The sequence below is a fragment of the Asterias rubens genome, chromosome 20 (genome assembly GCF_902459465.1).
Source record: "Asterias rubens chromosome 20, eAstRub1.3, whole genome shotgun sequence".
In the NCBI taxonomy this organism is placed as follows: Eukaryota; Metazoa; Echinodermata; class Asteroidea; order Forcipulatida; family Asteriidae; genus Asterias; species Asterias rubens.
In genome coordinates, this window is record NC_047081.1 from 7,399,684 (window position 1) to 7,454,394 (window position 54,711).

Here is a 54,711-nt window from a genome sequence, read left to right on the forward strand (position 1 = left end):
TGTATAGGATACATTATGCAAATTCGTGTAAAAATGCCTCAAAACATTATAACACCGCATGATATAAAAACATACCAGCGATAAATAATCATAATTTTGATTTTACCCACAATAAATTAATAAATTTGTGTTAAAACAAAAATTATCACTATGTTTTCAAATAATAAATCAGCACGTCTTCAGTTTTGTTTTGTCCCCAAGTTAAAAAAATGTATAATGCAAAAACCTATGTATAGATAAACTCAAATCAAAGTAAAGAACAAATTGTCTTTGAAATTCGTATATATAAAATAAAATGCACTTCTTCTTCTTCTTCTTCTTCTATTTTCATTCATTTATTTATAACGGTCATTATGGAAGTTAACCACATTTTAATCCTCCCTGAAGTCAAATCATTCCCCAGTCGTTTCACACTCGGATTTCCCTGCTATTATATAGCCTTTAATGTCCTTCAACAGTTTGACTACATTCAACACTTCGTGAATACCCCCAGCGCACCGCTTGCATTGTGCATTGCTTTTTTTATAAGCACCATTATCTAATTCAATTGTGTCGTCACGAGCACGTGTCCATTCAATAGCGATTCATTCATAAAAATCTCTTCCGGACCTCCGGAAGCGCCTCACAAGAGCTACCGCCCGTTTTACCTTATATGGTATACACTCTCCAGCCGACCAATCAGCGCCGGTGGGAACTCCGCAACGGCTATGAATATGCAACGGATTAGGGTGAAGTTCACGTTACGTCGACCGATCTTATCAATGGGATTGTATTTATAGCACGGGGAACTCTATGATGGGCGGGCTTAGTTTCTGAAGTGGCTACAAAGCTGGGACGGGGATAGCCGTATAAAAGCGGGATTCCTTCTGTATACTCACTGTGTCTATGTGACTCATAGTGAGCGGTGGTGTTAGTGCTCCTGGCTCTCGGCTCATTTCCTTGGAACATTATCTACACTTACTTCTCTTTTCACCAACTTGAGGTAAGACTCGATGTTTCATTTTTTTTTTCATCATAAAATCGGTCAAACCGCAAAGATGTTTTATAATGTTGTGTTGACTTTAATAATGTTCATAGACTGAGACATTTAATTTTAGTGGAGACGTTTTTCATTTTGAAAATAAGATGTAAGGATATTTGTACCGGCCAGTTCCAAGACGTGATTTATAAATTTTCTTCAATATTGGAAATTAATTATCTTCTGTTTAGGTTATTAGCAAATGATGAGGAATTCACTGCCCAACCGCAATGTTTATTATGTATTATTTGTGTGCATACTCCTGTGTAAGGACACGTTACTTTGAGGTTTTGTCTACTTGTCAAAAAAACTAGTTCGGGTCTTTGGGGGTATTTAAGGACCCCCCTGCCCGTCACGTGCCAACGTTTGCGTGGGTGGTTTTGGTGTCATTATTGCGCAACCTGATTCGTATTTATTTTTTAAAGAGTTATGATCGGCTATTGGAAATAACTTACTGTAATCGGTTTGCCAATGTAAAACACTTAAAAGTATGTCTTCCCCTTTTCACCTGTTTTGCGCAACACGTGGAAACTTACATGTAGTAGAGGCCTAGGTCATCACTTTTCTTACACCGTTATTTGCACTGTCAATGATGCTGAAATTAAACAAAGTTGCATCAGATGTTTGGACAAAAAAACAAACAAGGAATAACTTCAAATCAATCTTAGCTTTATTTTGGAAACTCCTTTGCCCAAACAGTCATTCTTTGGTCTGACAAACCACAAACGTATACCTTGTCTTGAATTTGCTAATTATTAAGTTTATCTGTTACTTTAAGATTACTTCTGCGTTTTCAATACCTGTACTCGGGATAAGGCTAAGATTCGCACCATTGCACCAGGGTCTAGCAAACCAATCCTCGGAAAAACCCTCATATTATCTTCTGCGCACAAACCTATTTCCTGCCAGTTTAGATAGAATACCAGGAAAGCCCAGGCCTTGTGTTTCTCTGGACATCCTTTGTCTTAGATGAGTTTTTGTGTCGTCGTGGTTAAAAATAAATTTCGTCGAAAGCTTGAGGGTCGCAAGTTTGTCTCAGTGGTCTGGGAACAGTTCAAACCATGGCCAGATTATCCCAGTTTCTGTTTCTTGCTCTATGGTTTGAATAGCCAGTTAGGGTTCTTAGTCAAACTGATATCGTTTATGTGTATAGGCATACAGCGTTACCTAGTTGTTCAGTGAGTAATATGAATATGGTGTTACCCTTGCACCGATGGGTTGTAGCCGCTGGTTTTAGAAATGTACATATCTTTCAAGAGCAAGGATAACCAACATTAATATTCTTCATCCCCGCAGTAAGTTTAACATCTATTAGAGCACAGAGCAAGGACAGAGCGAGTAAACTGTAGTGTTTGACCAAAGAGTAAGATTTGACAGTGATATCATTCCGTTTGGGGAATAATCACTTAATACAACTGGCATTCTCATTTACTTAACTTTGAAGGTTGAAGGTCTAAATCGTTATTATCAGCTGTTCTGAGATCGACTTAAAAAAAAAAAAAACTAGGTAGAAAATTTTCTCTCTAAAACAAGACAAGCCAATATTGTCTAATAGTGTACTGGAATGATAGAATCACGTTGATAGAGTTACGTGTGAAAGTTGTTGGCTGTTAGCTGTTGTCACCAATCGTGTTTGACTGCAATGTACAACATTAATTTCTGATGTAAGACCCTGTAATATTTATGTGGGGGGGGGGGGGGGCTGGAGTCCGGTCGGAATAGAGAACAACAAGACATTGAACACATGGTGGTACGTCCACGTGTAGTAATTATAACTCACATGACTTGTGAATGTGCCATCAATAAAGGCAAGGTCATGTGAGTCACGTGACCCCTGTTGTCAGGCAGCACTGCAGTTGCTTCTGTGTGTGTGGGTGTACGTTTGACACATGGAGAGGGGACTGTATGACTTGACAGAAATATTAATCTCCAAGTGAGACTTGAATCAGTTCTTAATGGTCAATCCTTTTATGTTAAAATATGGATGGTCGAAAATCAGTGATTTGGAAAACAGCGCTGATTGTGATCGGTCTCCATTCATAAAGTTGAGGTACAGCCTACAAGTCATCCCATTGGCTGACGCGAAAGTGACGTTTCACTAATCACAATGCAGCTCCGAGCTACGTCACATGAAGTGGGAGGTTCCAAACGTTTAGGGTATTCACGTGTAGACTTGAAAGCGGTGCTCAATAGTTTCTTTCACTTCATCGGTTCATCCAAGTTTGAACCGGGGTGTTCTCTCTGCTTTTTTGGGAGGTTTCCAAGACAGGATTTCTCACCGTGTGGCGTCAACATACGCCAGCATTGTATGTATTTCTTTCTCTTTTGAAATATTGTATTTATATACAGTAAATATTTTTGTTGTGTTTTAATGGCCTTGAGTTTAGACTTGACTTTTGTGGTTTCGACTTTGCGGCCGTAAAGAAAAGACAGGTGCTCTTCAAATTAGAAAGAGGTAACTGGTAGAGTTGCTTGTCGTTATGAACACTTAAGCTGTGGTTCATATACCAGCTATACCTCCAAGTGTTCAATAGACTGGATGCTAGCAAATATTCTTTTATCGCACCGATGTGAACTAATAGTTCAGTGAAGTTTTGAACTTGAAGATGGTCCAGCTATTTTGGACGGTCACACCCAAGCCTTCTTAAATGGACGACTGTTGTTAACAACTGCCTTCCTCGATGTGGTATTCTCATCTCCCATCCCCGTTTTCAAACTGCCCGTTTGTATCTCTTGTCCAATACTGGTGTGTATATAGTTTTGAAACTTCAATCATTTTTCTGTATAGCCCGACTTTTACATTGCACCAGTAACGTGAATAACTGTGCCAAACTGTTTCGAGCAACGTGTTTGATGGTCGTATATACGCCTCCCGTAAAAGCAAAATGGCGGCGGATGACTCCACGGTTCTATATGTATATAGGTCGCCGAGGGTGCGGTGTCTATGAAAGATTTCGCAACTCAGCGACACACTAAGACAGCGAGAATTTGACATTGAATATGATATCTTCGCATGTATTAGGACCACTTTGTGACTAAGACAAGGGTGTATAATGGAAGTGCGGTGGAAAGTCAAAAGAAAACGCTTTACCTCACAATTTTGATGAAAAGTGATCACAAGTTGCCATTTACTCTCCGCTCTGACGTTTTAGGGGTGACTAATTATGAAGTTATGCACGGCAACAAAAGACATGGCAAAGAGCAATAATGTTACCCCAAAATGTGTACAGCTGTTCTCAAAAGCAAACTGTTTAGTGGTATAAATGTTTTGGCTTTTAAAATGTTAAATTTTGTGACATTTTGAGCGGTCTTAATTTGTTTTAAACAGCAAATTCAATGTCTGATCTATCACCAGAACTCCGAGGAGACATAACCAAAGCATGCCGGCACTGATGTCCACTCCACCGCCCAGTTTCACCATTTACCCCACCAGCACCAGCGGTGGGACGAGGGTCCTGAACCCGTCCATCTCGTCGGTTCGCCCGGTCGAAAGGATGCGTCTGCGACCATGGCTCATCCGTAACATCGTTGAGAAAACCATACCCGGCTTGGAGTGGTTGGATGAAAAGGAACAGTTGGTTAAGATACCCTGGAAACATGCCGCAAGACACGGCTGGACTTGTGACAAAGATGCATCGCTATTTCGTGCTTGGGCCATCCATACAAGTAAGTCATCTCTTCAAAAGGTTTTTGATTTTCAATTCGAATGAATATTTTTCTCTTAAACCACTGTTTACTTATGTCCTAACAAATCATGTATCGCCTGTGATCTATCTCCACTAGAACGTTGTGTTTTCAGCTCTCGCATCAACTACAAATTAGAAGAATTATTAGAAGAATGTGACAAGCTTTTCAACCATACTGAGATTACTTTCTTCATACCTGAAAACACTGTGTTTTCTTATGTTGTGTTATGGTATTAATTAAATCGTTTAAGAACATAAATAAAACTAATTTCATACTAACCCAAAGAGTTTGTGTGGTGGTGGATCGGCCACTCTTTTTATAGTCATCTCTCGAGGCTTGAACTACAACGTGCTTTTTTTCCTTCAATAAATCATCAATTATTTCAGCTACAGACTCTCCTGTTTTCCTGTTTTAAATCTCTTTGATTTTTAGAAACTTATCACATAAAAAAAAATACAGTACTTCTTTCCTCGCGTCCATGAATCACTCTCATCAGAAAGGGAGTAGATTAGGACCAATCCACAAAATGAATTGATTGATTTATTAAGTGTTTTTAAAATGCATATGAATTAATTTGAAATGTAATCCGTTCAAACATGGAAAAACACTGGCGTTGTGCAGCTCAATATTTGTCGATTCGAAAAGAAAAGTTTTCTCATATAAATTGTTGCGTGAAATGGCGAAATATTTCCTTTGCGATTTTGGGTGCGTGAGAAGCTAAACCACCACCGTTTGAATTGGTCACATATTTAAAACAGTGAATATTGTCATAAAAACAGCCTGTTCAGCATTAAATAAAAAGGCAAATAAACAAATTGTTCCCTAAATATGCATTGAATATCAATCGATTTCTAAACACTGGATTGTGAAGTGGGCGCTTTTTGATGAGCGAAACAAATTATACAAACTCTATGCAATGAGAAAACAAACTGTGGAAATCGATATGTCACTTTATCATTGAAGCTTGATGGGAAAATCAATAAGTAAATAGAACTGATCAAGTTAGCATAAGGCTTCTTGTTTTCACACATCTCTAAAATAAAATCATGTTTATTTGGGGTGGGTAGTTAAAACATAATATGAAGACAGATTAGGTGTGAGTTAGGGCATGATGTGGAGAGAAAATCAATAATGTAGTCACTGTTGTAAAGGCCTTTAAAAAACTCAGTCGCTTTATCATAAATTCTCTAATTTTAAGTCACAAAACGGACTTGTGCATTTATTTAAAAAAAATGTTTTTTGAGTAAGACGTATTGATCCTTTTCGAATGGTTGGGCCATGATATGAATAAATGATCAATAAGAAAGCGACTGTGGGATGAATAAACCCGCTTTAACCCATCATTCCCAATTGTTTTTATTTTAACTTTTAAATATTAGAAATAACACTTGTCGATCCTCTCAAAATGTTGTGAGCCAGGGCAAGATATTACGAGATGATCAATAATAAAGGTATAGTCACTGTGTGGAAAAAAAAAATAAAACAAATAAATAAATAAATAAACAAAATTTCAAGTCTAAATTCTGATGTTTGCAATTCTTCTTTATCATTAATTAAAAAATAAATAAAGTCTTTCCGATCCTCTTAGACAATTTTCTATATCCATCGGTGCAGGACACACCTGATCAGGTTTTGTAAAACAGCTTCCAATGTGAACTCACATAATTTAAACAGTACTTATTTTGGGATGAAGGGGAAGTTTCCCACACAAAATGATTTGTTTTTAAGGGCAGAGTGATAACGGTAACTTAAAGTGGGAGTGTTTTCGCTCAAGGAAAGAACCATGCGTCGAAACAAGGAACAGACTTTCATCAAAACGAGGAAACTTAGAGCAATATTACACAATTGTTTTGGTTTAAGAAACAGAGCAGGGTGTTGAAACATTTCCTTCCAAACTCCCACGTCATAAAAACACTGACGATCACCTTCTATTTTCATTCCTCCAAAAACTGGTAAAATAATTTTGTTTTTGGAAGCAATTGTACAGGAGTAAATATTCATTAAAATTTATAACATGATCCGAATTGACTGTTTGAAGAGGGGAAATGCTTTTACATTTTATGATGATTGACTTACAATGCGATTATACTTTTATACTTTTTAGTCTCACTTCCGCAATATAAGAAAATAAAAACTGGAATCTCTTCCAAACACATGGTTAAATAACTGTTATCTTTGCAAAAGGTCTGTCACTGACAAGTTGTCACTTACAGAGATCGAAAACATGCTCCACAATAATGAAAAATACATCTTCATGTCACTTTTTGATGGAAATCAATTTTGATTTTCAGTCTGCCGTTGTTAAAGTTATCTTGAGAAAAACTGTCATTCATGTAAACGTTTTGCAATCTAAGATCTTAGTGAATATTCTGTCGCTTGATAAGATGCCACTCTTTGGATGGTCTATACATCATTCTTCACTAAACGCAGAATACATCTGTTGAGAAGTTCAACAACAATAAGGCGAAGGTAATTAAGCTCACAACCATGGAATAGCACCAGTGTCGCAAACAACATTACTTTCAAGAGTATACCAAACAACTTGCACAATATTTGGCGCGAGGATCCCATAAAAGCAAATTGTGGACTTCATGGGGGTCCCCAATCTGATTTGAAGGTCTATTTAAGATGTCACTTTGATCCATATTATCAATACCCGAGACAGTAATTAGGGGGGGGGGGGGCCTTATCCCGGTTGTAATTATTGGTCAAGACCTATCCAGGATATCAAAGACCTATCTACCAGATATGCCTATACAATTATTCAATTCAAAAACCATTCGTAAGAATATACTACGGAAAAAATGAATCATGAACGAAATTAAGGCACTTCGGTACCGTAGAGTAAAAAAACTCAAACCCAAGGGACAATAAGAATTCAAACTCCACGACAATACTCCGTGCTGCAGCGAGGTTGACACCCTCTGGTGTGGGTGGGTGGGGTGATACCACCCCCCCCTCCTACCATCCCCCCACCAGTACTTGGTAAAGACTGTCACGGCCAGTAATCTAATTAGTTCAGATGGATGTTCAAATACTTAGAGCGTAAAGTGATTTGTTCCCACCAGTGGTTAATGTTACAGAGTTGTTCGAGGATACATCGAGTGGGCGTAATATATAACAGCAGGATCACTTTACAAGTTGATTCTTAATTCTTTATTGGTTATTGAGCCTGAGGTTCAGAAATGGAATATTGTCAGAAGCATTGCTTGAATTCTTGACTAATTGTGTATAATTACTTCCGGGGAAAGCGATTTCTGGTTTATTTTTCCTTGGAGGTTCTCCTCTACGGTTTTTGATACTGAAATAAAAGGGTTACATTTGTTTTAGTTGGGAAATAATTTGAACATAATTATCAACCCCCCCCCTTCCACCCCCACTTCTAAAGTGGCCGGGGGGGGGGGTACGTGGCAATACGTAGCATAATTCACATGAATGTTATTTCAGAACAAAATAAGTACGATCGCGGCGCTTCACTTGCATTACCAACGCCATGTTTAACTGGCACCCAATAACAAAACGTACATTCGATATGTACCTACAGGCGAACCAGTGAAACACTCAACACTATTCATTCCCAAAACTGCATTATTCATAGACTAGCAACGGTCGACCCTCAACACCGCAATGGGCCCAGGTTTTGGTGCGTGGGCGTTGTACTTGCGATAGATCACGGCCCGCGACTAGTGGCAAGTTTTATGACCTACGAAGCTGCTCAAACAAGCTGAGTCAATGTCACAAGACCAGCCTGAAGCGAACAAACAACTTTGTTTGTGACTTTGGTAAAGGAGTCCGGGCCTTTACCCAAATTCCCCCGGTTGTCATTGCAAAAAAGGTAGGGCCTGCTCACAGGAGTTGTTTTTCCGTAACATGTTCAAGTTTGTGGATTTATTTGTTATCTTTCAAACGTGGGACGAGGAATACTTGAACTTGTTTTTTCTTGTCACGGGGAGAAGAGGATGATCTCATCATGTTTTGGAGTAAAAGGAGTCAGTATTGCGAAATGTTGGTAATTGCAAGGAAAGCTGGAACACTGAGGTAAAACACTGACCTTCAGGTATAGATTTTGGGAGGTTCGTCTCTCGTCAAAGTGAATGTCATAACATGTAACGTATAGAATGCGTTTAATTATTAAGTAGACTTTCACTGGCTCAAATAAAACATACAGAGATGTACAATAAAACACTATAGGCCTATTTGAAGATCAAACAAAAAAAGACTGACACAAGTCTGACTTAAGTTAATTATGCGCTGCACTTGCACTGCACCATCGACACATTGCTTGAACTTAAAACACGATTATTGTTTTTCACCGAAGAAAAAAAAAAAAACGATCATATTTGCCAAAAGCTGAAGGGACGCACTCGATTCGCAGGAATCTTTTTTTTTTCTAAACAACATTACTAATGAAATAAAAAAGAGGTACTTTGTGAATCACACGGCCGAAAAGAAACCGACAAGAAACTCCACGGTCATTAAATTCAGTTTGAAAAAAAGAAAGAAAAAATGAACGGGGTTTCCCTCGGTTTAAACAAAGCATGAGTCTGCCATAAAATATGCTTTGTACTTTCCCAGGGACTAATTGTGCGTGGGTGGACATTCTGTAACACCAGAAGTGATTTGCTCGAATGCATTGCATGGGATTCCCTCTTCTACACCCACGCTTTTGTAAACTATAATACGAGGTAAATTTAAAAACCCTGAAATGAAAACGGAATGTTAATTTGCGTCGAATTTGATTTCGTTTTGGGTCGAAATATGCCATTTTAATACTTTGAAGGAAAAGGAAAGTAAAAGAGAAACATTTCTGCGTCCCAGAGACAGCTGAATAAATAGTTCCCAGTCGTGGAAATATTTATTTCCACACTCGAGTTCCTTTGTTAAATCATTTCTGAGTTCTTTTTTATTTTGTTTGATTATTTTCAGTTCAGAGGTTTATACATTTTCGTGATTACGTTCGAACTAATGACAGATAATATGAAATCAATATTTCAATCGTGGAGCGTTAAAGGCTCTGGACACGTTGTTGGTAATTCATTATTGTCAAAGACCAGTTGGTGTCCCAATATGCATAAAATAACAAATATTTTGTGAACATTTTAACTTAATTGGTCATCGAAATTGCAAGAAAATAATGAACGGAAAAACACCCTTATTGCACAAAATGTGTGTGCTTTTATACACCCAAATAAAAGGCTTCAGGACTGAAGTGTTTTAAAAGTGAGAAATTAACTAGTTCTACAAATCTACGTTACTTCAGAGGGAGCCGTTTCCACACAAAATCAATAGCTCTCCGTTGCTCGTTACCAAGTAAGTTGTGTATGCTAATAAATATTATGAGTATTTACCATTCTAGTGTCCATTGCTTCTAAGTTCACTCCAAATAGTACGGGCCTACACAGTAACTCATAACATACACAACATCAAATGACACTGGAGTAAACGGCAACCGTTCGTGTTTGGCAGAGAAGTACACGCACGTGCGACGGTTTACTTTTGAAAAACTGTTTCTCTACAGCTGCCGTCAGATAGCAGAATTGCTATGTACGGTTGCCCTAGTTTGGCCGAGAGGTTAGCAAGTTGTCATGGATGTTAAAATTCCCACGTGGTGTTCTAATCCATGTCTTTCTTTAACACTTTAATTGATTATCAATTTTTCTTGATTGAATGTTGATGAACTGTCAGTGTAACTTTAACCATGGGTGTGTTCTCTCAGACTCTCAACGAGTCTATGCCCCGGCAATGTCAGACAATGTCTGATCCATTGTGCAAAATGATACCACTTTTGTTTTTTACCAGGACAGACTCCCAATTTCCCACATGTTCTAAAAAAATTTTTTTTAAAAAGACGAGTAGGCTGGCTCTGAAAATGTCATTAACGACTCTTGCCAATCAAAGCAAGATGAACTATAACTGAAAGAAAACTTTAACAATGTGTAGATCATCGTGTCGACGTTGTATAACTCATTATTAGTGATAATTATTTTCTTTAATTTTCGATCAACATTAACTTGAATTTGAGAAATTAGAAACACGAAGTTGAAATTGGATTACATTAAAAATGTGTATAAAGCGTTCTATGATTTATGAATCTTTTTTGCTGACAGCTTCACTATTGTAAACACTTTACTGGGTTTTAGCTAAACCGCAATTTATATTTTCAGGTTTACTTTCCACACCATTAGGCAATACTTAATAACAGAAAACTGCTTCCATGTTCCCATGTTCCCATGTTCCCATGTTCCCATTCTCCAGGCAGCATATTCAACCACTCTATTGCATAATCGGAACGGCATCCCCAAAATATTTGAAGGTCGTCATATTCTTTCAAACAAGTACACAAACTTGAATGCCGTTTATTGTCAAACAACACATCACAGTGGTGGTACAGAACACGGAACAGAAAGCCCCTCCACAGCGAAGTGAAGACTAAAGAATGCGTGGGTGGAGCGGTGTCGATTTACGGCGCGCGCCGCTGATTCTGTAAAGGCCCAGTCAAATTACGTGAACAACTCGTGACTCTCTCTCGGGTCGCAGGGGGTCATTCAAAAAGGGAGAGAAAAAAAGGCTCAGAAAATATGATGGAGAATCCGTCAGTTCTTTTGGGATGTTTTATTTTTAGGGTCTGTATTGCGTCACATTAAAACCTGGCAACAATAGAACAACAAGAGTACCTTTTAAGTTAGCCATGGGGATGAAAAAAACAGCATCAGATTCAGCGGTTGAGAAGAGAGTTCAACAAACTTTACGATTTTAGAGTACTAATGTTTCGTACTTTTGCAATTTACATTTGGCAGCGCTGACTTAGGGCCTAACGGTTGCCCATATTTTTGTAAATTCAAACCAAATCATTTCAGTCGTTTTTGTTGTGTATGTGGTCATTCACAGTTTCAACATGATACAATTTGTGAACACTTTTAAGTCCTTTTGTAAATAAGTTAAAATGAAAATTATATGAACCATAACACAACAGTATATCTTCAGAACTCGCACATATATATAATTAACCAAACTTTCAGAGCCAGTGAACAATGAAGATTAAATCAACTTAAACTAAAGTTTGATTTCAAATTCTTCCCACTGGAAGTTTGTTTTGTCCATACCTTTATTAAATCATCCCCACCATTATACCAGCGCCTTGGAACTGAAAGGAAAAGCAAAATATGTCAAACTAAAACTCTAATTAATCAAACTTTCTCTCAAAATTTCGTTTTACTTTCCTTCCTCCATGGTTAAAGCACATCCAATTTGACATATCTCTGAACAGAATAAAGTTAACCACTGAGAAGAAGCCTAATACAAAATACTTAACACAAATGTCATGCTTGATCCACGCACGCGATCTCTTCAGAATTATACACCCGTACACCCCGTTGTTGCGTATGAAAGCACAGAGCCATTGGGGCATTACAGTGGTGTTGCTTGACTGTTCATACAATATTGCGCAATCACACACGTGCACATACCAAACCGATTGACAGTACCATCTCAAGGTCGGAATATACCCTCTGTAGAAAAAAAGAATACCCCGGACTTTAAGCCATTGAGTGGGAAACAAAGTTTCAATAAACTAAAGTTCTATAGGCTCTCGCTGTCTTCCTTTCTTTTCTTTTTGCTTTGCTGTCGTCATCGTTAAAATATTCTTACTAATTCTTTTTAAGATTCAGTTGATTGATTTGTGTTGTGATTGCTTTCCCGCTATTGAGTCAGTGTAGATTATTTTGTTTGGAATACACACTCTGGAAAAGTTCCACATGTCTCTAGGCATCCAATAAAGTGTATTGACTTTGTACGATTGCCAACCGCCCCTCCTCCAAATACACACTTCCAAAGGTTGCTGCATCATTCATCCTTATACTTGTCCACACTCACTTCAGGTTCATTGTCAAGGACGGACTTCCCATACATACAGTATTAACTACGAACCTAATCCCTAATCCTGCTGGCCCTGCCCCCAGCTGTGAAATCGCTCCACCACCATCAAACAAATCCCTGAATATCAATTTTTCATGTATTAATCATCAAGTTCCCATACGGCAAACGATGTGATCGCTTCAACTTTCAAGTTAAAAAAGTGCGGTAACTCTTTCAGCTGAGGCAAAAACCACAACTATGCTATAGCCCCTTGGAAATGTGGTTAGGGTCAGCAAAGTATGATAAGATTGCATGTAGTGTTCTACTGTCGCTTGATATGAATACACATTTTATGAGTGTTAAATTTGATTGAAGAAAGTAGGTCAATGGTAGTGTTTAAACTCAAGCGTTCTAAAAAGGATTCCGAGAAGGAGGTGTTAGACTTGCCTCTTAGTCGTCTGTGATGGGAAAAGTACGCAAAGTTCGAATCCCGCCCGAGTAGTATGTCTGTGATTTTTTTTTATGAAACTCGAGAAAGTGCCGAGTATACAGTGCTAACACACATCGGTGTAAGGGGAAAACCAAATGAATATGTTTGCATTTTTTTGCTATTACAGAAAAATACGACCCGGTATCCAATTGCCCGAAGGCGAATCCCAAGATCTGGAAAGCGAACTTCCGGTGTGCAATCAATTCACTTCCGGACATTCTTGAGGTCAAGGATCAGGGGAAGAGTAAAGGGAACGATGCTTACAAGATTTACAAGTTGATTCCGAAGAAGGCGAGAAAAAGCAAACCTGGTGAGCTGAATTAATTTTTTTTTTCTTCTTTTTTTTTCCATTTTTTTTTTGCAACCACAGGATAATACAAAGTATGGTACGATTATAAAAATACCACAATCTAGAAAATATTAAGGCGCTTACTAAACATGAATGCATGTTTGTCTTGACTTGCTACACATATAAATATTAATGTTTCTTGGAATGACTTTTGGTTAAAGCAATTGTATATCTTGATTTGGCAGTGGGTGATGGCAGTACGATACACAAGAAGACCAGTAGGACTATCAGAAGATCGCCAAAGACCAGTTTATTCAAAGTGCAATCAAGAATTCTCCAGGTGAGTGTCAAACTTCGTTTTGCTTGCACTTCCTCAGAATCGGCTTTACTTTTGTGCGTTTGGTTGTTTAAAACACATCCCTTGACACGGTAATTGGTTCGAATCATACTCGGATCCCCCCCCCCTCCCGCTGGCCAAATGACAACAAGTTAAAAGGACAGGCGACCAGTCAAACTTCACTCAAATGAGGTCTGGTTGGCGTATTTTTTTTGCCTAGGACAGACGAGGCCACTTACCATATTAATGGGCCCATGCTAAGTCAAGTGGCTCATCTGTCCTGGTGGGAACAGACCCAAAAGTAGGTAAAACACACTCATTTATTTGAATTGAAAAACATTAAGTTCATTTGGAATATGAATTATAGACCAGTGAATAATAATATGAAAAATTTTTGTAGAGCGCATATCACAATCACAGAGAAGTCCCTATGCGCTTTGAGAAGAAAACAAAAGAGAAGTAAAAGTTATTAGAGATGTGAAGTAAATACAAAAGGAAAATTGAAAATAGTGAACGAGCTGGATTGCTGGTGACATGACAACCAAACTTGTGGTCCTGCTGGCCGGACAATCAAACTTTTAATTGAGAGATAGTTTGCCAGGATTAGCCGGATTTTATTTTGCAGAAAATAATCTCTGTTTCAATACAGCATTCCATTATTGCATAATCGTCTCTACCCAATAGCGTAGAAATCCATATGGAATTTCAATCATGATAACTGCAGAAACAGGAGCCAACTTAGATTAATTAATTCTTCCAACTTCTTCTAACTAAAGTTGATTTCGTTTTATTCTCTTTTGTAAAGACTCGAGACAGTATTACGTCCACGCACCATCCGACTTCTCAACAATTCTCACCTGAGCTTTGGAAAGAGCATAACGAAGTCAGCCAATCACAGATGAATACAGGTAAGCCCAGTACCCAAATTTTATAATGTGCTCCCTGATTGGTTAAAATATGTTGCAACAAATCATACCCCAAAACCTGGTTGAAAGCCAAACCACCACTTTCTAGAATTGTTATCCGGATTGTATTGGTTTTTAAAGGTACATACTTAGTTGCAATTAAAGTTACTATTACATGTACATGCAAGAATTTCCTTCGTGCAGGAAACTTTATTGGATATTTCAATCGCGTGCATTGCCAAAACCTTGAATAGTGAGTTGATTTCAGGGCCCAACCGTGGAAAAAAAAAACACAAACAGAAAACAGGATCATGTTGTTTGGAGAGAAACAAATCAAGGAAGTCATCAGCTCTTTGTGACTATACAGGACTGGTGCATCTACCAACATTATACGTCACTGTTAAAACCCATCCACACAAGCCGCTGAAAATGAAAGTGATATATAGTTGTTTTTTTAATTCCTGGTTGAACATTTTCTCACGGTACGATACAGGAATTAATCGAGATGTAGAAGGTGGACAAACAATAATCATGTGAACATGCTGTAATTAACACGATAGTGGTTGAAGAAAAAAATATCAATAAAACGAAAATAACTTCTTTATTTTGTTTTTATTTTGTTTGGGTTTGAGGTTTAACCCACTCGCTTTGTAACCTGACTCTGGGTTGTATCGAGACTTGCAAAGTCAGCCATCCTGTCAACCCAGTCGAAATCATATTATTTACACGACTCGATGTCTTTTACTTTAATAGCGGTCTTAAAACATAATCGGTTTATTGTTTTTCTCTGATTTCTACAGATGTTTGGCATTCGAGTGTTACATTCAGCAATCAGAGTTCCCCAATGCGACACGAGCTTCCTCCGTACTCTTCCCCAACCTCGTCAAGAGTTAGCAATCTTTCCAGCCTTCCATCCCCGCTCTCACCAACCGCATCAGTTATAAGCCCTCCACCCCCATATCCATGCAACAGAGGCGCTGCTTATTCACCCCTCTACGTACGGAGGGGGCTGATGGATTACATAGCCGATGGAAGATCACAAGATGACGTCACTGAATCGAATGGTTATCAAGATCACCACGATACAGGTAAGAGATCACTTTTTCTTTCTGACCGGATTTTAAAGATGAGCAATTTCAAGCAAATTTATACGGAAATGTCCACAGTTTTGATGCGAAAATGAAAGCGATCATCTTTTGTACAGATATTTATTTTAGTTTGAGCCAGTTTTTAGTTTAAAAGAAACAAAAGAAGCAATCACTACGTAAGTGATTCTAAAACTGTAGGTTTCATAATTTACATGTGGACGAAAGTGCAAGGAGACCCTTCTAAACCCTTTAGGCGCAACAACTCTCTCTCTTATCACGTGTCGTCCATGTGTTGATTTAACCATTAGAACTAATCAATGCTTGTTAATTCTTTGATGTTGATTTCCTTGTGGTTGGTTAGTAGTCGTTCAATTCCATTTCCTCCTCATCGTTATATACCTTTGTTCTATTTGTGGCTATAGCTCAGTTAGAGTTCACCAAACAGCGGGGTGTATAGATCATCCTTGTTTGTATTGGTCTATAGTTTGTATTATCTACAGGGGCATTGTTTTGTTTCGGGGGGTCTCTGACAGAAAGAAGAACCGGGAGATTTCCATAAAAACAAAATTTACCGTGAGAAGTAGGGCAGTAGTTAACTTTTTGTGCCACCACAAAAGGGTGCGACAAACCTGCTTGACCTCCTTAAAAGTGCTTTCATGGTGATTAATGTTAGAACAAATGGTGATCAATATTATTATAATGATTGAACGCATTGAATCGCCCTGTCTTAAGTCGTTGCGTGGTGCATTCCCCTTGTTCTACTTTCGAAACCGTCGTTTCCGTTTCAATACTGAACTACCATTCAGGTTTATTTCCCCTCCTCGGGTTTAAGAATAATTTTAATGATGTTAACCTCGTGATGCTAAACGAGTTTTGTGTTTTTCTTTTCTTTTTGATTCTAGAGAGCAATTGCAGTAACGTACCCTCCGATGAGGAAATTGTAGAGGTAGGTTTTGAACAATGACTCAAACAAAATCCAATTATCAAAATAATTATGAGTGCTTTTAAATTAAATACTTTTCAATTCGAGTGAGACCTTATTGACGAGCTTATTTAAACTTTATAAACAAAATAAGGTACATTATTGTTAACGGATGCGAATACGAACCTATTAAAATAAGATGTGCTTACTTTGGTTTTCATTACTTACTATTTAATGATTGATACATCTCTATAATAATATTGTTAAATTTACAACACTGGGCTTCTAAAAACTGAATAATTACACACTTATTAATAAGCCAACGCCATTCAAGTTCGAAGCGCCCTCTCTTGACCAAAAGTGCAACATTATTGTTGTTTACCGAGTAGACGCCTGAAAATCAGACGATTCAGCAAAAATGTTGCCCATCCCTGGGGAATTAGACGTCTAAAATTATTGCCCAAATATAGAGAGGTTTTATGAACGTCTCCTTCAGACAAAAGAACCCTTTTCAAGGGTTCAGGGATCGATTTTTACACTTGCTGAGGCATCGCCAGATATGGAAGTGGAGATCATTCCATTGGTCTTATAAGGAGCGATTTCAAGATCATGTTGGGGAGGTTTTCCGACACATTAACTTCATAGCTTTCACTTTTCCATGTAAAATCCTAAATTAGTGTTAATTTGAAAATGCTTTGATGGAGGTCTTTTCATGATTGAATTCGCGGTTGGTGTCTTGGCGATAAAAGTAACGCCTTCGCGTAAGTCACCGAGATTTAGCCCTATACGTACTCGTTACCCCCACTAACTTTCCCTCGACCTGAAGTCTCATTGGTCTATATTTTCCGCGTTTATTTACGTATTCATGAGCTGGTCAGTTTTAGACAGGCGTGATTGGCTAATGGTCAGCCAAATCTAACTGTCGTTTTCTAACACCCCCTTTTTATAGATCGTTGACGATATGAGGAAGAACAGCCCAGAGCACAGCCCAACGTACACATCTCCATTTGACGGTAATAACAACAGTAGCTCCTATTGGACCACATCAACATTAGACCAAAAACGTTTCATGAGCGATCCTCCAATGATGACACAAACAAGTGGTGAGTTAAAATGAACGCCCCTTTGCGCGTGGTGAAGATGATGAAGCCCCACTGAAGTATATAATTCCTGGTTAATTCCAAACTTCAATTCAATTATATTGACCCATGGTGGTTCATTTACAAGAAATTTGAAACCCCTTTGAGATATTCGTTTTTGTGTAGATTCCGACTCCTCAATTTGATAGGATTTTCTTCTTGCTGGTTTTTAGTCCTCTTTCGTTTTGGTCAACAATAATAACAGACATCATCAATTAAATCCCAAGGGTTTACTATTGAGGTATTTCACACACAGGGTGCCTGTTTTGACAACATTGGATGAGTGATTCACTGGGGAAAGATGTTACGATTGTCACTTTTATCGAACCCCGACTTTTTTCTGCATTCTGTTAGTTTTGAGAAATGGTACCCCGAGAGTTGGTAGAGGTTTAACCCCCACTGCTATAGGCGTGACGGTGGTTTAAGATGGAGAATTACAGGAAGTGTTTGATAACTCCCGTGAAAATAATATTCTCACTGAAAGTGCTCAGTTTGTTGTCAACAATTATTTCGATTTACAAGAAAGTGTGTCTAGGGTTTCAGATCACGAGATTCCCCTTTATCTAAGGCGCTAAGAGGGTCAAACTGACCCTGTTTAGAGTCAACCCATGAACTAGACCCATTGATAGTTAAAGCCGGTAGCAAAACTCGGTTAATACACTGCATGCCTGGAATTACATGGATTCCATTGCCTCTGTTACCCCTAATCTTGTCCTTGGTGCCCCTTCACAAAGTTCCCCACTCCAAAAACTGGGGGGGGGGGGGGTTAAAATTTTACACCATGGGTGTGTACACATAATAATACCAACAAAAAATTAATCAAATCTACACCCAAATAGTGTTAAATTCAACACGAAATAGTGTTAAATTCAACACGCATTTCTTCAAACACAATCAAATTGGTGATATTCCACAACAATATATATTAGTTTGGATTCTATCTTCGGCATAACGTAGGACAACACTCACGGTGTCAATTTCAACGACCAGGTTTTTGCTTCATACTTTAATCTTGCCCAATGAAAGTGCACTCTGTGAAACAATGGCCTTACCCTCTCAAAAAATTGACATTCCATGCCTGCGCACTGTATAAAACTGGGAAGGGATTTCCAAACCTGGTGTACACCAGGTAAATTCCATGTCGGTAAATGACATCCTGATGATGGCCGGATGAGTCTTTGTGACTGAGGTCACAATAGGGTCATGACTTTACAAACAAACATTAAACTCTTACAATGGGTACATACTTAAAGGCGCTGGACACCTTCGGTAACTATCTAAGACCAGTATTCTCACTTGGTGTATATACCAACAAATCTGTGAAACTTTTGCCTCAACAACTTTCTAAAAAAACACAATACATCAGATGGCGCCGTTTCTCACAATCTTTTATAATTTCAACTGCTCTCCACCGCTCGTTACCAAGTATGCGTATAACTATTTTGTAGTAATTACCAATAGTGTCCAGTGTATTTTAGCCTACCTTCTTGAACTGGTTAATAATTATAATTTGTTTACTTTCTTGTTATGAACTGGTCAATAATTATAATTTGTTTACTTTCTTGTTATGAACTGGTCAATAAATATAATTTGTTTACTTTCTTGTTATGAACTGGTCACTAATTATAATTTGTTTACTTTCTTGTTATGAACTGGTCACTAATTATAATTCGTTTACTTTCTTGTTGATACAGACTTGCCGATGAGACCTCCCCCTCCTGAGTATTACGCTAGCTCTAGCCACGCCTTCATCAAACCAGAAACCAGGGCGCCGTGCCAGTACATGAAATCTGCAGTCGGTAGCGAAATGACAGGTAAAGACACCAACATCGTAATTAAACTCATGCAAAAATCAAGAAGTTTTGATTTTATAATGATAATTATCGTGTGTACCTCCATTACATTACACACACTCTTGGTTATTCTTTATAGTTATGTAATATTCGTTATTAAGGGTTAGATAGCTCAGTTGGTAGAACCACAGGACTTTAATCCGAGTGTCGTTGGTTCGAGTCCCAGTTTATTCAAGTTTTCTTTGTTTTACCCCGAAATCAAAACATACATTATAACGATAGTCAGTTCTCTTGTTGTTTATAATGTTTTTAATTTGATGTTGATCATTATTATTTATATTTATGTATAAACAGATAATAGAATTACAAAGACGAGCACTGGGGCCTGTTTCTATGTGATGTGAGATGCGTCCTGATACCCCCTACGACCACCCAACGATGGGGTTGAAAGCTGTCATTGCAGACCTTCCGACTAGCAGGAGGCTTCCGTTAAACTCCCAACTTGCAAAGTGTTTCGTATAGTTGACTTGCAGACGACAAACTTTTGAACACTTAAAGACGCTTGTTTTCCTAGAGGACCAAAGCTATCACAACCGCAGCTTCATGCCGACATCACCCGCTCCTTTAAGGCGATAAAAAGCGCCACCAACGACGTCAGATATTCAGGAACGATTGACCAAAATTCCCGTAAAACTGCATGAACTTGGACTCAATATTGTTATTAAAATAAAAAATAATAGGGTCCTACAAGTTTGTTTGAAGTTATTTCTTTTTTATATCGTTGTACTTGTTTTTGGTGTGTTAAACGTATAAAACGACCGGCATTAAAACATTGCTACATTTTTGTATCATAATAAAGTTTCGTGTACATACATGTTGGCAGTGAGAGAGATATGAAGGCAATTGCTTTGTTTTGAATTAAAGGTGTATCCATGGCAACATCATAATGATGCACCCTGCGATCACAAAACCTGAAACACAATTCTCTACCGTGTTGCATTTTTACTAAAACAGTCACTTTATTTCTGTAAATTGCAGTACTTGTGTAAATTATCATAACGCAAAGGGCATTGAAAATGAAAGTGATGACGAAATTGAGGAAATAAGTTCGTTGTTGGTGTTTCTATTATGTATTTTGGAAATCTTGCACATTATTAGATGGTAAAGAATCAGGTTTATTTTATTGAAATGTAAAAAAAAAAAAAAAAAAAAAATGAAGATTCTTCTGAACCTGTTATGATCAAGAATTTGTACTGTGGCACTTTGAAATAGTGAAACGTGTCAATATTTTTTAGATAACATTAGTTTACAGTTTTTGATGATTATACTGAATAAATAGTACTCTTTAGTTTAAACTAAATAGTACTCTCCCTAAAACTGACGATGTATCATCACTTGAATTAATGTGGATAAGAGAATACTCCACAATAAATAACATGTAGAGCGTTATAGGGCACAGGCCCAAAACTGGATGGTGACGAATGAAAAGTGTAAATAAAATTTATTTGTATATAAGAGAACAAGTCCTTAACAGGCTTAAAACATTTTCCAATTTGAATTTTTCAGCTTGAATTTTTAATAGTGCTTAAAAAATAGAAACTTTTTGCATTTGATTAAATATAATGTTATGTTTCAAAAACAGATGTTTTCTTACGTAATTACCACTGTATGTTTTGGGTGGAAATGTTGTTGTTTAAAAACAAAATACCATTTTAAATTCAAACTTACTTTTTTAAATAATATTTTGTTTGAAAAGCTGTTTGCTTATTAAAAAAAAACCATCAATGTAAGTTTGCATTGCTTTATTAGTAAGACCCTGCGGGTCATGCAAGTTAAATCTGCAACCAGCAAAATATGATTTCATCCTCGAGTTTGGTAGAGACAATTTCGCCTTTGAAGTTCTCGATAAAATGAATTTAAAGTACTGCATTGAAATAATTTTATGAACTGTCCAATTTTTTTTTTTGAAGATCGGTTTAAGTCGATACCTTTAACGCAGGTGAATGATTCTGTGTTTGTGTCGTTGATTTTGTTTGTATTTAATATTGGTGATTTCCAATTGCTGTTTTTTATTTTTTATTTTTTTTAAGATGGATTAAACAAATTACACTATGGAAATAATTATAATATAATTGTTTATGATAGGCTTCGATTTTAAATGAAATAATAGTGCCTTTTATTGTGTATTTTGCTATGAATTTGTGCTACCGTCTCGTGTTTTGAGGGTTGGAGTGTTTCATCAGCGTTTGTTCAATGACATTTTAATGTTGGGTACAACACTTTTTAGAGATATACCATTTTGTACAGCAATGACTGAGTATAAATAAAAGTTACATTTTAAGGAATAAGTCTAAATATTAGTCTGTTTGTTTGAATTTTTAATTGAGACGTTGAAAATCCGGTGTAATTAAAGACTCTGGACACTATTGGTATTGTCAAAGACCAGTATTCTCACTTGGTGTATCTCATAATGCATCATAACAAACCAGTGAAAATTTGAGCTCAATTGGAAGTAGAAGTTGCGAGATAATAATGATAGAAAAAAAAAAAAAAAAAAACTTGTCACACGAAGTTGTGCTTTCACATGCTTGATTTCGTAAATTCAAAATCTAATTCCGAGTTCTGGAAATCAAATTCGTGGGAAATTACTTCTTTCTCGAAAACTACGTTACTTCAGACGGAGACGTTTCTTACAATGTTGTATACTATCAGCAGCTCCTCATTACTTGTTACCAAGTAAGGTTTTATGCTGTTATTTATTTTTAGTAATTACAAATAGTGTCCACTGCCTTTGAAGAAAGTGACTGATGGGTTCTTTACTAGTTCGTCTTCTGACTGATAATAATGACTGTTTTGTTTGTGTTGAAATAATTGCCAATTGAAACATGTTTTGTAACCATGTTAGTGTATGTTATTGCAACTAATGCAATAATATTCAGAAATTGCTTCCAGGTGAATGCGGATTTCCCACGCTTTGTTTGTGAAAACAAAAAAAAGAAAAGTCCCAGAGTGCTTTCCAAACAAGAGAACATTTCCTGTTATTTGGTCATACTTAGATCACCATGTCCGTATACAAACACAAATCGCAAAACACACAAAAAAATAGAAGTTTCCAGATTGATGTCCAGCTATTCGGTCATTCTGAGCTCACCAGGGGTCGATTTCACAAAGTGTTGTGTAAACGCATGTAAAAGAACCCAGTGCACTTATCGAAAAGAGAAGGGGTTCGCCCCGGTGTTCCTGGCTGGATTGGCAGCATATTGCGCCATAGCACCTTGTAAACCATTACATGGTGCTTAAGGATTAGGTCTTTTATCTCAAAATTCGCCCCACTCCTTGCAGTAATAATAACTGGCGCTTTGTTTCCCTTGGCAAAAGGCGCGTTATAAATGCGGTTATTATTATTATTATTATTATTATTATTATTATTATTATTATTATTATTATTATTATTATTATTATTATTATTATTATTATTATTATTATTATTATTATTATTATTATTATTATTATTATTATTATTATTATTATTACTATTATTATTATTAGTATTAGTAGTAGTAGTAGTAGTAGTAGTAGTAGTAGTAGTAGTAGTAGTAGTAGTAGTAGTAGTAGTAGTAGTAGTAGTAGTAGTAGTAGTAGTAGTAGTAGTAGTAGTAGTAGTAGTAGTAGTAGTAGTAGTAGTAGGACTAGTCCTAGGAGATATACAAATTGCATGGATAGTCCTAAGTCGAAATAAGACTAGTCCTAACTCTTTGTGAAAACCACCCCTGGTCCGGATATAGAAACACCAATCGCTAAACACAAACTGATAAAACAACCACAAAAACATAAGAGTTTCAACAATGGTGTCTAGTATTACTATTCGGTAATACTTATACTCAACATATGAGTTTTCACAACTTTATAGATAAGAACTCTCACCTTTGTTCTTGGAAAGAAAATTCGCCTCCTGTATCTCGTTGTAATGAACCCAGCGTGTTGCCTACCGCAGGCGCGTGCCCAGTAACCAGTGTCGTGTGACACACAAGGGGAAGTGTGAACACACGCACCCTCGTGTTCTCGGAAGTAATACAGAACCTGGTTTTGTACTTTCCCATAAACTCTTCATCCATTTGGATACGTAATTATAAAAGTTAAAGGCACTGATGAACACCATTTCTAACTACTCAAAATAATTGTTAGCATAGCAACTTATGTGGGAACGAGCAATGGAGAGCTTTTGATAGAATAATGAACCAATTTTGTATAGCGCATAATATAATATCACAATCACAGATAAGTCTCTATGCGCTTTGAGATGAAAACAAAAGATAGGTAAAAGTTACTAGAGAAGTGTAATAACAAAGCAACATTGTGAGAAACGGCTCCCTCTGAAGTAACCTATTAATACAAAAAAAATACTTCAGCTGACGCCTTTTATCATGCAGCTGAAAGCACTCAAAATATGCAACATTGTTTTTCTTTCAATATCTCTTGTAAATTCGATTACAAATTTAGCCCAAATTTAGCCAAGGTCTGTTTTTATGTTCTACATGTTCGGCGGGGAGACACCAAGTGAGAATGGTCTTTAGTGGAACCAAACGTGTCCATGTGCCTTAAAAAAAACGTATGATACTTGATGTCTTCATTAAAGTGGATTTTGGTATCCTTTGATGGAAGGGGAAGTCGCTTAAATTGGCCGGTTGCAAAGCAAACAGGGGGAAAGATAAAACAAACTCCTGCACTAGGATAGGAGGTCCCGTAGTTTATCATCAACGATAAAGTCCTAGGCAAGACGTAGTGTATGGCATAATTCCTTCCTCCCTCCCTGTTGGGGATAGACCCTTAATGAGCCATTTTGCGAGTTCGATTTGAATGGTGTCAGTTACAATTGGTCACTACCACTTAAATTTGAACTCCTCCGACTATAGAAGCAGTTGCTTTAGCACATAGTTCGGGCAAGCTTTTGTATGGCAAAGGTACCATTGTGTCATACACATTCATTCAGAACGGTGTATGGATGTTCTCTTACGTAACAATGAATTGCCCCAAATCATTTGAAAGAGCAACTGTCTCTATAGTCTGAGGAATTCAAAGGTAAGCAGCACAATGTGATCAAGCTGCACCAGACAGTTATTCAAATTTAACTCCCAAATGGCTTTTTGCGTCACAAGCTCAAGCAGCTGCGGCCCCACGCCCGGGCTTAAATAGGACATACCATCGACTGAGAGAATGTGCCCCACCCTCCGAACTGATTTCAAGTTTGAGGGTCGAGATCGTTTTTATATAATTACCATCTAATTAAATAAATATATTAATTAATTAATTATTGGATTATTTTGATTAAACAAATTAATTATTCAGCCACGCAATAATTAGTCTTGTAGAGGTACGGTGGCCTCTAGGAGTGCACTGTTTGGATTCGGTGTATGCAGACAAAACCGCAACCATATAGTGTTATAGCGATGTGACCATTATCTCACAGAATAATGGCTTATCTTAGGAATGGCGGAGGTTCAACCACAAGAGGGTGCTATTACATGTTATGGGTGCACTACTCTAAGTCGACCAATAATTATCAATGCGCCAATTCAAGCTAGTGACCATTTTATTATTGGGTATGCCTTAAAAATATCTTGAATAAGAACGTCATGCAGTTAGTAGGCTGTGTAATTATAACAATCTATTCGAACCTGGGCTCCACTTTTTAGGAAATTTTGATGAATTTGGGTTTTAAAGTCTGCCGTAAATTATTAATCTTGAGAATTGAAGGAGTACATGTACCTGATGAAAACTGGCGACAAGCCGGTTTGAGAAAAAAAAACAACAATCCCCAACATTTTCGGAGGTGGTTTCTTGGGGGGGGGGGGGGGGGGTTGTAATTTGTCATTATTTCAACCAGCTAGCTGACCTGCCCCCCAAAAATAATTAAAGCATTAGAGTGATCTGAAAATAATCTAGTTTTCAAGAGGATGAGAGACTAAAACTATTTTTGTACTCTTGAATAGTATGTAACCTGGTATTTTTATTTTTATTTTTTTTTGGGGCATTTTTGTTTATTACGTTGTTTTCCTTTTTTTAAGGGGGGCCAGACTGCGTTACTTCAGAGGGAGCCGTTTCTCAAAATGTTTTTTTTCTTTCACTGTCAGCAGCTCTCCATTGTTCGTTACTAATTAAGTTTTTATGCTAACAATTATTGAGTAAATTACCAATATTATTGTCCTGGGCATTTAAGGATATACACGTCTTTGATCAACGCTACATCCCCCCTTTAAGATTTCCACACCCCCGTGCCAAATAAAACTGCTATTTGCACCGCTGTGGGCGTTGAGGGCGACTGACTCTTTGTCAGTCGCGATTCTGGTGTCCACCGGATGGACGTTTTGGGCGGAAGGTCCCAAAGTTTTAAAAAGATTTATTCCTCGTGCCCGAATTACCATTGGGAAATCTGGAGTGGACGGCAATGGTGAAACCACTGGGTGGGTGTCGATGGCTTAGGACCAAGGTAGTATCTATAGTATATGCTTTCGGGAAGGAAAGGTAAATTTTCTTATTTTCGACTATTTAGACCCATGTGAGGGAACATGTGTTTCACTTGCCGGGCACAATAGACCTTATCGCAAATACCATTGCGCAAGCGCAGACTGTTGAATGAGGTGCATTGTGGGATAGATATGGATCAAATTTGGGTACCAGCTAGACCACAATGCACCTAATTACAAGCTTTACGCGCGCGCCCCAGTATTTTGCGAAAAGGTCTATGGCGGCCGGTCCTTTTGCGCTTGGGTGCATTTGTATGGGACATAATGGTACCCTTTGTAAAATCGTTGAGAGGTTAACAATGGCACGTTTCTTGGTGGTATCAAGGGTCCATGGTGGTCGGTGGATTGCTTGCGGGCCCATGGGTGTCGCATGAGTGGGTACATGAGTGTAAGTGCAAGTGCCAGCGCGCACACAGACATACAAGATTGATTTTATCGGGGTAGAGAGGACCATCGAGGATGGTGGTGTGTTGAGATAACTTTATGCACCATTGAGGGTCGTGCTAGTTAGTTAAAAAATTCCGTGCGTGGCGCCAGGTTTTGTTCTTTGCCGTAGCTTGTTGGGGTTAAACTGCAGAGCTTTTGAGATCCGAAATATTCGGCGCTTCGGATCGGTACCCTAGATAATGGTCCGGAGTTCAGTGCTCCAATGGGGAGAGCCTCCCTTGTATTTGGTTAGCTTTGCATCCATGTTTTAGATAAACCCGGAAAAATTTGTAATTTAAATGGGAGTGCCTATCCTTGGTGAGCCTTGCATAAGGCATGGGTAGTGCCCCATAGTAATGAACATGGTAAGTGGGTGTTTTAAATTGGTAGTGCCCATTTTGTTTAGCTTTACATCGGGGAGTGCCCCAAGTAATGAACCCGAAACAATGGCCGTTTTAAAAGGGGGAGTGCCCATCTTTGGTTAGCTTTCCATCGGGGAGTGCACCAAGTATAATTAACCCGGAAAAATCGGGTATAAATATGGGGAGTGCCCATTTTTGTTTGCTTTATGCATGTATCGGGAAGTGCCCCAAGTATAAACCCAGAAAATGGCTGTTTTAAACGGGGAGTGCCCATCGTTGGTTAGCTTTACATCGGGGAGTGCCCCAAAGTAACGAACCCGAAAGAAAAGAAAAAATGGGAAGGGCCCATCTCTGGTTAGCTTTAGATCCGGAAATACCCTGAGTATGAACCCAAAATGTGTGTGTTTTAAATGGGGAGTGCCCATCTTTGGTTTAGCTTTCCTTCGGGGAACGCCCCAAGTAATGAACCCGAAAAATCGGGTGTTTTAAATGGGGAGTGTAGTGTTCACGTGATCACACTCGGTTATGCAAATGAGTTGACCTCGTGTAAGGTCACACGGAGGCAGAATGGAAAACTGAGGAACAGAGAATAAAGCACATGTTGATGCAGAGAATGAATTCGTATATTATTGCTTTTAATAGTGTTGATGTAATTCGTTAGTCTATTTAAGACATTACAGGAGTGCCTATGTTTTTTTAGTTTTATGTTCGGAAATGCCCCAAGTATGAACCCGGAAAATGGGTGTTTGAAATGGGGAGTGCCCATCTTCTTCGGGGAGTGCCCCAAGTATTGAACCCTGAAAATTGTGTGTTTTAAATGGGGAGTGCCCATCTTTGGTTAGCTTTCCTTTTGGGAGTGCCCCAAGGATTGAACCCGGAAAATTGGGTGTTTAAGATGGGAAGTGCCCATCCTTGGTTTTCCTTCGGGGAGTGCCCCAAGTATGAACACGGAAAATGGGTGTTTGAAATGGGGAGTGCCCATCTTCTTCGGGGAGTGCCCCAAGTTTTGAACCCGGAAAATCGTGTGTTTTAAATGGGGAGTGTCCATCTTTGATATGCTTTCCTTCTGGGAGTGCCCCAAGGATTGAACCCGACAAAATCGGTTATGTAATGGGGAGTGCCCATCTTTGGTTAGTTTTATATCCGGAAGTGCCCCAAGTATACACCCGAAAAATGGGTGTTTAAAATGGGGAGTTCCCATCTTTGGTTAGCTCCTTCGGGGAGTGCCCCAAGTATTGAACCCGAAAAATCGGGTGTTTTTAATTGGGAGTGTCCATCTTTGTTTAGCTTTCTTTCGGGGAGTGCCCCAGTAATGAACCCAGAAAAATTTGTGTTTAAATTGGGGACGGAATAGCCCATCTTCTTGTTTTGCTTTTCATCGGGGAGAGCCCCAAGTAATAAACCCGGAAAAAGAAAAGAAAAAAAAAAAGGTGTTTGAAATGGGGAGTGACCATCTTTGGTTTTTCATCGGGGAGTGATCCCATTAATAATACTCAAAAAAAAAAAAAAAAAAACGCTTTGGATGGCGAGTGCCCCACTTGGGTAGGCCTTGCGTAATGAGGGAGTGCCCTGAGTAATGAGCCCTGAAAATGGGTGTTTCTAAACGGGGAGTGCCCCTCTCTTTTGGTCTTGGCCGGCACTTGGGCGTCCCCCTTGCTTGGGCCTTGGAAGTTAGGGAAAAACGGGGAGTGCCCCCTTAGGTTTAGGCGTATTTTGGTTTAATCGGCCAATGGACGCTGGAAAATCTCTACAGGCAAAATGAGGTCTAGTATTTGGAGAGTGCCTACATCCAGAGATCATGATTTGAAGCTTTTAGACGTACAAAATAAGTTTATATACTTGTGTAGAGCCAGTAGGGGAGATGACCTTAGCTTTGATCCACACCGGGTCTTCGTCAGATGTATAAGCAAACACAAGCAACATAGCAGAAGGAGGGCAAAGAACTATGGGAAGGCTCCGAAAAAGCGGAAATTATACCCATTCAAAGTTGTTATCTTACAGACATGGGGTGGCTACGATCCCTTAAGAGTAACGCAGTGAGGACAGAATGATGGTCAATGGAAGGGTGGATTACCGGCCAAAAAGGCTAGCTAGTAGGGGAGCAGGACTTTCGTATCTTATAAAGTTAGAAATAAAAGGAAAGGCAACGGGGAATGCCACACTTCCGGTTTTGGCGGGCAGCAGGGGAAGGCCCTAGGAAATGGACTTGGAGGTGTGCACTCTGAAAGTGTGGTGCCTCTGTTGGGTTGGCCTTTGGCCTTAGTTAGCCTTGGTAGGAGGGCGGTATTTATAGGTACGGCTCAGGGGGAGTGCCTTTATAGCGGTTTTGGCACCATAATATACGAAACTGGCCCGGTAAATGGGGTTCCTATAAGACTAGAGCTCAATAAAAGAAGCTTCTTAAAGGAGGTTTGGCAGATTGTTTGCACTTGTATCACGTTTGTTCAATACAGGCAAAGTCGGCTTTGAAAGTCCATAAGCCTGGCAGGCTTCAGTTGCTCAAGGCTTCCCGAGACCGGTTACGATCGTAACGTAGATTATGTCATGGCTCTACGATCGTAACGTCGCTTATGTTATGGCTCTACGATCGTAACGTAGCTTATGTTATGGCTCTCCTTCGTAAGTACGTCTCCAAGTTCGCTCCTCTATCACCCGAGGACATCAAAGAGAAGCAGTTGTATGTGCCGAGAGACACGGATGTCTGTTTCCGTTGCCGAAAAAGGGGTAAATTTTTATCGAGACTGCAAGGAAATACTCTAAGTTTTCTTGAGCCGGTTTGGCATGGTGGACTTTTAGTCAACGTACATCGGGGGAAGGTAGCCTCGGGATGATATTTGGGTTTTCTTTGTGCATGTTCTAAAGTGGGGAATTATTAGATATTCAGGTTTGTTCGAGGAATGCCTCGCCCCCTACTTACTAAAAAAAAAAAAAATAATAATAATAATAATAAAAAAAAATAAAAAAATAAAAAATTGCACGTAGAACACTGAGTCGTTTGTAGTGTTGTGGTTTAGTGTGTCAAATAAAACAATTTGAGCGGTTGGCAGTTGGCGCTAAGAAATGGCATTTCTATGTGAAATGTATTCATTATTTATTGTCCGAGTTTTGTTTCCTTTTTATATATTTTATAGATCGGTCATTGGCCGTTGGAAATGTTTTACAAGCTGTGCTTTGAACGGTTTCTCTCTTGATTAAACCTAGGAGTATAGGCGGTTCTTGAAGATATTGGGAACCCATGTGTGGGAGCGCTCATCTTGCTACCCCTTTGACCATGTTGCAGCTCAGGCTGTAAGGCGGCGCAGAGGTTCGTGTTTCTGGGTAGATATATCATGAGTTGTTGCAGGGCCCCCCGATGGATCAGAGCCAAGTCCTGCTAAAGTTCTTTCAGGTGTTTGCCGGCCTAATTTTCAAGCCCTGCGGTTTCGAGACCCAGATTTATTTTGTAGCTGGAAGGTCTGCACGATCATCCCCAGGCGTGGAATGACATATTATTGACTGAGCGCCCTCACGCCGGCCAGCAGATAGGGCGATGGTTGCGTCAGGGCGTAGACCTGTTTGAGTTTTCCCAACCCTTTAGAGGGAAATACCGGGGTAGAACCTTTGACTCGGCTATCCTTCCACCCAGGTACTTTTCTAACGCCCCTATTTGCAAGGAATTCACCCCTTTCATTAATGAGACAATTTCGAAGCGCCTTGTAGAAGGGTCAGTGGAGCTTTTGGGGCGGTAAAAAGCACGAAACCGCCGAGGTGTGTCAATGCGCTCACCATCGAACCCCCCCAAAACAGACTAGTTTTGTCGATGAAGGGGCCGAACATCTGGTGTAGGGATACACCTTTCAAATTAGTTCCATTGGGGGATACTGTGGAATCGATTAGTCGAGGTGGAAAGTTCTCGGGAATCGACGACGCTCAGGGATACAAACAAATCCTTCTAAATGAGAGGTCTAGGACCTTCTGTGGCTTCGAGTGGGCGGGATTCTATTTTGTTGACACTACTCTCCCGTTCGGTTTCAAAAACAGTGCCTACATTCCTCACTTGGGTTTTGTCTCTCAACCTGGATAAAAAAAGGGGCATTCACACAGAAGTTTGGATCGTCGAACGGTTCATTGGAGAGTGTGCTGGAGAGGGGAAGTCTTGTTCCTAAAGGCAGAATGTTTGTTTTTGTTTGTTTGCAGGGCTCGATAAGCGACTCGAGTCAAAAGGCTGCTAGAGCGTTGTATGTAGTCTGTTACATGCAGTCACTTGGATACTTCATCAACCTGAAGAAGAGCCAATTGCAGCCGGTTTCATGGATGATGCATTTGGGTCTAGGTTTTTTTTTTCAGACTCCCTATCTTTCTGGATCACGGATAAGAAGAAGTGCTCATTCGTCCATGTTAGGGAGGACATGTTGAAAGCAGGTTCGGTGCTTTTGAAAAAGATGCAGCACTTTGTCGGAAAATGCCAAGCTTCATTTTAGTGGTCATTGATACTTCCCTTTTGTCCGGGAGTGTTGCTCCTTTATGGTCGAGTTGGATGAGGTCACACCTGTTCATTTAACTCAACCGGTGCTCTTTTGGCGTTTTGTCGACTCATTTTCAGAGCCTATCCCATGGAGGAAAGAGCGGCACCAGTGACAGTAAGGTTGGCGTCGGATGCCTCTGATCATAAATGGGGTGGGTATTTGTCGCTACCCGGTCAAAACGCCATCACCTTCGGCGTTTATTGGTCATCTAATGTGCAATTTATAACAGACATCTGTTACAAAGAGGCACTGGCTTTGTATTTTGTTTTGCTGTCAGAAATATATACACTCTTGGACAGAAGAGTCGATGTGCAGGTAGATTCACAAAGTCTCTCCTAGAAGCTAATTTCGGCCTAAAGTTGGAGTGGGTCCCAAGTGGGGAGAACCAGGCAGATTTTCCATACAGGGAGCTTTCTAGAGCGGGCGCTCGTCTTACAGCGTCGATGTGGCACTTCCTGCAAAGGGAGCTCGGTGGAAGTTCGGGGTTTTCTTGGGGTCTCACGACACTGCTCTCCAATGTTCCGAAAGGAAGATTCCCAGTTCCAGGCTCGTCAGGGGTAAACGTGTTTGCACAGTCATGCCCTCAGGGTGAGCAGCTGTATGTTTTCCCTCCCTTTGTGCTCATTCCAGCTCTGATCAAGCTTTTCATCGAATGGGGACATCGTGTCGGTGACAATAGTAGTGCCGAAGCACCACCATCCAAGGTCCTGTTGGCCGCGTTTAGTGTATTGTGCGACACGGTCTTTGCGCCTAGAGCGGAACTCGGTCAGACGGGCGTCCTGGTATTTCCGTCAAGGCGAGGATATGGAAAAAACTCAGAGGGCCTTCGATTCGAGCTTTGGGCATGCGAGTGTCGTTTTCCTGCGGATGGTCGGATTTCGAAGGAGGTTCGTTTGCCGCTCACACCCAGTGCTTCTAGTATCTGATTTGATGTTCAAGGGTATGAGGGGATTTGGTTGGCCAGCGTCGCTGGTTGCAAGGTTGAGGGTAAATGGCGGAGCAAGATTGGGAGTTTTGTGCAGCGTTTTGGCAGAGCCCTGTCGAGCAAAGAAGCCGGAGTTGGCGGTTCTAGACGGAGGTGTAAACGGCATCAGCAAGGCTGGCGGTGCAGGAGTAGAGGAGTTGCTGAGAGTTCTTGCCTCAGCGGGTAAACGTTTGTAAACCAAGTGTCAGGGGATAAAGTTTGTATTTTCTCTCCAATGATTGTATAACTCAGTCAGACCTAGTAGGTCAGGTTCATTTAACGGTTTGGGGGAGTATGAAATCACAGAGACGACTGCAAAGATGACTCAGGTCAGTTTTGGTCTTGCGTACAGGAGTGCACGTGGATTTAGATATTTCGCTCAGGTTCCTTTTACCCCAAACAGGTTTTGGTAACCGTACTGTTTTCTTTCCTTTCCTTGTCTCTCAAGCTCGACCGGGTCAAGGAGAGTCTTAAAGAGTTGGGCGATCGTTTTGACAAGTTTGGCATTCAATACGCAGAAAAGGAATTTGATAAGCAGTTTGTCGACCTTTCTTTGGAGCAATCATAGCTCAGGCTATATCACTGACGGCGAGGGCTCGATTCAGCGACCCTAGAGGGTGTGGCTAAGTTTTTAGCGGATCGAGACTCAAAGGGTCGAACACAGGTTCATGCCTTGGGTTGCGGAAATTTTGGAAAAAGTGGACCTTTTGGCTGTGGGTGTGAGCGACATCTTTCAGCCGGAACAGTCGATTCATACATTGGTCAGCTCAGGGCCTATTTCAACACAGGTGGAAAGACACTTCCTTGGCGGCAGAACTCACAATGGGGCAACCCTTGTATTTCCTTTCGAGTGCGGAAATATTTAAAGGCAACGAGGCTTGAGCAAGCCCGGGTGACGCCCAGAAAAGCAGTCCCCATTTTCTCGGACAGGATCAGGTGGCTCGCAAACGAAATCAGGAAGTGAATAACAAAGCTTCAGGAGACCGACCATGTACACTTCGTGGGGCAGTTCATTTTGTACAGGGACTTGGCTTTTTTCTTGTGCCTATGGTGGGATGGGCAGGAGGTAGGTCGGAAGACCTAGGGTGAACGAAGACCAGTGAAATCACTAAGATTTATGGCGGAGATCTTCTTCTCAGCCACACTATTGGCCAAACTGTGCGGCAAGGTGGCTCATCTCTCGTTGTAATCCCCAATTAGATAGTGAAATGGACCCGGCAGGGGCTTTGGAAGGCGTGGTCAGGTTTGCACGGGATACGGACATCTACACCGGATCACAGGTCGTTGACTAACAAGCCGTTCACTGGAAACGGCCCCACGAATCGCCTCAAACTATACTTCTCAGCTTCGTCAGATCCGGGTGACCGCGTCTTAAGACCCTACGGTGGAAGGGCGGGAGTAGCAGCCACTCTGCGGTTGCAGGGAGCCACGGACCAGGAAGTGATGAATCACTGCGGATGGGTGACACAGTGAGCGTACAGACACCACACTTGGATAGATGGATAGAGTAACCAGGCGCCGCACCACGGTTCTTTTAATAAGGAAGGCCATTGAGGATGAAGGAAAGGAGCGGCCATCGCCAGCAGACCAGGCTGGGGAGTTCTATCGGCCCTAAACTCCGGCTTCAAGGCTGAGAAGGCTTTTAAATCTCCAGCAGGGCAGGCAGCGACGGTGTGAGAGTTGGATGAGAGATGGGGGGAAAGTGGGGGACAGTGGCGTGCGGATCCTGGGTGCGGGTGAGGAACCTTTTCTACCCAGTCCTCAATCCATGTAGAGACCGGAGCCCAGGACGAACACAGCGGTGCAAATAATTTACTATTTGCACCGCTGTGGGCGTTGAGGGCGACTGACTCTTTGTCAGTCGCGATTCTGGCTGGGCTAAGGTGAGGGCGTCAATAGCGGTGGGACTGTCCGGCGGACCCCTTTTTTGTATTTGGGTTTTGGGTTTTGGGGAATTCTTTTTACCCCACCCACCCTACCCCTTTTCGCTCCCGGTTCTGGTTTCTACGTTTAGAACCTTTTCTACCCAGTCCTCAATCCATGTAGAGACCGGAGCCCAGGACGAAAACCTTCACATTGCTAACCACGAGAGGGCGCTATCATCCACACTAATATAGACCTTATCGCAAATACCAATGCGCAAGCGCAGACTGTTGAATGAGGTGCATTGTGGGATAGATATGGATCAAATTTGGAAACCAGCTAGACCACAATGCACCTAATTCCAAGCTTTACGCGCGCGCCCCAGTATTTGCGAAAAGGTCTATTGCTCTCATGCCATAAACCGCCCCACGCATCTGCATGATAGGGGCATATAGCAATGAACTTGCGAGAGAGTAAACATAATGAAACCTTTTGGGCAATGTTCAATAGAGTCCCAGGTTAGATATCACAACTGGCCAATGCCAGACAATTTCAATGGTAGGGTTTCCCAACAGACACACCTAAAAAATGCCCTCTATCGAGAAGGCCCCCAGCTCCACTCGTGATGGGGTTGTGCCCGCCAGACACACCCAAATGGCCCTACCATCGGGCCAGCAGTTATAACTTCACGAAATTACTGTCCTACTTTAAGCTTCTTAATATATATAACTCGACCTTAATCACTGTCAACGTAATTTTTTTTTCATATCCTAACTGTAAACTACTCATAATTTGAAAATAACTGTAAAACTTTGTTAAACATAATTACTATGACTTAATGTAGGACAGAAATACAAATAAATGAAATGTAAACTACCAATCTTGTATTTCGAACCCCCATAATAGTCTCAATGCTAGAATTGGGTTTAGGGAAACAATATTTATACTAGGTGTAATTATACATATCCACCATTACACTTCGTTATAACAGATTTACACACAATGGCTCCCAACAGCTGTCGCACCAGCTCTCCCATAGACCTTTTCGCAAATACTCGGCATGCGCATAATGCGTGGATCGAGGTGCATGCTGGTCAGGTAAGCGATCAAGTTTGATCCATAGCTAGACCAGCATGCCCCTCATTCAACAGTTAGCGCTTGTGCATAGGGTATTGCGAAAAGGTCTATGGCCAATACCACCAACCGTACGTACGTACATACATACATACACACACCTGTTTAGGGTTGTTTAGGGTGTAAACCGAGGACTTCTCTTTGTTCTCCCATTGTTTGGACATAGTTTATTTTTCAAACGTCCCTATTGGTTTTGTACACGAAATCAAATTGAGGACGTCTTCGGTGTGACTTTTTCCCGGATCCCTTTTGTTATAACCTTCTCCAAGTCCTCGGTTTGAACACACGCTTAACACATTCTAAATTGGAAGCAGTTTCAACACGCCCTCTTCTACTCGCCGGCCGGACGCATGGATCCCGATAGAGCCGTCTCGAGTTTAATAGGGCGACAGGGGTCGATTCCACAAAAAGTTAGGACTACTCTTAACTTAGGACTAGTCCTAGGAGATATGAAAAACGTATGGCTAGTCCTAAGTTAGGACTATAGTACCTCATCCTAACTCGAGATAAAACAGTCTTAACTCTTTGTGAAATCCACCCCAGGCAAAGTACAAGCGTTGTCCTTTGAGGGAGAATGTATCGGTGGTGTCGTTCGACTGGTAGAGGGCGCCAGCGTGACTCCCCGTCGGAACACTGTTGGCGGTAGACTGGTCCCCTGTCTATGGCCCTTTTCTAAACCACGGTTTCGGCCTTGGATACGGTTTGAGGCTCCGTTATCTCGTCTGAAGCCCTGAGCGCCTATGCCCAAGACACGCGTAATATTGTCAAAAACCGGCGGTGCCAAGGTAGCCTGAGCCGAATCCAGTGATTTCATTTGATACAATTTTATCACTGAATAAATGCAGTGACTAAAAGCTACCGTATCTGTGTTTGTTTTGATTGGTCTGAGGTCACCTCGGACGACCAATAAAAAAAAACATGTGGAAGGCTTACTTTCGGTCGTCTGCATGCTGTGTCAGTCAGGTGCGTGTGTATTATACAGTACATGCGTATGCGTGTATTTGTGGGTGCGTTCGTTTAGCTTCCCTGTGTCATCCCCGGTCTGCCCGGTGCGTTTGAATAGCTTTTGAAGTCATTCCAGGGGCTCACCCAGGTCAGCCCCCAGTGCCCTGCTTGTGGAGTGGATCACTTAGGGGCTGGCCCCAGGTAAACGACGTCACTACGAGAGCGGTGAGTGGTCGTTCGTTTAGCTCTTGTCAGGGGCTCACCCGAGTGAGCACCGCGGGGTAGACCCAGGGAAGCTAAACGAACGCACCCTGTATGTAACGTTGGTGGAGAATTTGACTGCGTATCTCTAAGGGTGCGTTCGTTTTAAGCTCCCCTGGGTCGACCCTGGTGCGTGTCGGTTTTTTTTTAACCAGGAAGAACGTGGGTAATTATCTGCACACACTCGTCCTGGGAAAAAACCCCGCCACACACCGGGGTGTGTACGTAGAAATGGGTGCAAAATTTACATCATGTTTTTTTCACATACTGAAGAGGGAATCAAAATAGGCATATTAATAATAGTAATAATAATAATAATAATAATAATAATAATGGAGCCTTATATAGCGCCGGTATCCGCCACAAAAAGGCGCTCATGGCGCTCGCTCAAGATACAAAATAAACAGTTCAAAAGAAAGGAACAGAAAATGTTTGTAGACTGATGAGGTCATTGTTTAACTGCAAAGAGGTGGGTTTTGAGGACAGTTTTGAAAGAAGATGTTGTATTTGCAGTCCTGATGTGGTAGGGAAGACTATTCCACACCTTCCCCGCAGTAACCAAGAAAGCACGTGCTCCCCATGTGTTATTTGCCATATTATGTTCTACGAGGAGACGTTGATCGGCTGATCTTAGGTTACTGCGGAAAGGTGCATACTGAGTGATGAGATCTGAGATGTAGGATGGTGCCATGTTGTGCGATGATTTGAAGACCAGGAGACCGAGTTTGAAGACTATCCTTTGCTCAACTGGAAGCCAATGGCGTTGCTTTAGGATAGGGGTGATGTGTGAGCTCTTGGGTGACCGAGTTACCAGTCTAGCAGCCATATTTTTGCAAACGTTGTAGCCGAAAGAGCTGTGATTTGCATCAGTCAGGGTTAAAAACACAACTGAATTACTTTAAAACAACTATACATTTGTGTTATTTTAAATAAGCTATGTCAGATTTTTTTGCCGATTGGACCCAAAAATGTTGTATTTTGATGGGGGTCGAGAAAGTTACAAGCTTTCATTTGAGCCATTGCTCGAAAAAGTTCGCCAATTATTAGTATCAGTGAAATAATGTGCTCAAAATCCCGACAATATATCACGTGACCAATTATTATGTGTTTTATAAGAAACGTTTAAAATTGTTGGCATGGTTCCTTACCATTAAAAGTTAAAGTTAAACTTGTTTTTTGTTAGAGCGGCCGATACTCTTTGAAATACGCAATATTCACTAAAAAAATATATATATTTTGTAATGTTTTGGGGCAAAAAATCTGACATAGCTTCTTAACACCCTAGATGTTTAATCTTAAATTTCTTTTCGGTATCTTTATGTGACAACACCCCTGGTGTCAATTTTAACACCCCAGTTTCTGCAGTGTATTTGAAAGCAGTAAGAATGTTGGCTCTAATTAAATTGAATGAGACCATTAACATTTTTGTTAATAACAGCATTTCGGTGAGTTGCCAGCAGATGGTTTATTTAAGTTTTTGTGGCTTTTATTTACCATTACGTTGGGAAAATTTATTTAAAATATCATCCTGAAAAGTTCGACATAAGTTGTTGGTTTTTACTTAAAATAATTATTAGCATAAAACCTTACTTGGTAACGAGTAATGCGAAGAGGTTGATGGTATAAAACATTGTGAGAAACGGCTCCCTCTGAAGTGACGTTGTGTTTGAGAAATAATTGATATTCCACGAATTTGGTTTCGAGACCTCAAATTAGAATTTCATAATATTAATGCCTTACTGGTTAAAATGCTTAATACAGTATGGAACTATTTAAAACCTATCCGTTTGTCGACGTCGTGCTGAGCTGTTGCCTTTTTATGACCGAGACAGTTTTCTGATGATGCATTCGTACTTACGTTCTTCCCGGAAATGTATAATTTGGGTCCAATGAAGGGATCTAGAGTTTACGACGGGCCGGGAAATGATAACTTTACACTCGTCAAGATCAAAGGCCAAGGGTAAAGATTAAACGGAACATCATCAGGAAAGAATAGTCACCAACTAGACTTGTGGACTAGTCGTTTTTGCGTTGATAGCAAAAAGACAAAGGTTACTGAAAACAAAACGTTTCTCAAATTGTATTCCGCCTTCAAGTACGGGTTATTATTCTTGCGTTGAAATTGTAGTTGTTTGCTCCGGATGTGTTGCCTTTTTTTACGTAAACACAATAATTAAACGATTTCAAAAAACAAAGGTCAAATTCACCTTCAGCTCAGATGAACTTCAATTAATTTACAAAAGAGGAAAATCATTCACCGCCCTCTATCGCAATGGTCGTAACAGGCCACCGTAGAATGTATTGCAACACTAAAAATACGTAGGGGTTTTTCCAGTTATGAGAAATTGCTACAATTGGATTGCGCAGGGGATTTTAGCCTATGTAACTTGTACTATAAACACTCACATCGGTGGCGAGTTGGCGAAAGGGGTTCACTGCTCTTCATGTTTTAAACGTTGTATCGTACAAAATCCAATTGTTGCCGGCAATCTTCCACTTATCAAACAAAGAGGTACGAGTGTACGCAGCAAGCTTTAGTCACATCTACAGCTTGAGGTAGGACTTTACTTTCACAAGGGTTTTTTTTTGTCTAAATGCAAATGCAAATGGCCAGTTCAGCGTGTAATAACTAAAGTTTGCGATTTTTTAGTTGCAATTTAAGTTAGATTTTTTTTGTATTAAAACTACAATATGAGTGTGCCAATGGCTAAATTGCATGTGAAATAAAAGTTATTGCATCAACTGCAACAAAGTGTTATTTTATTATTGTAATAATACCAATGAAATAAAGGACTGGGTTGTTTTGTAAACGGGTGGTTTGTATCGGAAGAGTTTTATACATTTTTGGAATAACGGGTATTTTGTACAAAACATGGACACACTCTCTGGGGGAGGAGAGAATACAAACCATGACTGTCGGCAAAATGTTCACAATGATTTCTCCTCCACCCAGCCAGGGAGTCATCTCCGCAAGTAACAAGAGCATGATTATAATTAAGAGGTAGCATAATAAGCTATATCGAAGAGCAAGCTGACACACTACATCACTTCGGACCAACCATTACACAGCTATTAAAGCTATCACGTAACAACATGATTAGCTTATGAAAGCTTATGAACTTGGCATCCGAGACAAATGCATTACTTTATCCTATCGTGGATACAGACAGGAAACCAGACTACGTACGAAGTAACACAGTAGCCATCCAGCGTTGTATGAACTAAACAAAAATCTCATTTGTGTTTTACTTCTTCAGGTAACAGGAGCCCATTCTCATCAAGATGGCCGAAGCTGCACTACCCGCTGAGACCACTTGCAAGATTAGACATGTACACATCGAATGCCCAATCTGCCTGAGTCTTTTCACCAATCCGAAAATCCTGGACTGTCTGCACAGCTTCTGCTTCAAATGTCTCCAGGATCTTGTACACAAACAGGATCCGAAGGCGGATATTATTATTTGCCCAATGTGTAAAAAAGAAACGTCAATCCCAGATGAGGGATTGTCGGATCTCCTTGGCTGCTTTTTCTTGAGCTCGCTTATTGATGACGTCATCAATCTGGACGGTCCGAAGGAGGACATTAATCCCCCTGTCTCGACTTGCGATGGATGCGACGAAGGTGTTGAAGCCGTCTCACGGTGCGTTGACTGTGCTGCAAATTTCTGCAGGATATGTCTGGAACACCACGCGAAGCTAAAAGTTTTCAGTCATCATCAAATCGTTAATTCTGTCGCAATGTCAAATATTAAGCGAGCCAAAGATAAGGACAAAACTGAACCACCAAAGTGCCGGAAACACACTGACCAGGAACTCTGTTTCTTTTGCGACACGTGTGATTTACTCGTGTGTCCTAAATGTGCGGTGCTCGATCACCGAGCGTCAAACCACAGTCTCTCTGAGATCAATGACTCCATTCGATCTTATCGTCGAGCTGTTGATGAAGCCTTGCAAAAATTTGCTGAGGGCCGCAAGCAGTTCCAAATAGTGGATGACTCTATCAAATACTCACAAAAATGTTTACAGCTCATGGTCGACCGGACTCTTCGAGTTATTGCGGCTAAGGAGGAAGACGAAATCACTAAGATAAGAAAAGCATCTCGCCTCCTTCGAGAAAGAGTCACTCAAATTGGTCAAGAAAGAGGTGAGGGATTTGAGAGCACACAGAGCAGCAATCACGATAAGATGAGCCGTGCAGAGCAGATCGTAGCTTCAGTCAATGACTTGATGCAACATGCTGATAACTTTGAGCTGCTTGACCTCAAGGTAAAGGTTATGCACAACTTAGACTACCACAAAGAGCTTCAGTTTCAAACAGTGCAGCATAGCAAGTCATTCATCGGGTTCAAAGGTCACGATATCGTCACCGATGCAGATCTTGGTGAAATACTAGAAGAAGAGAAGTGGGAGGTGCGGACAGAGTTTGGTAAAGAAGGGGAAGGTGATGGGGAGTTCAAATGGGCAAATTGTATTGCTTGCTTTAGCAATGGTGACATTGTCGTTACTGATATAACTAGGTGGCTGTTATCGATATTAACATCAAAGGGTACTTACAAATCTGCATGTGTTCAAGGAACAGATGACGGCCAACTAAAATACCCTTGTTATGTTACCGTGACCTCTGATGACCTGCTTCTGGTCACTGATAGACGTGACGTAAAATTTTTTGATAGGGAACTGCGATATATTCGTCAGTTCAGACCCTCACAGAAGGAAGAAGAGAGTCTACTCAGTGGTATTGCTGTGGACAAAAACAATCGGATTGCAGTGGCTGACTGGAAGAGAAAGGTCATATCTCTCCATAATATGGATGGATCCATTATTTCATCAATATATCATGAAGATATAGGTGATTCAACCTCTCTATATATAACCAGCAAAGAGCGTCTGATCTTCGCAGACTACCACAAGATGAAACTCGTTTTTCTGGATCTCATGGGAAACGAGGTGTTCAATATCAGCACTTCCATCGATGGTAACCCAGTTAACTTTGCTGGTGTGTGCTGCGACGATGCTGGGGACATCTACGTGTCTGTTCACTGCGGTGGCTTGGGAACCCGTGAGATACATCATTACGATGCATCGGGTGAGCACATCGGCTGTATAGCTCGTGGCTTGTACAATTCATGTGGTGTGACGTTTACTCCGACCGGTGATCTCCTCGTGGCTGATACGCACTCGGTCAAGGTATTGCATCGTTTGTGAAGTGTCGATGACGTCATGATCAACTGTGTTTTAATATTAATATCACGGACTACAAGGACATTAACAACTGACAAAGAGAAACACTTATTAATAAACGAGACTCGGTGAACAACCCAGTCATTCATAAGAATATGAATATTCTATCACTCGGACGAATCCAGTTTGCTGCACAGCGCTGGAGAAGACGTCGGACCGGACCATTTTGCAAACTGACACCATCTTTAGTTGTTTTGCTGCATCCAGCAGCAATACACCTGGTCGACATTGCCGGAAAAATGCAAGAAAAAACCTTTTTGCAAAACGTACAAATTCACGACTAGGACTTGAATGTAATTGCAAGTACGTGTGTTCGATGTTCGATCGAAGCAAAGTCTCCCTCGATTGACGTCACAAAAGGGGTAGGCGGAGTCACCCCCCCACACAACCTTTTTTTACATATAAATCGTTAACAACAATTACTTCAAAAACTATTTTATTGTTCAGGAACATACTCTAATGTTTGAAAATAGTAGAAAAATATATATTTCCAGGTGACTTTAATTAATACAAGATGAACCATTTGCAATTATTGCAACCAATAGCTACAATTCCACTGCACTACAATAGACAGCGCTGCGCTTCATGTATGATAGCTCACTACTTTCTAAATAGCTAATCAGGCAATGTAAGCCGGCCGGGTTCGACGTAGAAAATAAATGAGTTTTTTTGCTTATCACGGGAATTAGTTATTGGAAGCTTTTTTTATTACACACCTACTGACCAATTATATCGTCAGGTTGCGCTAACGGACGCGGTTCTGATATTACATTGTAAGCTTAATGAAGAAAACACCTTGTAAGGATAGATAGTTCAACCACGACGTGAGAGGTTTGAGATCAGTTCGTGGCGGTTTTCATCATACTCCCTATGGTTTGCCAGTAATGATCACAGCAACACTATCCACATCCTATAGCAAGTTTGATTTTTGAGAATGGGTGGAGCAGCGCTGGCTTTTCTGATGGTTTCTGCTGTGACAGGTACTTATTCATGTTTTTCAGGAAAGGGTACATGGGTATGGTGGTTTTGTGTTTCAATTCCATACTGGAGGACAATTATTCACGTACTTAATTGTTTGTTTGAGAAATATTACAGCTTAAGTCAGCAGTGAACATATATTTCACACAGAAGTGACTGGTTGCAAAATGTTAAACCCCATCTTACGTGATTCTTATTTGGTGAACGGTATCTATTTTCGTCTTTTTGCATTCACTGTTTGGTTTCGCAGGTTCTTTCATAGTTCTTCAAGATTATTTGTTTGTGAACCTAAGTACGTTTGCATCCTGCCAAGAAATGTGCGCTGTTTCTGGATAAACATCAAGAAAAAACAAACGGAGTCACGTGGATATATATATATATAAACATTTTTACCGTTTACGAGAATTTCGTCGATGTTTGTAAACAACTTTGTTTAGGATTTCAAGTTGTCAAAATGGCCCTCACCAACAATATCAATTCGTTATGGAAAGTAACCTTTTTTTGTAATTGTATTGTTTTCAAATTTCAACAAGTCAAGAGATAATGGCGTCACTGGGCGGAAATAATTATCCAGGTATGTGTGCGAGTTGGATATGTCTCCGGTCTATACCCGCAACCCATGCGTTATGAGCTTTTGCCCGGTTTTATCTGCAGGGGTAAGCAGGTGTGGTTTTTCATGCGTGACCTCGGTTTGAATATTTAATCAGTCCGAAGAACTTCTGAAATTCTGCCTTTTTCGGCCTTATCTAAAAAGTATTGACAGAAATAATGTAGTAATACATTGAAATAACGAGCATATCTGTCGTTTTATATGAACAAATTCGGTGCAACTCAAAATTTTAAAAAGAGAAATTTGTACGTAAAAAAAAAATGCATCAAAAAGAAAGAAAACAAGTCACAAAAACACGACAGATTGTCCCGTTAGGAATGTCAGCAACAGTCCAAAAATAGTATCCATGTACATGGATAGATGATTTAATATGCCTTCTGGCAATGTTAAAAGCGAGACCGGATCGACCTAGTCCAGTCAGAATACAGCGATTTCCACCGGTAGTCCAAAACCCACGTTACGAGCAAATCAACCATTAAACAGGATGGTTTCTTGCACGGTGATTGGCTTACGATGACATCATGCATTGATGTGGCAGCCTGCTGTTTTTCGTGGGTATGGTGCCCCGACCACCAGGCCAGCGTTAGTTCATAACAAAACAGCCCGTCTACTACGAGCTAGCCCTCATTCAGCTCATAATAGCCGGGCTCTTTTGTTCGAATGACCAAAACAAGGTGTATGAACTTAGATCATGGTGGTAGATCATCCATCTATAAAATTGGTTAAGGGTTCGCCACATACGACAGTCGTATTAATGATGGCGAAATTATGTGCGGCGCTTTAAACTTCCGAGTGGGTAACTGTCAGTTCGATTGTTGATAACTTGTTTTTAATATTATTATGGTTTTATTGTTACTTTTCTCGATCTGACATAGTTTAAATTCCTCAAACCTGCGGAATATTTCGCGCAGTGCCGCATTTCTGTCACGTCATACGCGTCGACTGCGCAGGAAACACCCTAAGTTATTAGGCATACCTCGCGTGCCACCCTTAGTTAACCATGGTCATAGTATTAAGAACACCCCCCCCCCTCAATTTTTTTGGCAAATGCCTTTATATTCTTATTCCGTTTATAAGCTTCGGCTTCCTTTGTAGTGCATAGTATTAGTATTATTGTATCAATTGTTGATGTTTTTATAAAGTGACTATCCTTGGTGAAAATAAATGCTGATGAATTGAAATTGAAAATTGAATGAGTATTCTCACACTTTTTAGTCAATAACGCACGCGGTGTTTACAGGGTAAAGATGTTCATAGTGCGACCACCTTTTAACGCGCATCGGATTATCACAAATGATCATCATTGTTCGCTATCTGTTTCGTTCAATATTCAAAAGCCCTTTGTTCAAGTTCGGACAAACAGTTCAACAGCGTCTGGCAAACCATTATAACATCGTTGACTCTGATTTTACTAAGATTAGATTAGATAAGATTAAAATTATTTAATCAGCCAATATATCACGTGACCAATTCTTATGGGTATAATAGTTGACATTAATGGCAGGCTACGAAACAGGTCTTTGTGCGTTTCCACATGCCACAACACGGCAATTTGTGTTTCCTTACTATGAAACTAGGTCAGCGCGCGCGCTTCTCGCACAAGTTGCGTGGTATACTTATGGCTCGAGTGCATGCCGTTACATTGGTAAATAGAGGTCAACTGCTACTTCGTAAAACAAAACAAAAATCAAAAATCGTGCCAAAGTTGAAAACACTCATTAGCTTAAAAGGCAGTGTAAACTATTGGTAATTACTATAAACAAAATTCCTAGCATAAAACCTTAGGCAACGAGTAATTGGGAGAGGTTGGTAGTATAAAACATTGTGAGAAACGGCTCCCTCTGAAGTGGAGTAGTTTTTGAGAAAAAAAGTAATTTTCCACGATTTTGATTTCGAAACCTCAAGTTTAGAATTTGAGGTCCCGAAATCAAGAATCTGAAAGCACACAACTTCGTGCAACAATGTTTTTTTCTTACTGGTCTGTGTGACAATTAGCAATAGTTTCCACTGGCTTTAATTAACAAAGTTAAGCTTTCTGAGCTTTGAAACATCATGAAATTGTACTGTATAGGTCTTAATGCATTATATCAACAGAAGTGTAAAAAAAAAAAAAAAAGCCAGTGTAAATACAAAAGAACTGGTGTTATATCTGAATGGTGATCAAACCGTTTCCTAATGACAAGACGGGCTGCAGCCCTGTTAGACTTGATTCAAGTCCCTTGATCGTGTGAGGTCCGAAATACAACGCGCCAACAGTCAAGTCACATAAGACAAAATGTAGTTATTGCAGCAGCGATCAAGCAGAACAGGTTGGGGCCCGGAAAACAATTATTTTCTGTGACGCTGGCACGGAATTGGGACTTGAGTCAAGTCCTGTATGGTAAGGAACCAAAACTCATCCACCAAAATACAACACCTTCGTCTGAGACTAGCAGGGCATTCACATAGAAGCAGGGGAAACAGGGGTAGACAAAGGATTAGCTATACAGATGTAGTTGCTAGGTAGGGACATGGGTGCTTCCAGCTGATCTTCCCAACCTAATGAGAGATTAAAGGTTTATTTCGAGCATCAAAGAAAAACTCATTTATCCACGGCAAATGGTGATCCGGTCCGCTAGGCCTCATTGTCTCCTTGTTTTTGGAGACGCACGGTCTGGACCAATCATGATGCGTGTTTTAAAGGTTCTATCAATTTGAAGAACCAATCACAACCGGCGTAGTTCGATAACGCTTCGGTAAGCATTGCTACGGTTCACTCTCTGTCTCGGCAACGGATAGAGAAGGTCAACATACTTTTCTCCCGACTTTCTCTTGCCAGAATTTTTCGAATTGTACGATCGCGATTCAAAAACTACATAAATATTCGACAGTAAGCCTAAGTTACTCTAATAGCAAGGTAAATTATGGGCAGAAAACGGGCTCAGAAGCGAAATGAGGGACCGCAATCGACAAACTCACGAACACTCACTGAGGGGCAAGGCCATGGACGACAGAAAAGGGCACAAACCCGTGCAACTCAACGTTTGGCTGCTAATCAAGTTACGGTGCGCAACCTACACACCCACGAACACCAGGTGACGGCAGATATCCACCCAGAACCACGGGCACAACCAGGGCGAGACCATCTGTGGGTTGAACCGGTAACGGGTCAACGACGGCAACCAGGGCCGTCACCAGGGACACAGCCCGTTCAACAAGACCAGCGACGTGCCGCGCCCAGAGTGGTAACAAACAGGATTGAAGGTAATTTTAGTGTGGATGAAACTAATAATACTATTCCTATAACTATTTTGATGACAGTGTTGTAATCGTAGTAGTAATAATGCAGGGACAAACGATCAACCTCAAGTAGAGAGAATTCCCTAAGGGATACACGGAACCAATGGCCCATCAATCAATAACAATAGTATCATGAGTGGTAACAATGCAACCCAAAATCACAATAGTAGAGGTGGTAACGGTGCAACCCAAAATCACAATAGTATAAGTGGTAACAATGCAATCCAAGTATGGGCGTTCAATAGTAACAATTTACTTGCCGATTGTCACTGAACCAGTAGTGATCAAAAACACAGACACTTTTTGGATCCCTATTCACAAGCTGCTCCAGCAACAACAGTTCGGTTTTCAGCATTCTTCGTTCGTAAGGAGTTAGGGAACAACTTGTGAAGATTCCGAATTTGTTAGCAACGCTTACGAATTTTGCGAAGTTTAAGCGATTGTCAAATATTTCCATTCGTAAGCACATTCGCCGTGTAAGAGCAGCATGGAATTACCGATCTTTGTATAAGGAGGCGGAGAGTGACTTGTGAACGTTCCGAATTTCTTACCAACGCTGACGAAGACACGGCGATGCTGCAAAGTTTGAGCGATTGTCAAACATTTCAATTCGCTTGCAAATTATCCACTGTGTGAGGTTAGCATTATATTGGAAATCAAAACAACTCAGTCGTGGAGTAAAATGCAGCTTAATCAAAACGACGTGTCCGTACTGCTGAAACAAGGGTCTTATTTACGCCTCTTTTGAAATGTTTAAAGATTTGTTCAGCCCACTTTGCATTGTGTCTCGGAAAAAAACAAACAGTCAACACTTAACTGAAGGATTTCCGTACATATGATTTATAGATAGTTCGGTCCATTGTGTAATGATTGGTCAAATACCGAGTGCTTAATACAAAGTAGCCTGATGTGCACATTGGATTAAAGCGGCTTTCATTTGGTGAGTTTGCAAAGGAGTTATTAAAGCTTAAAAACAACGTCTAATAAAGTACGTACCCGTTTGAGTTAACAAACACTGCACAATTTCTTCATAATTATCTACCAAACTACTCGAACTGCTGAGCTAGAAAAAAACAACAATGGCACCTGTAAATAAAAAGTAGTTTGAAAGCTCGCTTGATTGTTGTTGACTAATATAACCCACAGTGCAACGACAGCAGCTGTCATGATTGGTCTGAGCAAGTGAGAAGCGTTATGCTTGAGATGGTATGGTAATTGTGGACATATTGTAGCGTTGACCGTGGGTTGCGTTGTACACAGTTGAATGAGACAATTGAAGGTACAATTATTAACTGCCTTTCCTGTCGGTTTCTTAGGAGGTTTATTCACATACAACAAGTAATACAATTACACAAAGCAGAAACCTAAGCCAGAAAGCGCCCTCTCCAGCGAGCAGACACGATCGGCTTGTCTGGGCCACCAGCGTTGCTCCGAAGGGAGTAGTGCTGGCGCCCCTATTACAGAACGACTAAATGAAAACCCCTTTTGGACTGACCTGTATGTAGGGCCCAATTTCATGGCTCTTCTGCTTACCGCCGAATTCTGCTGCGCTTTCGATCACGATTCCCTGCTTACGTGCAGGGAATCGTAACGTTGGGTCATTATATAGAATTAAAACTTTTTATAGACCTTATGCATAGACCTTATCGCAAATACCAATGCGCAAGCGCAGACTGTTGAATGAGGTGCATTGTGGGATAGATAGGGATCAAATTTGGATACCAGCTAGACCACAATGCACCTAATTCCAAGCGTTACGCGCGCGCCCCGGTATTTGCGAAAAGGTCTATTGACGAAACAATCGAAACGCACAGATTTGTACGCGCGGCGCACAGGATTGGCCAATGAACAACCTCCTTTTGACCTCTAGGTGAGGGCGCCCTACTGAAATGACGTCATGTGCATAAGGTCTATAGAGAGGTTTCGCGTGACGTCACAATCGTCAGTTTTTGACACCCGCCGCCATGTTGAGTACTATTATCAGCTGGCCTGTAATTAACGTAACGCATAAACGGTGCAAAAATCAAACCAAAGCAGTTCATGTTAAATGTAAATCGTAAGCCAGGAGACCGTGAATATTTTTTCGGCAACCATCGATTATTTTGTACCAAGCGGGGCCTAGCAAAGGCCGGCAAACAATCTGAACCTGTTGAAACAGCCGCGGAGGACGACAAGGCATGGCTTAATTAATTAAAATGAGGATACATCGGAATGGGCTTTAAAGAGAGCATCTCGAAGACAAACAAGAAGTTGCCTAAACACAGGACAAACAGATCGTCCACGTGTCAACATAATTATAAAAACAATATATGAATTTGAAGGAAACATTAATGAAACAATTTTCTTAGACAACCTAGCCCTCTGGTTTCTGACATTTTTAAATATAAATGAAAGAAGGGGAACATTAAATTAGACATTATCTTAAAGCATGGAGGAAACCAAGCTTAGCACTCATCAGCTGCCCCAATGCAATTTGCTTGTTTTGTTACAGATATGTAGACACACAGGTGCATTATAGAGCAGCCAAGATAACACTGACCTAATTTTTTTTTAGAGTCTTTTGAGAGGACACTTGAGTTTTGAACTTCCATTCCAGTCCCAAAAATGTTTTTGTTCAAGACACTGGACACTATTATTGGTAATTGTCAAAAACCAATCTTCTCACTTGGTGTATCTCAACATATTTTTATGCAGAACATAACAAACCTGTGAAAAGTTGCGCTCAATTGATCGTCGAAGTTGCGAGGTAGCAATACAAAAAAAAGTCGTGTGCTTTCAGATGCTTGATTTCGAGACCTCAAATTCTAAATCTGAGTTCTCCAAATCAAATTCGTGAAAAATTACTTCTCGAAAATTATGTTACTTCAGAGGGAGCCGTTTCTCATAATGTTTTATTCTATCAACAGCTCCCCATTACTCGTTACCACGTAAGGTTTTATGGTAATAATTATTTTGAGTAATTGCCAACATTGTCCACTGCTGTAACGTTGTTTTCTCTCTAATTTCACTCTCTTAAATTTAATTTTGACTTGCTTAACACATCTTTGCTTGCTTCAAAATTGTCAAAATTGTTTTTAAATGTGTACATGACATTAAAAAAAAAAAAAAAAAATCGGCCTCTGGCCGAGAATATTTTTGTTTTATTGTGAATAAACCATCTATAATTAAATCAAATCTCTATGCCAACGCATTTTGTCAACGTTAATCACCCCCTTCAGATAGTTGAATCTAAAATAATACCAGAGTGCCGATGAAGGCAAGCCAAATACCGCACCACCATTGCCGAAAACAAGTCATACATTTTGCTAAAATCCCAGTTCCGATTTGAAAAAAAACTAGAGGTACATGGGGCGTACAGTTTTTGTTAACTACAAAAACAAGGTGTTCGTGGTGAGTGAGTGAATGAATTGGTGACAACATTTACCTCATCAATCCAATGACTGGTTAAGGAGTTATGATTTGTTTACAAATTAAACACCAACTTCCGGTTTGCATCGGATAAAAGGTCAAATAGGGGTTACTTTTTATGTAGCGCGTGATAAGTTTATTAAGACCTTTTAAATGATGGATGGGTTGTAAAAATCCAATATTTGGTTTAGAAGTTATGATTTTTTCAAATATAAAGTTTCAACTTCCGTTTTGAACCGGAAGGTACTGTCAAATGAGGTCACACTTGGTAGCGTTGGTGATGTCTTTTGAGTTCTTTCTTTTGACGTATAGATGATAAAAATCAAATCATGGGGTTTAGGATTTTTTTATTTTTCAAACATTATATATCAGTTTCCAACTAACTGGAAGTCAAGGTCAAACAGGGTCGCATATTGTATAGCACGTGATAAGTCTACGTGATAAGACCTTTCAGCACGTGATAAGACCTTTCAGATGATGCATAGATTGAAAAAATCCAATGTATGGTTCAGATGTTATGATTTTTTTCAAATATTAAACATCCGGTTTGAACCGGAAGACAATTTTGTCAGGTCACAAATTATAGCGTTAGTAATGTTTTTCAAAGCCTTATCTGACGACGTTCAGATAATCAACAACTAATTTCTGGTTCTGGGGTAATATTTTTTCAAATAATTAACTGCATCTTCCTGTTTAACTGAAGGTCAAGGTTTAATAGTCAATGTTGTGTATCGTTTCTTAAGTTGTTACATACCTACCCAATGACGTATAAATATATAAAAAATCAAATGTGTGGTTGTGAAATTATTTTTCTTTGACCAATTATTTTCAACCTCTGGTTTGAACAAGAAGCCAAGTTTAAACTGATTTCATTTGTGTAGATCCTGACTAGTTCATTAAACCTTTCAGCTGATGTATGACTTGTAAACATTTTATAATTATGTGATGGACTATCTGAAGGTGTATAATGTATCTTATAACATCAATGCGTATGTATTCCTACTTGTAGTTTTGGTGCGAGACGTTGTTCATTATTACTCAACTATTGCGATTCACCGCGATTCACTCAGCGCTCGATGTTACTAAAAACGTTACAGCGCCCTCTTTCGCTGGACTAAAGAGAGCACTTTTGGGAATTCCCGCGCTTGCACTACATAGCGTACATAGCGTGCGTTGTTGATCAAAATGGGGTAAACGCGTGGGTCAACAGGTGCTTTGACGTCCCTTTTCGACTGATGTAAAGGTCCAAATTTTGTTATTTCTGTGCAAAAGATTGAGCGGGATTGCTGTTTTACAATCTGAAACAAAAATTACGTTGAAATGATCAGTAGTTTTAAAAACATGAATACGATAAGATTTTATGAAATTTTCAAATTTTGTTTTGCACTAGAAGTATTAAACATATTTTACGTGTTCTGTGAAGCATTTGTCCAACTTTTAATGATCTATCCGATGATGTGTAGATTGTCAAAATCCGAATCATAGTTTTTGAGTTATGATTTTTACAAATATTAAACTTTGATCTAACGTAATTTAATTCCCGATGACGTCATAATGACGTAATTAAGTATGTGTTGTCTTGATACTGAGGTTCAACTAACTGTTGAGTTTCAACATTCCATTCAATCTCAATCTTGAGTTATTCCGTAGAAAAGCTCGAAAGTTGTTTTTTGACGAAAAAAACCCAAAGGTGAACTTCGACCCAGGGTAACGACCCGGATGCTAAGGTCGTACGATTTTGGCGTTAACTTTTCAAATGTTGCCCCAGTCTTGGTCTATCAGATGCGAAAACTTTGAACATCATAGCTTTCATATTCGTTGAGATACAGCAAAACGAAAATGGTCCCTTTTCAACCTTAAAAACCCTGTAATTTGACACCTAATGACGTCATCATGACGTAATGAAAACTGTGCCGTCTTCGTATTGAGGTTCAATTGTCTGGTGAGTTTCCACTCAAAACAGAGCAATAACAATAGGTGTTCGTGCATCAGCACGAACACCTAATAAATTGTTTTCTTCAGTGGTGGTACCGTGATGTGGTAGGTAGTTCGTAGCCATGTCCACGTCCATACAAAATAAATAATGTTTCGCAATAAGTGCGGCTTCAAGAGTAAAACTGCAAAAAGTTTGTTTACTTTCACGAGCAAATTGTCCTCATGTGCACCTCAGTCACCCATCCAATATGATTGTATAGTGCATCAATGGATCTAAATGTGCTCAGAGTAACGGTATTTAATAACATCTGGATACGACAGTATCGACCGGTGTTGACTTGCATTATCAGGAGTTAATATTATGTGCTTGAAGTAATTCAATTGTTTTACAAAATAAAATACTGAAAGAAAACCTTCACCAAATATTTGTCTATCGGAGAAAAAAACAAGTTTCTCGTTTACAAACGTGCGTCTGCTGTTGCGAGCAGACGACGCGTTACCAGCAGAAATATTACTCAACATGGCCGACGGCGCGCACAACAAACTTTTTGCGGGGTCACGCAACCTCTCTCAACTAAAATGCCGTTTCCGAGTTATACTAGTTAAGAGACAAAGTCTTCGGTTCAAGACTCTACTGAATTAGCCACAAGAGGGCGTGCTACTCACGGAGAATTTGACGAGAAAGTGTAGATTCGTGAATAGAATGTACGAGCCGAAGGCGAGTATATTGTATTCACGAGTCTAGAGCTATTCTCTGACGTAAACTTTTTCCCCCATAATGAATTGGATTTCTCAATGTAACATCACAGTTGAGTCTATCTAGTTTTGTGTACATTTTCAAACGACGGTTGGTCACATTTTTTAAAAATAATGTTAAAACGTATAATAATGGGCATTCTTAAGTGCTTTAAACATTATAGAAGTAGGCTAATGCAACGTCACTTTGCTCAGCTAACAATAAATTATGTTACTAAAGTTTTTTTTTTCATAACATGTTTTGTTGCACTTCATGCTATCTTTCAGCGGGGAAGACAGTAATTTTCATGTTAAGAATCTACACTCAACTGTAGATTATGTTACGAATCTACACTAAGCGTAGTAACGAATCTACACTTAAATGTAGATTCGTACTAATAATCTACGCTTTCAACAATAGAGTGACGTCACAAAAATAGTTTAAGAGATAATGTTATCTAATCTTCAGCATTTATTGCCAAGTTACCAGCTTTTATTCACTTATCCCGAGAATACAAAGGTGTACTATTACCCCACTTTGTTTGATTCGTTGTCTTCATTGAGCCATAATCACCATTTCGATGTGTGTGACTTTTTATGGACACGGTTTCAACAAACAATCACGAAGTCCTAAAATCTTAAAGGGGTGCTTTATATTTTCTGGGTTTCTTTTACTCATGCAGTACGGAGTCCAGAGCCAATTACGAATCAACTACACACGCAGTGAATCACTTTGAGACCATGTTGTCATGAAATAACAAGTCTTGCAACAGAGTTTTGAATCAATTGAAGAGAGTCGGGTAACACAACAGTAGACCATTGCAGTTATAATGTAAAACCAAGAGAGCTCGAGGTGCACTACAATTTCCCTTGTTGTGGTTTTAAAGAACCTTTTAAATATTTATTGTCAACTTCATCTAACAATTTATTCATTTAGTAGCTATTATGCACAAGTTTCATAACAAAAAGTACAGATGCGAATCACAATAGTAAAAAGTACAGATGTTAACAATTTTATAAGAGTATTTAAAACATAAATGTACACTGAACAATGGGTTGTTCTATAAAAAAAAACTCGACCCCTCGACCCACGACTCTTCGACGACGTCTGCCCCGTATCAAAAGCGTGTCCCAATTGCGAATGCATAAACGGCGTAGTAAGAATGCAGCCCGATTTAGGATTCACAGTGTGCGATCTAAAGAACAGGCGACACAACTTCCTTCTAATGTAACATTTTGTGCCAACACCAAATCAGAAAAGAAATGGTCTGCATATTTCTTCCCAGGACAAATGAGGCAACTTGGCATAAAATGGGAGTATCCGCTTCCGCACGCCGGGTGTGTGGGAAACAACAACCCCGAAACGGTAAACACGAATGGGCCATTATTTGGTCAGTCGGGTCTCCAACCTCGAGCTATTGCCTTTATACACAACCACGAAGTGTATTGCTCTATGGTGGTACGTTGTACACGTATTAATTAGGGCTGCAGTTTTATGCAACAATGGCCTAATGTGTAGCCTACCCTACGTACGCGAACGAACGCCGCATATAGCCATAGCAATTCTCTGCAAAAAAACAACGAGATTTCAAACTTTAAAGTCACCTGGAAGTGGCATTTTTTCAAAATAAAGCTTTTGTCACTGATATAAGTGTTTTGATGAGTGGAATGTGAATAAACAGTTAACTAAGGTTTTAAGAAATCAGTTCTTATGTTATTTACAAATTTAAGAGTAGACCCCGACCCGAGAGGGCGCTGTTCGTGACGTCAATCGAGGCAGACTTCGCCTGTAATGCGTAAAGTAAACACAATTGTAAAGTACATGTACGGACCAAGTCGTGAGTTTGTACGTTTCCCAAAAAAATTGTTTTTTGTTTTTTCCGGCAATGCCGACCAGGTGTAATGCTGCTGAATGCAGAAAAACACTTTTTGAAATGTACCAACTCACGACTTGGACGTACATGTACTTTGCACGTGTGTTTACTGTACGCATTGCAGGCAAAGTCTGCCTCGATTGAC

The 54,711-nt window shown here is 40.0% G+C and overlaps 3 protein-coding genes across 6 annotated transcripts; 2 read left to right on the forward strand and 1 right to left on the reverse strand.

Annotated features, from left to right (window-relative positions):
- Nucleotides 1-897: 897 nt before the first annotated feature.
- Nucleotides 898-20,736, forward strand: LOC117303887. 4 transcript variants are annotated; one of them, XM_033788327.1, is made up of 10 exons: nt 898-982; nt 4,374-4,684; nt 13,177-13,359; nt 13,584-13,678; nt 14,481-14,583; nt 15,381-15,668; nt 16,571-16,614; nt 17,540-17,693; nt 19,424-19,543; nt 19,877-20,736. In XM_033788327.1, exons 2-10 carry the CDS (start codon nt 4,399-4,401, stop codon nt 19,924-19,926), a joined length of 1,323 nt encoding a protein of 440 aa, XP_033644218.1. In that variant the 5' UTR covers nt 898-982; nt 4,374-4,398; the 3' UTR covers nt 19,927-20,736. The 4 variants fall into 4 exon arrangements, with proteins under 4 accessions (XP_033644218.1, XP_033644217.1, XP_033644219.1 ...); XM_033788326.1 differs by lacking the exon at nt 898-982 and adding an exon at nt 3,216-3,324; XM_033788328.1 differs by lacking the exon at nt 898-982 and adding an exon at nt 3,501-3,764.
- A 16,218-nt stretch (nt 20,737-36,954) lies between these two features.
- On the reverse strand, nt 36,955-37,332 carry LOC117303983. Its single transcript, XM_033788453.1, has one exon. It carries the CDS (start codon nt 37,330-37,332, stop codon nt 36,955-36,957), a length of 378 nt encoding a protein of 125 aa, XP_033644344.1.
- Nucleotides 37,333-38,802: 1,470 nt separating this feature from the next.
- On the forward strand, nt 38,803-41,946 carry LOC117304141. The gene is made up of 2 exons (XM_033788642.1): nt 38,803-39,062; nt 39,764-41,946. Exon 2 carries the CDS (start codon nt 39,789-39,791, stop codon nt 41,709-41,711), a length of 1,923 nt encoding a protein of 640 aa, XP_033644533.1. The 5' UTR covers nt 38,803-39,062; nt 39,764-39,788; the 3' UTR covers nt 41,712-41,946.
- The last annotated feature ends 12,765 nt before the right edge of the window (nt 41,947-54,711 follow it).

Excerpts from the sequence above, each read along its gene's own strand:
- LOC117303983 (XM_033788453.1), bottom strand. The coding sequence starts at position 37,332 with ATGGCTGCTAGACTGGTAACTCGGTCACCCAAGAGCTCACACATCACC.
- LOC117303887 (XM_033788327.1), top strand. The coding sequence starts at position 4,399 with ATGCCGGCACTGATGTCCACTCCACCGCCCAGTTTCACCATTTACCCC. Across the intron at positions 4,685-13,176 it reads TGCTTGGGCCATCCATACAA|AAAAATACGACCCGGTATCC; the intron begins GTAAGTCATCTC and ends TTGCTATTACAG. Across the intron at positions 15,669-16,570 it reads TCAAGATCACCACGATACAG|AGAGCAATTGCAGTAACGTA; the intron begins GTAAGAGATCAC and ends TTTTGATTCTAG.
- LOC117304141 (XM_033788642.1), top strand. The coding sequence starts at position 39,789 with ATGGCCGAAGCTGCACTACCCGCTGAGACCACTTGCAAGATTAGACAT.